We start from the raw sequence: 71,897 nt of genomic DNA, 5'->3' as shown, positions 1-71,897 counted from the left end.
TCCTGCATGCCCCTGTGAGCATACCCATTTCAGGTGTGAAACATGTTCACTGGAGCCAAGGAGGATAGAACATCTGGCCCCCCGCTCCACCACACACCAGCTAACTGCAGTGGCCTAGCGGTTAAGTGCTTGCGTTACAGCGCTGGGTGCCTGGGTTCGAGTCCTGCTTTCGGAATAGTTGGGTAATCAGTTGCGGGTACCCACACTCCTTCTAAAAGGTTCAGTGGTTATGTAATGGGTTCCCTGGTAAAGGGAGGGTGGAAGAAAGCAGAGAGGCAGGATTGTGGAGGTGGGGGAGAGGAAGTGCATGGTAAATAAAGGAGGAGGCGGGGTAGGAAAAAGGGGGAGTTAGGGCTCCCTGTGCAGTGTGCAGAAGAGGAGGGGGCTGGGTGAGTGGGGTAGGACGAGAGGAGCATGGGGAATGTAGGATAAAGTGGGCCCTGTGTGAGGGGGGGGGGAATAGGGCTCTGAATTGTGGAGGGTGGGGGGGTGTGTAAAGGAGGGTTGTAATGTGGGGAAAAGGGGCCATTGAGGATGGGGGGAAAAAGGGTGCCCAGTGCAGGGTGGATTTTATTCTCACCCGGCACTACCCTTTAACCCAACCTGCCTCCTCCTCCTTTATACCCTGCACTTCCTGGTCTCCTCTATGCTTTCTTACTCCCTACCTTTTACTAGGGAGCCTACCCCAGGCCCTTCTAGACCTACCCCGACTCAGCCAGCCCCACCTCCTCTCCACAGGGACCCATGCATCCGCCCCTACCTCTCCCTTTAGCCTGCCCTACCTCCTCCTTTAGCCTGCACTCCCAGAGTCCCTCTTCTCTGCTATGTTCCACAGCAACTATACAATTGGATTACCCCACTATTCCTTTTAAGTGCCGAAAGCAGGACTCGAACCCAGGCCCGCTGTAACACAACCACTTAACCTCTAGGCCACTGCAGTTAGCTGGTATTTGCTGGAGCTGGGGGGCCAGATGTTCTATCCTCATTTTCTTCAGTGAACATGTTTCACAATGCAAATGGGTATGCTCACAGGGGCATGCAGAAGAAAGATATGTACACCCAAAAGCAATTCTCAGCAGCACAACCACCAGTGGCTCAAGTGGTAAGTGCTTGGTCTTGGAAGGCTGGAGACCCGAGTTCTAGTCCAATGTCGGGAATCTGCTGGGCATGTTTTTTTTTTTAAAATGGGTATGCAGTGCCCTGTGCGATCAGCCAACAGCTAATGCCCCTTCAATACCTGCATTCCTACTTACAGTTGTGCCTTTGGTTTCTGTACTCTGGCCTTGGTAACACCCATACAAAAGCTTGTCTCTCTGGCCCCAACTGACCGGAACAAATGAGGGGGAAAAAGTGTAACCTATGGGTCATGATTGATAAGATATTTGCACGGGGACTCAAACAGGACACCTTCTCGAGGCGCTGCGAGGTGACCCCCGGTCCCTGCATAGCAAGCAAACCTGTATCAGCATCTCACCAGCAACTGAATGTGTCACCTGCAGGCTACACATAGGAGGCTGCAGTAGGTGCATTAACCCATTGGGCTGTCGACCCTCCTTCCTCTGAGAGCAGAAAACTGAATTTCCATGTTGCCTTCCTTTGGCACATTGGATCTATCTTTCACCCCAATTCAGAGGATGTTTTGCTTCACGGAGAGATGATACTCATTGTGAGTTGTGAGCCACCAATAGCTAAGCAGGTCAGTTAAATGTTTGCCTTTGTCATTGGGGTGTACTGATATGCGCAGGGCAGTCTTCTGTCCAGTGCTACTGTATTCTTTGGTATTGCTGCTTGTTCAAGATTTTTAAATGTAAACAATCTGCTCTCAAAAGTGAAAGATTTGAAAGACTCTTGCTGCAGCGAGCCTTTCCCACTCTTTGCCCTGAGGGAGAGAGCAGAGGCATAGGCAGGGTAGGGCCTGAGGGGCAAGGCCCACCGAAAATCTGTTAATGCCCACTCAGCAGTGCTGTGTGGGTATTTACAGATATTTTTGTCAGTGCAGTGGGCCCAACTACATTAGCATCAGGCCGCATTTGCTAGACAATCCTGGCTACGCCTTTGGTGCTTCCCGATTCAACAACCCAATCACCCCTTCAGCCCGTCTTACTCGTCTCACAGCACCTCCCATAAGCGAGGAATGCATCTTTTGTTGGTAGATTTCCTTCATGAGGCTTAGCTAGGCCTGCATTCTTTTTCAAAGGGCCATAGAAGAGAGCAAAAAAGGAGAAGGCATAATAGAGCGGGAAGTAGGTGGAAGACGAGGGGTCAGGGGGGTTGGCAGTAAAAGAAACAGGGCCTGGCCAGGCAGAGAGTTAGAAGTTAGGGAACACAATGAGCGAAGGAGAAGGAAAGATGCCTCAGGCATGTAGCTCTCTGACTCTTCCCCACCGTGCCTGCAGAAAGAGCCTTCCTATTCCTAGCTCTATCCCGAATGGATACATTTGCCTGGAGAGCCCAGATCTCATTTCAGTTAGCCAGAGGGTAAACAGAGGCCAGTGAGAGGTGCACGCCCCTTCATTTCACTAGGCTTCTGGGGCTTCTGGGAGGAAAAAAGGCATCAGTATTCCTGCAAGATCATCGTAACCAAGGCCACCATCACTAGGGGATTACAGAGCATGCTGTGACACTCTCCGGGGCCTGGTTGGCCAGGATTATGTTGAAGAGCACATATCCTAACCCTAAGCTACCTGGTGTTGGGGGTCTGTCCTTGGCCCCCCCATGCGTGCCCGTGAGCCCCCAACCTTACAGAGCTCAGACTCACACGTCCGTTAGGTTCGGGCTCCCCGGTCGCTCTGCGGTTCCGGGAACGCCCCGTTTATTTATGCCGCACGCGGCGACGTGCAACGTCACGCCGCCGCGTACGCAGCCCTTACGGGGCAACGCCACACTCCTCCTTTTTCAGGAGGACACACAATTACTTTATTAGTTAAACACAACATATCACACAGCAAACAACTTGCCCATCCTGGACCCATGCCTCTTTAATGTCAGCCTCCTCACCCCGGATGACTCTCCAACTGTCCCAACACATAATGACTGAGGTAAGCGGGTTTCCCTCGCCCAGTCCTCTGGGGGTACCTCCCGCTCACCTCCGGCACTGGCAGTCCAGGAGGCTCAGGCAGAGGAGGCTGAAGCAGAGGAGGAGGAAAACATCTTCGTATCAAGCATGGGGGTACTAAAAGGCAAAAGCAGGAGGCAGCCAAGAAGCATAGTGGAGGTGAACCGCTCGCCTGTCCCCGTGCTGGTCGACACAGGGGCAATGGGTCAAGAGCGTCATAATGTCCCCTGGCCATGACATTGACCGATGCCCCTGTGTCGACCAGCACGGGGACAGGCGAGCGGTTCACCTCCACTATGCATCTTGGCTGCCTCCTGCTTTTGCCTTTTAGTACCCCCATGCTTGATACGAAGAAGATGTTTTCCTCCTCCTCTGCTTCAGCCTCCTCTGCCTGAGCCTCCTCTTCCGCTTGATCCACCTGGGCCATGTTGGATGGCCGGTTTTGACGCGGATTCCAGACCCGGGCAGGACCTCTGGGTACCATGACAGGTAGCACCGACTTGCACACTCTCGCGAAGTGATCCGGCAGGCCACATCGGCCACATGTTCTTCCTGCAGCTGGGCACTCTGTGGAGTGGGGGAGGTCATAGCCACATTTCTGGCATGATTCCCCCGACCTTCCTGCCCTGTCTCGGGGGGCTCCGCCAGGCCTTCTCGTTCCTCTGCCGCCCCGCCACACAGCGCACACCCCTTCGGCTTTGATCGAGCGTGAACCTGCTTCCATCTTGCTCGCCCGTGCCTCAGCCACTTCGTGACATCGACCCAGCTCTAGTATACGGTGCAGAGTGATTCCCGGCTCCCTGAGGACCTGTCTCCTCAGTTTGCCGGAGGAGCATGCTTGGATCAGCATTGTCCGTATCATGTCCTCCGCGTCCCCCCACGCGCACCCTTGGGAGAGGCGGCGTAGGCGGCCGTAAAACGTGTCCAAAGTCTCATCATCCTTCTGCTTGGCCGACAGCATCACGAATCTCTCGAAATCCACGTTGGCAAGTGGAAGGAAGTGCGCAAGGAGAGCCGCTTTCGCCGCATCATAGGACTGGTCCACCGGAGTCAGTGACTCGAAGATCTCCTGAACCGCGGCTCCCGCCGAATACAGCATGGTGGCTACCATGCTGTCATTATCATCCACTCGAGCAGCCCTGAAATACATGTCCAGGCGGGCCACCCACCTCCTCCATCGGGGCCCCAAACTGGATGGAGGGCCCGTAGGATCGAATTCTGGTATCGGTTGCAGGGCCGCCTGGGCTCTAGCTTGAGCCATGATGGGGCCGACCGGCTGTGCCCCTCGTGGTGCCTGTGGTGCAGGCCCGTGATGTCCCGGTGGCAGCGGTTGCAGAGCTGCCGGCTGGGCCGCCTGACCTTCTTCTTGAGATTCCTCCCCAGGATCCGCGGAGCCACCGTCCTGGTCACTGTCGGACATGGGACTGAGCGCACAGGCACCCCACTACCAGACCTGAGGCCGCAACTCAGATTCCTACCACCACCATGCGAAAGGATGACGATGCTGACAGATGCAGAAGACCTCTGAAACTGCCACCACCTTGTGATGATGAAGAGGATCAAAAAGAGTGTCCTGATGATGAAGGGGGTGAAGAAATGCCTTGTCGCCACCTTGCAGCAAGGCACTGCTGTGTAGAGGTCCCATAAATTTAGCCACGTGGATGAACTAGGCTAAGCAGGCCCTGCCATCCTAACCCTTGTCCTGGCTAACACTCGACGTAACCATCCCAAAATGTAATGAAAATTCACAAAATGGGCATGGGCGTGTGGATCATGTCCTCAGCACCCACAAGATCCAAAAATTAGACCCGGATCACCTTCTCGGTCCGAACCGGAGATCCGAGAAGTTCCGCGGCCTCGTCTGCAAAATGGCCGCCAGCCGCGTGTGTGTTCCGCAGCCACGGCATGAAACGAAACGTCCGTGAACGTTCCGATCGTTTCAGAAAAATTTCGGACGCCTTTCACCGCCGGGCCCGGGCATCCGACATCACTCGTCGCCACTGTTGGGGGTCTGTCCTTGGCCCCCCCATGCGTGCCCGTGAGCCCCCAACCTTACAGAGCTCAGACTCACACGTCCGTTAGGTTCGGGCTCCCCGGTCGCTCTGCGGTTCCGGGAACGCCCCGTTTATTTATGCCGCACGCGGTGACGTGCAACGTCACGCCGCCACGTACGCAGCCCTTACGGGGCAACGCCACACCTGGGTGGCTGCACCATAGAGGCTGCACTGGACATAGGGCTGTGCCCGTAAGGGCTGTGGTCGCGTTTGGGAGCGTTAGGGACGCGTGGAGGACGCAGGGCGCAGACCTCTGCCCGTTTCCGACCAGGATTAGTCCCTCATTCAGAGTGGTGGAGCCAGCCACTCCAAAATTGAGGGTGTTAAAGACAGAAAGCCACCCTCTCACCCCCAGGGCAAAGAGTGGGATATGCTTGTTGCATCAAGAGTCTTTCAAATCTTTCACTTTTGAGATCAGAGTGTTTACATTTAGGAATCATGAACAAGCAGCAATAAGAAAGCAAACAGCAGCAGACGACAAAAGACTGCCCTGCGCATATCAGTACAACCCAATGGCAAAGTCAAAGATTTAACTGACCTGCTTAGCTATTGGTGTCTGACACCTCACAATGATTATCATCTCCCCGTGAAGCAAAACATCCTCTGAATTGGGTTGAAAGATAGATCTAATGTGCCAAAGGAAGGCAACATGGAAATTCAGTTTCCTGCTCTCAGAGGAAGGAGGGTTGACAGCCCAATGGGTTAATGCACCTACTGCAGCCTCCTATGTGTAGCCTGCAGGCGACACATTTAGTTGCTGGTGAGATGCTGATACAGGTTAGCTTGCTATGCAGGGGGTGGTGGTCACCTCACAGCACCTCAAGAAGGTGTCCTATTTGAGTCCCAGGGCAATTATTGTATCAACCATGACCCGTAGATTACACCTTTTCCCCTCGTTTTTTTCCAGTTATTTGGGGCCAGAGAGACACACTTTTGTATGGGCGTTGCCTAGGCCAGAGTGCAGAAAACAAAGGCTCTGAATTGTGGAGGGTGGGGGGGTGTGTAAAGGAGGGTCCTAATGCGGGGAAAGGGGCCATTGAGGATGGGGGAAAAAGGGTGCCCAGTGCAGAATGGAATGGACCCCATAATGGGCTGACATTTTATTCTCATCCTGCACTACCCTTTAACCGAACCTGCCTCCTCCTCCTTTATACCCTGCACTTCCTGGTCTCCTCTATGCTTTCTTACTCCCTACCTTTTACTAGGGAGCCTACCCCAGGCCCTTCTAGACCTACCCCGACTCAGCCAGCCCCACCTCCTCTCCACAGGGACCCATGCATCCGCCCCTACCTCTCCCTTTAGCCTGCCCTACCTCCTCCTTTAGCCTGCACTCCCAGAGTCCCTCTTCTCTGCTATGTTCCACAGCAACTATACAATTGGATTACCACACTATTCCTTTTAAGTGGCGAAAGCAGGACTCAAACCCAGGCCCGCTGTAACACAACCACTTAACCTCCAGGCCACTGCAGTTAGCTGGTATTTGCTGGAGCTGGGGGGCCAGATGTTCTATCCTCATTTTCTTCAGTGAACATGTTTCACAATGCAAATGGGTATGCTCACAGGGGCATGCAGAAGAAAGATATGTACACCCAAAAGCTATTCTCAGCAGCACATCCACCAGTGGCTCAAGTGATAAGTGCTTGGTCTTGGAAGGCTGGAGACCCGAGTCCAATGTCTGGAATCTGCTGGGCATGTTTTTAAAAAAAAAAATGTTTTTCTTTTGAAAATGGGTATGCAGTGCCCTGTGCGATCAGCCAACAGCTAATGCCCCTTCAATACCTGCATTCCTACTTACAGTTGTGCCTTTGGTTTCTGTACTCTGGCCTTGGTAACACCCATACAAAAGCTTGTCTCTCTGGCCCCAACTGACCGGAAAAAACGAGGGGGAAAAAGTGTAACCTATGGGTCATGATTGATAAGATATTTGCACGGGGACTCAAACAGGACACCTTCTCGAGGCGCTGCGAGGTGACCCCCGGTCCCTGCATAGCAAGCAAACCTGTATCAGCATCTCACCAGCAACTGAATGTGTCACCTGCAGGCTACAGATAGGAGGCTGCAGTAGGTGCATTAACCCATTGGGCTGTCGACCCTCCTTCCTCTGAGAGCAGAAAACTGAATTTCCATGTTGCCTTCCTTTGGCACATTAGATCTATCTTTCACCCCAATTCAGAGGATGTTTTGCTTCACGGAGAGATGATACTCATTGTGAGTTGTGAGCCACCAATAGCTAAGCAGGTCAGTTAAATGTTTGCCTTTGTCATTGGGGTGTACTGATATGCGCAGGGCAGTCTTCTGTCCAGTGCTACTGTATTCTTTGGTATTGCTGCTTGTTCAAGATTTTTAAATGTAAACAATCTGCTCTCAAAAGTGAAAGATTTGAAAGACTCTTGCTGCAGCGAGCCTTTCCCACTCTTTGCCCTGAGGGAGAGAGCAGAGGCATAGGCAGGGTAGGGCCTGAGGGGCAAGGCCCACCGAAAATCTGTTAATGCCCACTCAGCAGTGCTGTGTGGGTATTTACAGATATTTTTGTCAGTGCAGTGGGCCCAACTACATTAGCATCAGGCCCAGCATGGGGAATGTAGGATAAAGTGGGCCCTGTGTACAGTGTGAGGGGGGGGGAATAGGGCTCTGAATTGTGGAGGGTGGGGGGGTGTGTAAAGGAGGGTTGTAATGTGGGGAAAGGGGCCATTGAGGATGGGGGGAAAAAGGGTGCCCAGTGCAGGGTGGATTTTATTCTCACCCGGCACTACCCTTTAACCCAACCTGCCTCCTCCTCCTTTATACCCTGCACTTCCTGGTCTCCTCTATGCTTTCTTACTCCCTACCTTTTACTAGGGAGCCTACCCCAGGCCCTTCTAGACCTACCCCGACTCAGCCAGCCCCACCTCCTCTCCACAGGGACCCATGCATCCGCCCCTACCTCTCCCTTTAGCCTGCCCTACCTCCTCCTTTAGCCTGCACTCCCAGAGTCCCTCTTCTCTGCTATGTTCCACAGCAACTATACAATTGGATTACCCCACTATTCCTTTTAAGTGCCGAAAGCAGGACTCGAACCCAGGCCCGCTGTAACACAACCACTTAACCTCTAGGCCACTGCAGTTAGCTGGTATTTGCTGGAGCTGGGGGGCCAGATGTTCTATCCTCATTTTCCTCAGTGAACATGTTTCACAATGCAAATGGGTATGCTCACAGGGGCATGCAGAAGAAAGATATGTACACCCAAAAGCAATTCTCAGCAGCACAACCACCAGTGGCTCAAGTGGTAAGTGCTTGGTCTTGGAAGGCTGGAGACCCGAGTTCTAGTCCAATGTCGGGAATCTGCTGGGCATGTTTTTTTTTTTAAAATGGGTATGCAGTGCCCTGTGCGATCAGCCAACAGCTAATGCCCCTTCAATACCTGCATTCCTACTTACAGTTGTGCCTTTGGTTTCTGTACTCTGGCCTTGGTAACACCCATACAAAAGCTTGTCTCTCTGGCCCCAACTGACCGGAAAAAACGAGGGGGAAAAAGTGTAACCTATGGGTCATGATTGATAAGATATTTGCACGGGGACTCAAACAGGACACCTTCTCGAGGCGCTGCGAGGTGACCCCCGGTCCCTGCATAGCAAGCAAACCTGTATCAGCATCTCACCAGCAACTGAATGTGTCACCTGCAGGCTACACATAGGAGGCTGCAGTAGGTGCATTAACCCATTGGGCTGTCGACCCTCCTTCCTCTGAGAGCAGAAAACTGAATTTCCATGTTGCCTTCCTTTGGCACATTGGATCTATCTTTCACCCCAATTCAGAGGATGTTTTGCTTCACGGAGAGATGATACTCATTGTGAGTTGTGAGCCACCAATAGCTAAGCAGGTCAGTTAAATGTTTGCCTTTGTCATTGGGGTGTACTGATATGCGCAGGGCAGTCTTCTGTCCAGTGCTACTGTATTCTTTGGTATTGCTGCTTGTTCAAGATTTTTAAATGTAAACAATCTGCTCTCAAAAGTGAAAGATTTGAAAGACTCTTGCTGCAGCGAGCCTTTCCCACTCTTTGCCCTGAGGGAGAGAGCAGAGGCATAGGCAGGGTAGGGCCTGAGGGGCAAGGCCCACCGAAAATCTGTTAATGCCCACTCAGCAGTGCTGTGTGGGTATTTACAGATATTTTTGTCAGTGCAGTGGGCCCAACTACATTAGCATCAGGCCGCATTTGCTAGACAATCCTGGCTACGCCTTTGGTGCTTCCCGATTCAACAACCCAATCACCCCTTCAGCCCGTCTTACTCGTCTCACAGCACCTCCCATAAGCGAGGAATGCATCTTTTGTTGGTAGATTTCCTTCATGAGGCTTAGCTAGGCCTGCATTCTTTTTCAAAGGGCCATAGAAGAGAGCAAAAAAGGAGAAGGCATAATAGAGCGGGAAGTAGGTGGAAGACGAGGGGTCAGGGGGGTTGGCAGTAAAAGAAACAGGGCCTGGCCAGGCAGAGAGTTAGAAGTTAGGGAACACAATGAGCGAAGGAGAAGGAAAGATGCCTCAGGCATGTAGCTCTCTGACTCTTCCCCACCGTGCCTGCAGAAAGAGCCTTCCTATTCCTAGCTCTATCCCGAATGGATACATTTGCCTGGAGAGCCCAGATCTCATTTCAGTTAGCCAGAGGGTAAACAGAGGCCAGTGAGAGGTGCACGCCCCTTCATTTCACTAGGCTTCTGGGGCTTCTGGGAGGAAAAAAGGCATCAGTATTCCTGCAAGATCATCGTAACCAAGGCCACCATCACTAGGGGATTACAGAGCATGCTGTGACACTCTCCGGGGCCTGGTTGGCCAGGATTATGTTGAAGAGCACATATCCTAACCCTAAGCTACCTGGTGTTGGGGGTCTGTCCTTGGCCCCCCCATGCGTGCCCGTGAGCCCCCAACCTTACAGAGCTCTGACTCACACGTCCGTTAGGTTCGGGCTCCCCGGCCGCTCTGCGGTTCCGGGAACGCCCCGTTTATTTATGCCGCACGCGGCGACGTGCAACGTCACGCCGCCGCGTACGCAGCCCTTACGGGGCAACGCCACACTCCTCCTTTTTCAGGAGGACACACAATTACTTTATTAGTTAAACACAACATATCACACAGCAAACAACTTGCCCATCCTGGACCCATGCCTCTTTAATGTCAGCCTCCTCACCCCGGATGACTCTCCAACTGTCCCAACACATAATGACTGAGGTAAGCGGGTTTCCCTCGCCCAGTCCTCTGGGGGTACCTCCCGCTCACCTCCGGCACTGGCAGTCCAGGAGGCTCAGGCAGAGGAGGCTGAAGCAGAGGAGGAGGAAAACATCTTCGTATCAAGCATGGGGGTACTAAAAGGCAAAAGCAGGAGGCAGCCAAGATGCATAGTGGAGGTGAACCGCTCGCCTGTCCCCGTGCTGGTCGACACAGGGGCAATGGGTCAAGAGCGTCATAATGTCCCCTGGCCATGACATTGACCGATGCCCCTGTGTCGACCAGCACGGGGACAGGCGAGCGGTTCACCTCCACTATGCATCTTGGCTGCCTCCTGCTTTTGCCTTTTAGTACCCCCATGCTTGATACGAAGAAGATGTTTTCCTCCTCCTCTGCTTCAGCCTCCTCTGCCTGAGCCTCCTCTTCCGCTTGATCCACCTGGGCCATGTTGGATGGCCGGTTTTGACGCGGATTCCAGACCCGGGCAGGACCTCTGGGTACCATGACAGGTAGCACCGACTTGCACACTCTCGCGAAGTGATCCGGCAGGCCACATCGGCCACATGTTCTTCCTGCGGCTGGGCACTCTGTGGAGTGGGGGAGGTCATAGCCACATTTCTGGCATGATTCCCCCGACCTTCCTGCCCTGTCTCGGGGGGCTCCGCCAGGCCTTCTCGTTCCTCTGCCGCCCCGCCACACAGCGCACACCCCTTCGGCTTTGATCGAGCGTGATCCTGCTTCCATCTTGCTCGCCCGTGCCTCAGCCACTTCGTGACATCGACCCAGCTCTAGTATACGGTGCAGAGTGATTCCCGGCTCCCTGAGGACCTGTCTCCTCAGTTTGCCGGAGGAGCATGCTTGGATCAGCATTGTCCGTATCATGTCCTCCGCGTCCCCCCACGCGCACCCTTGGGAGAGGCGGCGTAGGCGGCCGTAAAACGTGTCCAAAGTCTCATCATCCTTCTGCTTGGCCGACAGCATCACGAATCTCTCGAAATCCACGTTGGCAAGTGGAAGGAAGTGCGCAAGGAGAGCCGCTTTCGCCGCATCATAGGACTGGTCCACCGGAGTCAGTGACTCGAAGATCTCCTGAACCGCGGCTCCCGCCGAATACAGCATGGTGGCTACCATGCTGTCATTATCATCCACTCGAGCAGCCCTGAAATACATGTCCAGGCGGGCCACCCACCTCCTCCATCGGGGCCCCAAACTGGATGGAGGGCCCGTAGGATCGAATTCTGGTATCGGTTGCAGGGCCGCCTGGGCTCTAGCTTGAGCCATGATGGGGCCGACCGGCTGTGCCCCTCGTGGTGCCTGTGGTGCAGGCCCGTGATGTCCCGGGGGCAGCGGTTGCAGAGCTGCCGGCTGGGCCGCCTGACCTTCTTCTTGAGATTCCTCCCCAGGATCCGCGGAGCCACCGTCCTGGTCACTGTCGGACATGGGACTGAGCGCACAGGCACCCCACTACCAGACCTGAGGCCGCAACTCAGATTCCTACCACCACCATGCGAAAGGATGACGATGCTGACAGATGCAGAAGACCTCTGAAACTGCCACCACCTTGTGATGATGAAGAGGATCAAAAAGAGTGTCCTGATGATGAAGGGGGTGAAGAAATGCCTTGTCGCCACCTTGCAGCAAGGCACTGCTGTGTAGAGGTCCCATAAATTTGGCCACGTGGATGAACTAGGCTAAGCAGGCCCTGCCATCCTAACCCTTGTCCTGGCTAACACTCGACGTAACCATCCCAAAATTTAATGAAAATTCACAAAATGGGCATGGGCGTGTGGATCATGTCCTCAGCACCCACAAGATCCAAAAATTAGACCCGGATCACCTTCTCGGTCCGAACCGGAGATCCGAGAAGTTCCGCGGCCTCGTCTGCAAAATGGCCGCCAGCCGCGTGTGTGTTCCGCAGCCACGGCATGAAACGAAACGTCCGTGAACGTTCCGATCGTTTCAGAAAAATTTCGGACGCCTTTCACCGCCGGGCCCGGGCATCCGACATCACTCGTCGCCACTGTTGGGGGTCTGTCCTTGGCCCCCCCATGCGTGCCCGTGAGCCCCCAACCTTACAGAGCTCAGACTCACACGTCCGTTAGGTTCGGGCTCCCCGGTCGCTCTGCGGTTCCGGGAACGCCCCGTTTATTTATGCCGCACGCGGTGACGTGCAACGTCACGCCGCCGCGTACGCAGCCCTTACGGGGCAACGCCACACCTGGGTGGCTGCACCATAGAGGCGGCACTGGACATAGGGCTGTGCCCGTAAGGGCTGTGGTCGCGTTTGGGAGCGTTAGGGACGCGTGGAGGACGCAGGGCGCAGACCTCTGCCCGTTTCCGACCAGGATTAGTCCCTCATTCAGAGTGGTGGAGCCAGCCACTCCAAAATTGAGGGTGTTAAAGACAGAAAGCCACCCTCTCACCCCCAGGGCAAAGAGTGGGATATGCTTGTTGCATCAAGAGTCTTTCAAATCTTTCACTTTTGAGATCAGAGTGTTTACATTTAGGAATCATGAACAAGCAGCAATAAGAAAGCAAACAGCAGCAGACGACAAAAGACTGCCCTGCGCATATCAGTACAACCCAATGGCAAAGTCAAAGATTTAACTGACCTGCTTAGCTATTGGTGTCTGACACCGCACAATGATTATCATCTCCCCGTGAAGCAAAACATCCTCTGAATTGGGTTGAAAGATAGATCTAATGTGCCAAAGGAAGGCAACATGGAAATTCAGTTTCCTGCTCTCAGAGGAAGGAGGGTTGACAGCCCAATGGGTTAATGCACCTACTGCAGCCTCCTATGTGTAGCCTGCAGGCGACACATTCAGTTGCTGGTGAGATGCTGATACAGGTTAGCTTGCTATGCAGGGGGTGGTGGTCACCTCACAGCACCTCAAGAAGGTGTCCTATTTGAGTCCCAGGGCAATTATTGTATCAACCATGACCCGTAGATTACACCTTTTCCCCTCGTTTTTTTCCAGTCAATTGGGGCCAGAGAGACACACTTTTGTATGGGCGTTACCTAGGCCAGAGTGCAGAAAACAAAGGCATAACTGTTAGTACGAATGCAGGTATTGAAGGGGCATTAGCTGTTGGCTGATCGCGCAGGACAATGCATACCCATTTTCAATGAAAAAAAATATTTTTTAATTAAATAAAAACATGCCCAGGAGATTGCGGACATTGGAGTAGAACTCAGGTCTCCAGCATTCCAAGACCAAGCACTTACCACTTGAGCCACCGGCGGCTGCGGTTTTGAGAGTAGCTTTTGGGCTTATATATCTTTCTCCTGCATGCCCCTGTGAGCATACCCATTTCAGGTGTGAAACATGTTCACTGGAGCCAAGGAGGATAGAACATCTGGCCCCCCGCTCCACCACACACCAGCTAACTGCAGTGGCCTAGCGGTTAAGTGCTTGCGTTACAGCGCTGGGTGCCTGGGTTCGAGTCCTGCTTTCGGAATAGTTGGGTAATCAGTTGCGGGTACCCACACTCCTTCTAAAAGGTTCAGTGGTTATGTAATGGGTTCCCTGGTAAAGGGAGGGTGGAAGAAAGCAGAGAGGCAGGATTGTGGAGGTGGGGGAGAGGAAGTGCATGGTAAATAAAGGAGGAGGCGGGGTAGGAAAAAGGGGGAGTTAGGGCTCCCTGTGCAGTGTGCAGAAGAGGAGGGGGCTGGGTGAGTGGGGTAGGACGAGAGGAGCATGGGGAATGTAGGATAAAGTGGGCCCTGTGTGAGGGGGGGGGAATAGGGCTCTGAATTGTGGAGGGTGGGGGGGTGTGTAAAGGAGGGTTGTAATGTGGGGAAAAGGGGCCATTGAGGATGGGGGGAAAAAGGGTGCCCAGTGCAGGGTGGATTTTATTCTCACCCGGCACTACCCTTTAACCCAACCTGCCTCCTCCTCCTTTATACCCTGCACTTCCTGGTCTCCTCTATGCTTTCTTACTCCCTACCTTTTACTAGGGAGCCTACCCCAGGCCCTTCTAGACCTACCCCGACTCAGCCAGCCCCACCTCCTCTCCACAGGGACCCATGCATCCGCCCCTACCTCTCCCTTTAGCCTGCCCTACCTCCTCCTTTAGCCTGCACTCCCAGAGTCCCTCTTCTCTGCTATGTTCCACAGCAACTATACAATTGGATTACCCCACTATTCCTTTTAAGTGCCGAAAGCAGGACTCGAACCCAGGCCCGCTGTAACACAACCACTTAACCTCTAGGCCACTGCAGTTAGCTGGTATTTGCTGGAGCTGGGGGGCCAGATGTTCTATCCTCATTTTCTTCAGTGAACATGTTTCACAATGCAAATGGGTATGCTCACAGGGGCATGCAGAAGAAAGATATGTACACCCAAAAGCAATTCTCAGCAGCACAACCACCAGTGGCTCAAGTGGTAAGTGCTTGGTCTTGGAAGACTGGAGACCCGAGTTCTAGTCCAATGTCGGGAATCTGCTGGGCATGTTTTTTTTTTTAAAATGGGTATGCAGTGCCCTGTGCGATCAGCCAACAGCTAATGCCCCTTCAATACCTGCATTCCTACTTACAGTTGTGCCTTTGGTTTCTGTACTCTGGCCTTGGTAACACCCATACAAAAGCTTGTCTCTCTGGCCCCAACTGACCGGAAAAAATGAGGGGGAAAAAGTGTAACCTATGGGTCATGATTGATAAGATATTTGCACGGGGACTCAAACAGGACACCTTCTCGAGGCGCTGCGAGGTGACCCCCGGTCCCTGCATAGCAAGCAAACCTGTATCAGCATCTCACCAGCAACTGAATGTGTCACCTGCAGGCTACACATAGGAGGCTGCAGTAGGTGCATTAACCCATTGGGCTGTCGACCCTCCTTCCTCTGAGAGCAGAAAACTGAATTTCCATGTTGCCTTCCTTTGGCACATTGGATCTATCTTTCACCCCAATTCAGAGGATGTTTTGCTTCACGGAGAGATGATACTCATTGTGAGTTGTGAGCCACCAATAGCTAAGCAGGTCAGTTAAATGTTTGCCTTTGTCATTGGGGTGTACTGATATGCGCAGGGCAGTCTTCTGTCCAGTGCTACTGTATTCTTTGGTATTGCTGCTTGTTCAAGATTTTTAAATGTAAACAATCTGCTCTCAAAAGTGAAAGATTTGAAAGACTCTTGCTGCAGCGAGCCTTTCCCACTCTTTGCCCTGAGGGAGAGAGCAGAGGCATAGGCAGGGTAGGGCCTGAGGGGCAAGGCCCACCGAAAATCTGTTAATGCCCACTCAGCAGTGCTGTGTGGGTATTTACAGATATTTTTGTCAGTGCAGTGGGCCCAACTACATTAGCATCAGGCCGCATTTGCTAGACAATCCTGGCTACGCCTTTGGTGCTTCCCGATTCAACAACCCAATCACCCCTTCAGCCCGTCTTACTCGTCTCACAGCACCTCCCATAAGCGAGGAATGCATCTTTTGTTGGTAGATTTCCTTCATGAGGCTTAGCTAGGCCTGCATTCTTTTTCAAAGGGCCATAGAAGAGAGCAAAAAAGGAGAAGGCATAATAGAGCGGGAAGTAGGTGGAAGACGAGGGGTCAGGGGGGTTGGCAGTAAAAGAAACAGGGCCTGGCCAGGCAGAGAGTTAGAAGTTAGGGAACACAATGAGCGAAGGAGAAGGAAAGATGCCTCAGGCATGTAGCTCTCTGACTCTTCCCCACCGTGCCTGCAGAAAGAGCCTTCCTATTCCTAGCTCTATCCCGAATGGATACATTTGCCTGGAGAGCCCAGATCTCATTTCAGTTAGCCAGAGGGTAAACAGAGGCCAGTGAGAGGTGCACGCCCCTTCATTTCACTAGGCTTCTGGGGCTTCTGGGAGGAAAAAAGGCATCAGTATTCCTGCAAGATCATCGTAACCAAGGCCACCATCACTAGGGGATTACAGAGCATGCTGTGACACTCTCCGGGGCCTGGTTGGCCAGGATTATGTTGAAGAGCACATATCCTAACCCTAAGCTACCTGGTGTTGGGGGTCTGTCCTTGGCCCCCCCATGCGTGCCCGTGAGCCCCCAACCTTACAGAGCTCAGACTCACACGTCCGTTAGGTTCGGGCTCCCCGGTCGCTCTGCGGTTCCGGGAACGCCCCGTTTATTTATGCCGCACGCGGCGACGTGCAACGTCACGCCGCCGCGTACGCAGCCCTTACGGGGCAACGCCACACTCCTCCTTTTTCAGGAGGACACACAATTACTTTATTAGTTAAACACAACATATCACACAGCAAACAACTTGCCCATCCTGGACCCATGCCTCTTTAATGTCAGCCTCCTCACCCCGGATGACTCTCCAACTGTCCCAACACATAATGACTGAGGTAAGCGGGTTTCCCTCGCCCAGTCCTCTGGGGGTACCTCCCGCTCACCTCCGGCACTGGCAGTCCAGGAGGCTCAGGCAGAGGAGGCTGAAGCAGAGGAGGAGGAAAACATCTTCGTATCAAGCATGGGGGTACTAAAAGGCAAAAGCAGGAGGCAGCCAAGATGCATAGTGGAGGTGAACCGCTCGCCTGTCCCCGTGCTGGTCGACACAGGGGCAATGGGTCAAGAGCGTCATAATGTCCCCTGGCCATGACATTGACCGATGCCCCTGTGTCGACCAGCACGGGGACAGGCGAGCGGTTCACCTCCACTATGCATCTTGGCTGCCTCCTGCTTTTGCCTTTTAGTACCCCCATGCTTGATACGAAGAAGATGTTTTCCTCCTCCTCTGCTTCAGCCTCCTCTGCCTGAGCCTCCTCTTCCGCTTGATCCACCTGGGCCACGTTGGATGGCCGGTTTTGACGCGGATTCCAGACCCGGGCAGGACCTCTGGGTACCATGACAGGTAGCACCGACTTGCACACTCTCGCGAAGTGATCCGGCAGGCCACATCGGCCACATGTTCTTCCTGCGGCTGGGCACTCTGTGGAGTGGGGGAGGTCATAGCCACATTTCTGGCATGATTCCCCTGACCTTCCTGCCCTGTCTCGGGGGGCTCCGCCAGGCCTTCTCGTTCCTCTGCCGCCCCGCCACACAGCGCACACCCCTTCGGCTTTGATCGAGCGTGATCCTGCTTCCATCTTGCTCGCCCGTGCCTCAGCCACTTCGTGACATCGACCCAGCTCTAGTATACGGTGCAGAGTGATTCCCGGCTCCCTGCGGACCTGTCTCCTCAGTTTGCCGGAGGAGCATGCTTGGATCAGCATTGTCCGTATCATGTCCTCCGCGTCCCCCCACGCGCACCCTTGGGAGAGGCGGCGTAGGCGGCCGTAAAACGTGTCCAAAGTCTCATCATCCTTCTGCTTGGCCGACAGCATCACGAATCTCTCGAAATCCACGTTGGCAAGTGGAAGGAAGTGCGCAAGGAGAGCCGCTTTCGCCGCATCATAGGACTGGTCCACCGGAGTCAGTGACTCGAAGATCTCCTGAACCGCGGCTCCCGCCGAATACAGCATGGTGGCTACCATGCTGTCATTATCATCCACTCGAGCAGCCCTGAAATACATGTCCAGGCGGGCCACCCACCTCCTCCATCGGGGCCCCAAACTGGATGGAGGGCCCGTAGGATCGAATTCTGGTATCGGTTGCAGGGCCGCCTGGGCTCTAGCTTGAGCCATGATGGGGCCGACCGGCTGTGCCCCTCGTGGTGCCTGTGGTGCAGGCCCGTGATGTCCCGGTGGCAGCGGTTGCAGAGCTGCCGGCTGGGCCGCCTGACCTTCTTCTTGAGATTCCTCCCCAGGATCCGCGGAGCCACCGTCCTGGTCACTGTCGGACATGGGACTGAGCGCACAGGCACCCCACTACCAGACCTGAGGCCGCAACTCAGATTCCTACCACCACCATGCAAAAGGATGACGATGCTGACAGATGCAGAAGACCTCTGAAACTGCCACCACCTTGTGATGATGAAGAGGATCAAAAAGAGTGTCCTGATGATGAAGGGGGTGAAGAAATGCCTTGTCGCCACCTTGCAGCAAGGCACTGCTGTGTAGAGGTCCCATAAATTTAGCCACGTGGATGAACTAGGCTAAGCAGGCCCTGCCATCCTAACCCTTGTCCTGGCTAACACTCGACGTAACCATCCCAAAATTTAATGAAAATTCACAAAATGGGCATGGGCGTGTGGATCATGTCCTCAGCACCCACAAGATCCAAAAATTAGACCCGGATCACCTTCTCGGTCCGAACCGGAGATCCGAGAAGTTCCGCGGCCTCGTCTGCAAAATGGCCGCCAGCCGCGTGTGTGTTCCGCAGCCACGGCATGAAACGAAACGTCCGTGAACGTTCCGATCGTTTCAGAAAAATTTCGGACGCCTTTCACCGCCGGGCCCGGGCATCCGACATCACTCGTCGCCACTGTTGGGGGTCTGTCCTTGGCCCCCCCATGCGTGCCCGTGAGCCCCCAACCTTACAGAGCTCAGACTCACACGTCCGTTAGGTTCGGGCTCCCCGGTCGCTCTGCGGTTCCGGGAACGCCCCGTTTATTTATGCCGCACGCGGTGACGTGCAACGTCACGCCGCCGCGTACGCAGCCCTTACGGGGCAACGCCACACCTGGGTGGCTGCACCATAGAGGCTGCACTGGACATAGGGCTGTGCCCGTAAGGGCTGTGGTCGCGTTTGGGAGCGTTAGGGACGCGTGGAGGACGCAGGGCGCAGACCTCTGCCCGTTTCCGACCAGGATTAGTCCCTCATTCAGAGTGGTGGAGCCAGCCACTCCAAAATTGAGGGTGTTAAAGACAGAAAGCCACCCTCTCACCCCCAGGGCAAAGAGTGGGATATGCTTGTTGCATCAAGAGTCTTTCAAATCTTTCACTTTTGAGATCAGAGTGTTTACATTTAGGAATCATGAACAAGCAGCAATAAGAAAGCAAACAGCAGCAGACGACAAAAGACTGCCCTGCGCATATCAGTACAACCCAATGGCAAAGTCAAAGATTTAACTGACCTGCTTAGCTATTGGTGTCTGACACCTCACAATGATTATCATCTCCCCGTGAAGCAAAACATCCTCTGAATTGGGTTGAAAGATAGATCTAATGTGCCAAAGGAAGGCAACATGGAAATTCAGTTTCCTGCTCTCAGAGGAAGGAGGGTTGACAGCCCAATGGGTTAATGCACCTACTGCAGCCTCCTATGTGTAGCCTGCAGGCGACACATTTAGTTGCTGGTGAGATGCTGATACAGGCTAGCTTGCTATGCAGGGGGTGGTGGTCACCTCACAGCACCTCAAGAAGGTGTCCTATTTGAGTCCCAGGGCAATTATTGTATCAACCATGACCCGTAGATTACACGTTTTCCCCTCTTTTTTTTCCAGTTATTTGGGGCCAGAGAGACACACTTTTGTATGGGCGTTGCCTAGGCCAGAGTGCAGAAAACAAAGGCTCTGAATTGTGGAGGGTGGGGGGGGGTGTAAAGGAGGGTCCTAATGCGGGGAAAGGGGCCATTGAGGATGGGGAAAAAGGGTGCCCAGTGCAGAATGGAATGGACCCCATAATGGGCTGACATTTTATTCTCATCCTGCACTACCCTTTAACCGAACCTGCCTCCTCCTCCTTTATACCCTGCACTTCCTGGTCTCCTCTATGCTTTCTTACTCCCTACCTTTTACTAGGGAGCCTACCCCAGGCCCTTCTAGACCTACCCCGACTCAGCCAGCCCCACCTCCTCTCCACAGGGACCCATGCATCCGCCCCTACCTCTCCCTTTAGCCTGCCCTACCTCCTCCTTTAGCCTGCACTCCCAGAGTCCCTCTTCTCTGCTATGTTCCACAGCAACTATACAATTGGATTACCCCACTATTCCTTTTAAGTGCCGAAAGCAGGACTCAAACCCAGGCCCGCTGTAACACAACCACTTAACCTCCAGGCCACTGCAGTTAGCTGGTATTTGCTGGAGCTGGGGGGCCAGATGTTCTATCCTCATTTTCTTCAGTGAACATGTTTCACAATGCAAATGGGTATGCTCACAGGGGCATGCAGAAGAAAGATATGTACACCCAAAAGCTATTCTCAGCAGCACATCCACCAGTGGCTCAAGTGATAAGTGCTTGGTCTTGGAAGGCTGGAGACCCGAGTCCAATGTCTGGAATCTGCTGGGCATGTTTTTTAAAAAAAAAATGTTTTTCTTTTGAAAATGGGTATGCAGTGCCCTGTGCGATCAGCCAACAGCTAATGCCCCTTCAATACCTGCATTCCTACTTACAGTTGTGCCTTTGGTTTCTGTACTCTGGCCTTGGTAACACCCATACAAAAGCTTGTCTCTCTGGCCCCAACTGACCGGAAAAAACGAGGGGGAAAAAGTGTAACCTATGGGTCATGATTGATAAGATATTTGCACGGGGACTCAAACAGGACACCTTCTCGAGGCGCTGCGAGGTGACCCCCGGTCCCTGCATAGCAAGAAAACCTGTATCAGCATCTCACCAGCAACTGAATGTGTCACCTGCAGGCTACACATAGGAGGCTGCAGTAGGTGCATTAACCCATTGGGCTGTCGACCCTCCTTCCTCTGAGAGCAGAAAACTGAATTTCCATGTTGCCTTCCTTTGGCACATTAGATCTATCTTTCACCCCAATTCAGAGGATGTTTTGCTTCACGGAGAGATGATACTCATTGTGAGTTGTGAGCCACCAATAGCTAAGCAGGTCAGTTAAATGTTTGCCTTTGTCATTGGGGTGTACTGATGTGCGCAGGGCAGTCTTCTGTCCAGTGCTACTGTATTCTTTGGTATTGCTGCTTGTTCAAGATTTTTAAATGTAAACAATCTGCTCTCAAAAGTGAAAGATTTGAAAGACTCTTGCTGCAGCGAGCCTTTCCCACTCTTTGCCCTGAGGGAGAGAGCAGAGGCATAGGCAGGGTAGGGCCTGAGGGGCAAGGCCCACCGAAAATCTGTTAATGCCCACTCAGCAGTGCTGTGTGGGTATTTACAGATATTTTTGTCAGTGCAGTGGGCCCAACTACATTAGCATCAGGCCCAGCATGGGGAATGTAGGATAAAGTGGGCCCTGTGTACAGTGTGAGGGGGGGGGAATAGGGCTCTGAATTGTGGAGGGTGGGGGGGTGTGTAAAGGAGGGTTGTAATGTGGGGAAAGGGGCCATTGAGGATGGGGGGAAAAAGGGTGCCCAGTGCAGGGTGGATTTTATTCTCACCCGGCACTACCCTTTAACCCAACCTGCCTCCTCCTCCTTTATACCCTGCACTTCCTGGTCTCCTCTATGCTTTCTTACTCCCTACCTTTTACTAGGGAGCCTACCCCAGGCCCTTCTAGACCTACCCCGACTCAGCCAGCCCCACCTCCTCTCCACAGGGACCCATGCATCCGCCCCTACCTCTCCCTTTAGCCTGCCCTACCTCCTCCTTTAGCCTGCACTCCCAGAGTCCCTCTTCTCTGCTATGTTCCACAGCAACTATACAATTGGATTACCCCACTATTCCTTTTAAGTGCCGAAAGCAGGACTCGAACCCAGGCCCGCTGTAACACAACCACTTAACCTCTAGGCCACTGCAGTTAGCTGGTATTTGCTGGGGCTGGGGGGCCAGATGTTCTATCCTCATTTTCTTCAGTGAACATGTTTCACAATGCAAATGGGTATGCTCACAGGGGCATGCAGAACAAAGATATGTACACCCAAAAGCAATTCTCAGCAGCACAACCACCAGTGGCTCAAGTGTTAAGTGCTTGGTCTTGGAAGGCTGGAGACCCGAGTTCTAGTCCAATGTCGGGAATCTGCTGGGCATGTTTTTTTTTTTAAAATGGGTATGCAGTGCCCTGTGCGATCAGCCAACAGCTAATGCCCCTTCAATACCTGCATTCCTACTTACAGTTGTGCCTTTGGTTTCTGTACTCTGGCCTTGGTAACACCCATACAAAAGCTTGTCTCTCTGGCCCCAACTGACCGGAAAAAATGAGGGGGAAAAAGTGTAACCTATGGGTCATGATTGATAAGATATTTGCACGGGGACTCAAACAGGACACCTTCTCGAGGCGCTGCGAGGTGACCCCCGGTCCCTGCATAGCAAGCAAACCTGTATCAGCATCTCACCAGCAACTGAATGTGTCACCTGCAGGCTACACATAGGAGGCTGCAGTAGGTGCATTAACCCATTGGGCTGTCGACCCTCCTTCCTCTGAGAGCAGAAAACTGAATTTCCATGTTGCCTTCCTTTGGCACATTGGATCTATCTTTCACCCCAATTCAGAGGATGTTTTGCTTCACGGAGAGATGATACTCATTGTGAGTTGTGAGCCACCAATAGCTAAGCAGGTCAGTTAAATGTTTGCCTTTGTCATTGGGGTGTACTGATATGCGCAGGGCAGTCTTCTGTCCAGTGCTACTGTATTCTTTGGTATTGCTGCTTGTTCAAGATTTTTAAATGTAAACAATCTGCTCTCAAAAGTGAAAGATTTGAAAGACTCTTGCTGCAGCGAGCCTTTCCCACTCTTTGCCCTGAGGGAGAGAGCAGAGGCATAGGCAGGGTAGGGCCTGAGGGGCAAGGCCCACCGAAAATCTGTTAATGCCCACTCAGCAGTGCTGTGTGGGTATTTACAGATATTTTTGTCAGTGCAGTGGGCCCAACTACATTAGCATCAGGCCGCATTTGCTAGACAATCCTGGCTACGCCTTTGGTGCTTCCCGATTCAACAACCCAATCACCCCTTCAGCCCGTCTTACTCGTCTCACAGCACCTCCCATAAGCGAGGAATGCATCTTTTGTTGGTAGATTTCCTTCATGAGGCTTAGCTAGGCCTGCATTCTTTTTCAAAGGGCCATAGAAGAGAGCAAAAAAGGAGAAGGCATAATAGAGCGGGAAGTAGGTGGAAGACGAGGGGTCAGGGGGGTTGGCAGTAAAAGAAACAGGGCCTGGCCAGGCAGAGAGTTAGAAGTTAGGGAACACAATGAGCGAAGGAGAAGGAAAGATGCCTCAGGCATGTAGCTCTCTGACTCTTCCCCACCGTGCCTGCAGAAAGAGCCTTCCTATTCCTAGCTCTATCCCGAATGGATACATTTGCCTGGAGAGCCCAGATCTCATTTCAGTTAGCCAGAGGGTAAACAGAGGCCAGTGAGAGGTGCACGCCCCTTCATTTCACTAGGCTTCTGGGGCTTCTGGGAGGAAAAAAGGCATCAGTATTCCTGCAAGATCATCGTAACCAAGGCCACCATCACTAGGGGATTACAGAGCATGCTGTGACACTCTCCGGGGCCTGGTTGGCCAGGATTATGTTGAAGAGCACATATCCTAACCCTAAGCTACCTGGTGTTGGGGGTCTGTCCTTGGCCCCCCCATGCGTGCCCGTGAGCCCCCAACCTTACAGAGCTCTGACTCACACGTCCGTTAGGTTCGGGCTCCCCGGCCGCTCTGCGGTTCCGGGAACGCCCCGTTTATTTATGCCGCACGCGGCGACGTGCAACGTCACGCCGCCGCGTACGCAGCCCTTACGGGGCAACGCCACACTCCTCCTTTTTCAGGAGGACACACAATTACTTTATTAGTTAAACACAACATATCACACAGCAAACAACTTGCCCATCCTGGACCCATGCCTCTTTAATGTCAGCCTCCTCACCCCGGATGACTCTCCAACTGTCCCAACACATAATGACTGAGGTAAGCGGGTTTCCCTCGCCCAGTCCTCTGGGGGTACCTCCCGCTCACCTCCGGCACTGGCAGTCCAGGAGGCTCAGGCAGAGGAGGCTGAAGCAGAGGAGGAGGAAAACATCTTCGTATCAAGCATGGGGGTACTAAAAGGCAAAAGCAGGAGGCAGCCAAGATGCATAGTGGAGGTGAACCGCTCGCCTGTCCCCGTGCTGGTCGACACAGGGGCAATGGGTCAAGAGCGTCATAATGTCCCCTGGCCATGACATTGACCGATGCCCCTGTGTCGACCAGCACGGGGACAGGCGAGCGGTTCACCTCCACTATGCATCTTGGCTGCCTCCTGCTTTTGCCTTTTAGTATCCCCATGCTTGATACGAAGAAGATGTTTTCCTCCTCCTCTGCTTCAGCCTCCTCTGCCTGAGCCTCCTCTTCCGCTTGATCCACCTGGGCCACGTTGGATGGCCGGTTTTGACGCGGATTCCAGACCCGGGCAGGACCTCTGGGTACCATGACAGGTAGCACCGACTTGCACACTCTCGCGAAGTGATCCGGCAGGCCACATCGGCCACATGTTCTTCCTGCGGCTGGGCACTCTGTGGAGTGGGGGAGGTCATAGCCACATTTCTGGCATGATTCCCCCGACCTTCCTGCCCTGTCTCGGGGGGCTCCGCCAGGCCTTCTCGTTCCTCTGCCGCCCCGCCACACAGCGCACACCCCTTCGGCTTTGATCGAGCGTGATCCTGCTTCCATCTTGCTCGCCCGTGCCTCAGCCACTTCGTGACATCGACCCAGCTCTAGTATACGGTGCAGAGTGATTCCCGGCTCCCTGAGGACCTGTCTCCTCAGTTTGCCGGAGGAGCATGCTTGGATCAGCATTGTCCGTATCATGTCCTCCGCGTCCCCCCACGCGCACCCTTGGGAGAGGCGGCGTAGGCGGCCGTAAAACGTGTCCAAAGTCTCATCATCCTTCTGCTTGGCCGACAGCATCACGAATCTCTCGAAATCCACGTTGGCAAGTGGAAGGAAGTGCGCAAGGAGAGCCGCTTTCGCCGCATCATAGGACTGGTCCACCGGAGTCAGTGACTCGAAGATCTCCTGAACCGCGGCTCCCGCCGAATACAGCATGGTGGCTACCATGCTGTCATTATCATCCACTCGAGCAGCCCTGAAATACATGTCCAGGCGGGCCACCCACCTCCTCCATCGGGGCCCCAAACTGGATGGAGGGCCCGTAGGATCGAATTCTGGTATCGGTTGCAGGGCCGCCTGGGCTCTAGCTTGAGCCATGATGGGGCCGACCGGCTGTGCCCCTCGTGGTGCCTGTGGTGCAGGCCCGTGATGTCCCGGTGGCAGCGGTTGCAGAGCTGCCGGCTGGGCCGCCTGACCTTCTTCTTGAGATTCCTCCCCAGGATCCGCGGAGCCACCGTCCTGGTCACTGTCGGACATGGGACTGAGCGCACAGGCACCCCACTACCAGACCTGAGGCCGCAACTCAGATTCCTACCACCACCATGCGAAAGGATGACGATGCTGACAGATGCAGAAGACCTCTGAAACTGCCACCACCTTGTGATGATGAAGAGGATCAAAAAGAGTGTCCTGATGATGAAGGGGGTGAAGAAATGCCTTGTCGCCACCTTGCAGCAAGGCACTGCTGTGTAGAGGTCCCATAAATTTAGCCACGTGGATGAACTAGGCTAAGCAGGCCCTGCCATCCTAACCCTTGTCCTGGCTAACACTCGACGTAACCATCCCAAAATTTAATGAAAATTCACAAAATGGGCATGGGCGTGTGGATCATGTCCTCAGCACCCACAAGATCCAAAAATTAGACCCGGATCACCTTCTCGGTCCGAACCGGAGATCCGAGAAGTTCCGCGGCCTCGTCTGCAAAATGGCCGCCAGCCGCGTGTGTGTTCCGCAGCCACGGCATGAAACGAAACGTCCGTGAACGTTCCGATCGTTTCAGAAAAATTTCGGACGCCTTTCACCGCCGGGCCCGGGCATCCGACATCACTCGTCGCCACTGTTGGGGGTCTGTCCTTGGCCCCCCCATGCGTGCCCGTGAGCCCCCAACCTTACAGAGCTCAGACTCACACGTCCGTTAGGTTCGGGCTCCCCGGTCGCTCTGCGGTTCCGGGAACGCCCCGTTTATTTATGCCGCACGCGGTGACGTGCAACGTCACGTCGCCGCGTACGCAGCCCTTACGGGGCAACGCCACACCTGGGTGGCTGCACCATAGAGGCTGCACTGGACATAGGGCTGTGCCCGTAAGGGCTGTGGTCGCGTTTGGGAGCGTTAGGGACGCGTGGAGGACGCAGGGCGCAGACCTCTGCCCGTTTCCGACCAGGATTAGTCCCTCATTCAAAGTGGTGGAGCCAGCCACTCCAAAATTGAGGGTGTTAAAGACAGAAAGCCACCCTCTCACCCCCAGGGCAAAGAGTGGGATATGCTTGTTGCATCAAGAGTCTTTCAAATCTTTCACTTTTGAGATCAGAGTGTTTACATTTAGGAATCATGAACAAGCAGCAATAAGAAAGCAAACAGCAGCAGACGACAAAAGACTGCCCTGCGCATATCAGTACAACCCAATGGCAAAGTCAAAGATTTAACTGACCTGCTTAGCTATTGGTGTCTGACACCTCACAATGATTATCATCTCCCCGTGAAGCAAAACATCCTCTGAATTGGGTTGAAAGATAGATCTAATGTGCCAAAGGAAGGCAACATGGAAATTCAGTTTCCTGCTCTCAGAGGAAGGAGGGTTGACAGCCCAATGGGTTAATGCACCTACTGCAGCCTCCTATGTGTAGCCTGCAGGCGACACATTTAGTTGCTGGTGAGATGCTGATACAGGTTAGCTTGCTATGCAGGGGGTGGTGGTCACCTCACAGCACCTCAAGAAGGTGTCCTATTTGAGTCCCAGGGCAATTATTGTATCAACCATGACCCGTAGATTACACCTTTTCCCCTCGTTTTTTTCCAGTTATTTGGGGCCAGAGAGACACACTTTTGTATGGGCGTTGCCTAGGCCAGAGTGCAGAAAACAAAGGCTCTGAATTGTGGAGGGTGGGGGGGTGTGTAAAGGAGGGTCCTAATGCGGGGAAAGGGGCCATTGAGGATGGGGGGAAAAAGGGTGCCCAGTGCAGAATGGAATGGACCCCATAATGGGCTGACATTTTATTCTCATCCTGCACTACCCTTTAACCGAACCTGCCTCCTCCTCCTTTATACCCTGCACTTCCTGGTCTCCTCTATGCTTTCTTACTCCCTACCTTTTACTAGGGAGCCTACCCCAGGCCCTTCTAGACCTACCCCGACTCAGCCAGCCCCACCTCCTCTCCACAGGGACCCATGCATCCGCCCCTACCTCTCCCTTTAGCCTGCCCTACCTCCTCCTTTAGCCTGCACTCCCAGAGTCCCTCTTCTCTGCTATGTTCCACAGCAACTATACAATTGGATTACCCCACTATTCCTTTTAAGTGCCGAAAGCAGGACTCGAACCCAGGCCCGCTGTAACACAACCACCTAACCTCTAGGCCACTGCAGTTAGCTGGTATTTGCTGGAGCTGGGGGGCCAGATGTTCTATCCTCATTTTCTTCAGTGAACATGTTTCACAATGCAAATGGGTATGCTCACAGGGGCATGCAGAAGAAAGATATGTACACCCAAAAGCAATTCTCAGCAGCACAACCACCAGTGGCTCAAGTGGTAAGTGCTTGGTCTTGTAAGGCTGGAGACCCGAGTTCTAGTCCAATGTCTGGAATCTGCTGGGCATGTTTTTTTTTGGAAAATGGGTATGCAGTGCCCTGTGCGATCAGCCAACAGCTAATGCCCCTTCAATACCTGCATTCCTACTTACAGTTGTGCCTTTGGTTTCTGTACTCTGGCCTTGGTAACACCCATACAAAAGCTTGTCTCTCTGGCCCCAACTGACCGGAAAAAACGAGGGGGAAAAAGTGTAACCTATGGGTCATGATTGATAAGATATTTGCACGGGGACTCAAACAGGACACCTTCTCGAGGCGCTGCGAGGTGACCCCCGGTCCCTGCATAGCAAGCAAACCTGTATCAGCATCTCACCAGCAACTGAATGTGTCACCTGCAGGCTACACATAGGAGGCTGCAGTAGGTGCATTAACCCATTGGGCTGTCGACCCTCCTTCCTCTGAGAGCAGAAAACTGAATTTCCATGTTGCCTTCCTTTGGCACATTAGATCTATCTTTCACCCCAATTCAGAGGATGTTTTGCTTCACGGAGAGATGATACTCATTGTGAGTTGTCAGCCACCAATAGCTAAGCAGGTCAGTTAAATGTTTGCCTTTGTCATTGGGGTGTACTGATATGCGCAGGGCAGTCTTCTGTCCAGTGCTACTGTATTCTTTGGTATTGCTGCTTGTTCAAGATTTTTAAATGTAAACAATCTGCTCTCAAAAGTGAAAGATTTGAAAGACTCTTGCTGTAGCGAGCCTTTCCCACTCTTTGCCCTGAGGGAGAGAGCAGAGGCATAGGCAGGGTAGGGCCTGAGGGGCAAGGCCCACCGAAAATCTGTTAATGCCCACTCAGCAGTGCTGTGTGGGTATTTACAGATATTTTTGTCAGTGCAGTGGGCCCAACTACATTAGCATCAGGCCCCATTTGCTAGACAATCCTGGCTACGCCTTTGGTGCTTCCCGACTCAACAACCCAATCACCCCTTCAGCCCGTCTTACTCGTCTCACAGCACCTCCCATAAGCGAGGAATGCATCTTTTGTTGGTAGATTTCCTTCATGAGGCTTAGCTAGGCCTGCATTCTTTTTCAAAGGGCCATAGAAGAGAGCAAAAAAGGAGAAGGCATAATAGAGCGGGAAGTAGGTGGAAGACGAGGGGTCAGGGGGGTTGGCAGTAAAAGAAACAGGGCCTGGCCAGGCAGAGAGTTAGAAGTTAGGGAACACAATGAGCGAAGGAGAAGGAAAGATGCCTCAGGCATGTAGCTCTCTGACTCTTCCCCACCGTGCCTGCAGAAAGAGCCTTCCTATTCCTAGCTCTATCCCGAATGGATACATTTGCCTGGAGAGCCCAGATCTCATTTCAGTTAGCCAGAGGGTAAACAGAGGCCAGTGAGAGGTGCACGCCCCTTCATTTCACTAGGCTTCTGGGGCTTCTGGAAGGAAAAAAGGCATCAGTATTCCTGCAAGATCATCGTCACCAAGGCCACCATCACTAGGGGATTACAGAGCATGCTGTGACACTCTCCGGGGCCTGGTTGGCCAGGATTATGTTGAAGAGCACATATCCTAACCCTAAGCTACCTGGTGTTGGGGGTCTGTCCTTGGCCCCCCCATGCGTGCCCGTGAGCCCCCAACCTTACAGAGCTCAGACTCACACGTCCGTTAGGTTCGGGCTCCCCGGTCGCTCTGCGGTTCCGGGAACGCCCCGTTTATTTATGCCGCACGCGGCGACGTGCAACGTCACGCCGCCGCGTACGCAGCCCTTACGGGGCAACGCCACACTCCTCCTTTTTCAGGAGGACACACAATTACTTTATTAGTTAAACACAACATATCACACAGCAAACAACTTGCCCATCCTGGACCCATGCCTCTTTAATGTCAGCCTCCTCACCCCGGATGACTCTCCAACTGTCCCAACACATAATGACTGAGGTAAGCGGGTTTCCCTCGCCCAGTCCTCTGGGGGTACCTCCCGCTCACCTCCGGCACTGGCAGTCCAGGAGGCTCAGGCAGAGGAGGCTGAAGCAGAGGAGGAGGAAAACATCTTCGTATCAAGCATGGGGGTACTAAAAGGCAAAAGCAGGAGGCAGCCAAGATGCATAGTGGAGGTGAACCGCTCGCCTGTCCCCGTGCTGGTCGACACAGGGGCAATGGGTCAAGAGCGTCATAATGTCCCCTGGCCATGACATTGACCGATGCCCCTGTGTCGACCAGCACAGGGACAGGCGAGCGGTTCACCTCCACTATGCATCTTGGCTGCCTCCTGCTTTTGCCTTTTAGTACCCCCATGCTTGATACGAAGAAGATGTTTTCCTCCTCCTCTGCTTCAGCCTCCTCTGCCTGAGCCTCCTCTTCCGCTTGATCCACCTGGGCCACGTTGGATGGCCGGTTTTGACGCGGATTCCAGACCCGGGCAGGACCTCTGGGTACCATGACAGGTAGCACCGACTTGCACACTCTCGCGAAGTGATCCGGCAGGCCACATCGGCCACATGTTCTTCCTGCGGCTGGGCACTCTGTGGAGTGGGGGAGGTCATAGCCACATTTCTGGCATGATTCCCCCGACCTTCCTGCCCTGTCTCGGGGGGCTCCGCCAGGCCTTCTCGTTCCTCTGCCGCCCCGCCACACAGCGCACACCCCTTCGGCTTTGATCGAGCGTGATCCTGCTTCCATCTTGCTCGCCCGTGCCTCAGCCACTTCGTGACATCGACCCAGCTCTAGTATACGGTGCAGAGTGATTCCCGGCTCCCTGAGGACCTGTCTCCTCAGTTTGCCGGAGGAGCATGCTTGGATCAGCATTGTCCGTATCATGTCCTCCGCGTCCCCCCACGCGCACCCTTGGGAGAGGCGGCGTAGGCGGCCGTAAAACGTGTCCAAAGTCTCATCATCCTTCTGCTTGGCCGACAGCATCACGAATCTCTCGAAATCCACGTTGGCAAGTGGAAGGAAGTGCGCAAGGAGAGCCGCTTTCGCCGCATCATAGGACTGGTCCACCGGAGTCAGTGACTCGAAGATCTCCTGAACCGCGGCTCCCGCCGAATACAGCATGGTGGCTACCATGCTGTCATTATCATCCACTCGAGCAGCCCTGAAATACATGTCCAGGCGGGCCACCCACCTCCTCCATCGGGGCCCCAAACTGGATGGAGGGCCCGTAGGATCGAATTCTGGTATCGGTTGCAGGGCCGCCTGGGCTCTAGCTTGAGCCATGATGGGGCCGACCGGCTGTGCCCCTCGTGGTGCCTGTGGTGCAGGCCCGTGATGTCCCGGTGGCAGCGGTTGCAGAGCTGCCGGCTGGGCCGCCTGACCTTCTTCTTGAGATTCCTCCCCAGGATCCGCGGAGCCACCGTCCTGGTCACTGTCGGACATGGGACTGAGCGCACAGGCACCCCACTACCAGACCTGAGGCCGCAACTCAGATTCCTACCACCACCATGCGAAAGGATGACGATGCTGACAGATGCAGAAGACCTCTGAAACTGCCACCACCTTGTGATGATGAAGAGGATCAAAAAGAGTGTCCTGATGATGAAGGGGGTGAAGAAATGCCTTGTCGCCACCTTGCAGCAAGGCACTGCTGTGTAGAGGTCCCATAAATTTAGCCACGTGGATGAACTAGGCTAAGCAGGCCCTGCCATCCTAACCCTTGTCCTGGCTAACACTCGACGTAACCATCCCAAAATTTAATGAAAATTCACAAAATGGGCATGGGCGTGTGGATCATGTCCTCAGCACCCACAAGATCCAAAAATTAGACCCGGATCACCTTCTCGGTCCGAACCGGAGATCCGAGAAGTTCCGCGGCCTCGTCTGCAAAATGGCCGCCAGCCGCGTGTGTGTTCCGCAGCCACGGCATGAAACGAAACGTCCGTGAACGTTCCGATCGTTTCAGAAAAATTTCGGACGCCTTTCACCGCCGGGCCCGGGCATCCGACATCACTCGTCGCCACTGTTGGGGGTCTGTCCTTGGCCCCCCCATGCGTGCCCGTGAGCCCCCAACCTTACAGAGCTCAGACTCACACGTCCGTTAGGTTCGGGCTCCCCGGTCGCTCTGCGGTTCCGGGAACGCCCCGTTTATTTATGCCGCACGCGGTGACGTGCAACGTCACGCCGCCGCGTACGCAGCCCTTACGGGGCAACGCCACACCTGGGTGGCTGCACCATAGAGGCTGCACTGGACATAGGGCTGTGCCCGTAAGGGCTGTGGTCGCGTTTGGGAGCGTTAGGGACGCGTGGAGGACGCAGGGCGCAGACCTCTGCCCGTTTCCGACCAGGATTAGTCCCTCATTCAGAGTGGTGGAGCCAGCCACTCCAAAATTGAGGGTGTTAAAGACAGAAAGCCACCCTCTCACCCCCAGGGCAAAGAGTGGGATATGCTTGTTGCATCAAGAGTCTTTCAAATCTTTCACTTTTGAGATCAGAGTGTTTACATTTAGGAATCATGAACAAGCAGCAATAAGAAAGCAAACAGCAGCAGACGACAAAAGACTGCCCTGCGCATATCAGTACAACCCAATGGCAAAGTCAAAGATTTAACTGACCTGCTTAGCTATTGGTGTCTGACACCTCACAATGATTATCATCTCCCCGTGAAGCAAAACATCCTCTGAATTGGGTTGAAAGATAGATCTAATGTGCCAAAGGAAGGCAACATGGAAATTCAGTTTCCTGCTCTCAGAGGAAGGAGGGTTGACAGCCCAATGGGTTAATGCACCTACTGCAGCCTCCTATGTGTAGCCTGCAGGCGACACATTTAGTTGCTGGTGAGATGCTGATACAGGTTAGCTTGCTATGCAGGGGGTGGTGGTCACCTCACAGCACCTCAAGAAGGTGTCCTATTTGAGTCCCAGGGCAATTATTGTATCAACCATGACCCGTAGATTACACCTTTTCCCCTCGTTTTTTTCCAGTTATTTGGGGCCAGAGAGACACACTTTTGTATGGGCGTTGCCTAGGCCAGAGTGCAGAAAACAAAGGCTCTGAATTGTGGAGGGTGGGGGGGTGTGTAAAGGAGGGTCCTAATGCGGGGAAAGGGGCCATTGAGGATGGGGGAAAAAGGGTGCCCAGTGCAGAATGGAATGGACCCCATAATGGGCTGACATTTTATTCTCATCCTGCACTACCCTTTAACCGAACCTGCCTCCTCCTCCTTTATACCCTGCACTTCCTGGTCTCCTCTATGCTTTCTTACTCCCTACCTTTTACTAGGGAGCCTACCCCAGGCCCTTCTAGACCTACCCCGACTCAGCCAGCCCCACCTCCTCTCCACAGGGACCCATGCATCCGCCCCTACCTCTCCCTTTAGCCTGCCCTACCTCCTCCTTTAGCCTGCACTCCCAGAGTCCCTCTTCTCTGCTATGTTCCACAGCAACTATACAATTGGTTTACCCCACTTTTCCTTTTAAGTGCCGAAAGCAGGACTCAAACCCAGGCCCGCTGTAACACAACCACTTAACCTCCAGGCCACTGCAGTTAGCTGGTATTTGCTGGAGCTGGGGGGCCAGATGTTCTATCCTCATTTTCTTCAGTGAACATGTTTCACAATGCAAATGGGTATGCTCACAGGGGCATGCAGAAGAAAGATATGTACACCCAAAAGCTATTCTCAGCAGCACATCCACCAGTGGCTCAAGTGATAAGTGCTTGGTCTTGGAAGGCTGGAGACCCGAGTCCAATGTCTGGAATCTGCTGGGCATGTTTTTAAAAAAAAAAATGTTTTTCTTTTGAAAATGGGTATGCAGTGCCCTGTGCGATCAGCCAACAGCTAATGCCCCTTCAATACCTGCATTCCTACTTACAGTTGTGCCTTTGGTTTCTGTACTCTGGCCTTGGTAACACCCATACAAAAGCTTGTCTCTCTGGCCCCAACTGACCGGAAAAAACGAGGGGGAAAAAGTGTAACCTATGGGTCATGATTGATAAGATATTTGCACGGGGACTCAAACAGGACACCTTCTCGAGGCGCTGCGAGGTGACCCCCGGTCCCTGCATAGCAAGCAAACCTGTATCAGCATCTCACCAGCAACTGAATGTGTCACCTGCAGGCTACACATAGGAGGCTGCAGTAGGTGCATTAACCCATTGGGCTGTCGACCCTCCTTCCTCTGAGAGCAGAAAACTGAATTTCCATGTTGCCTTCCTTTGGCACATTAGATCTATCTTTCACCCCAATTCAGAGGATGTTTTGCTTCACGGAGAGATGATACTCATTGTGAGTTGTGAGCCACCAATAGCTAAGCAGGTCAGTTAAATGTTTGCCTTTGTCATTGGGGTGTACTGATATGCGCAGGGCAGTCTTCTGTCCAGTGCTACTGTATTCTTTGGTCTTGCTGCTTGTTCAAGATTTTTAAATGTAAACAATCTGCTCTCAAAAGTGAAAGATTTGAAAGACTCTTGCTGCAGCAAGCCTTTCCCACTCTTTGCCCTGAGGGAGAGAGCAGAGGCATAGGCAGGGTAGGGCCTGAGGGGCAAGGCCCACCGAAAATCTGTTAATGCCCACTCAGCAGTGCTGTGTGGGTATTTACAGATATTTTTGTCAGTGCAGTGGGCCCAACTACATTAGCATCAGGCCCAGCATGGGGAATGTAGGATAAAGTGGGCCCTGTGTACAGTGTGAGGGGGGGGGGAATAGGGCTCTGAATTGTGGAGGGTGGGGGGGTGTGTAAAGGAGGGTTGTAATGTGGGGAAAGGGGCCATTGAGGATGGGGGGAAAAAGGGTGCCCAGTGCAGGGTGGATTTTATTCTCACCCGGCACTACCCTTTAACCCAACCTGCCTCCTCCTCCTTTATACCCTGCACTTCCTGGTCTCCTCTATGCTTTCTTACTCCCTACCTTTTACTAGGGAGCCTACCCCAGGCCCTTCTAGACCTACCCCGACTCAGTCAGCCCCACCTCCTCTCCACAGGGACCCATGCATCCGCCCCTACCTCTCCCTTTAGCCTGCCCTACCTCCTCCTTTAGCCTGCACTCCCAGAGTCCCTCTTCTCTGCTATGTTCCACAGCAACTATACAATTGGATTACCCCAGTATTCCTTTTAAGTGCCGAAAGCAGGACTCGAACCCAGGCCCGCTGTAACACAACCACTTAACCTCTAGGCCACTGCAGTTAGCTGGTATTTGCTGGAGCTGGGGGGCCAGATGTTCTATCCTCATTTTCTTCAGTGAACATGTTTCACAATGCAAATGGGTATGCTCACAGGGGCATGCAGAAGAAAGATATGTACACCCAAAAGCTATTCTCAGCAGCACACTCACCAGTGGCTCAAGTGATAAGTGCTTGGTCTTGGAAGGCTGGAGACCCGAGTCCAATGTCTGGAATCTGCTGGGCATGTTTTTAAAAAAAAAAAAGTTTTTCTTTTGAAAATGGGTATGCAGTGCCCTGTGCGATCAGCCAACAGCTAATGCCCCTTCAATACCTGCATTCCTACTTACAGTTGTGCCTTTGGTTTCTGTACTCTGGCCTTGGTAACACCCATACAAAAGCTTGTCTCTCTGGCCCCAACTGACCTGAAAAAACGAGGGGGAAAAAGTGTAACCTATGGGTCATGATTGATAAGATATTTGCACGGGGACTCAAACAGGACACCTTCTCGAGGCGCTGCGAGGTGACCCCCGGTCCCTGCATAGCAAGCAAACCTGTATCAGCATCTCACCAGCAACTGAATGTGTCACCTGCAGGCTACACATAGGAGGCTGCAGTAGGTGCATTAACCCATTGGGCTGTCGACCCTCCTTCCTCTGAGAGCAGAAAACTGAATTTCCATGTTGCCTTCCTTTGGCACATTAGATCTATCTTTCACCCCAATTCAGAGGATGTTTTGCTTCACGGAGAGATGATACTCATTGTGAGTTGTGAGCCACCAATAGCTAAGCAGGTCAGTTAAATGTTTGCCTTTGTCATTGGGGTGTACTGATATGCGCAGGGCAGTCTTCTGTCCAGTGCTACTGTATTCTTTGGTATTGCTGCTTGTTCAAGATTTTTAAATGTAAACAATCTGCTCTCAAAAGTGAAAGATTTGAAAGACTCTTGCTGTAGCGAGCCTTTCCCACTCTTTGCCCTGAGGGAGAGAGCAGAGGCATAGGCAGGGTAGGGCCTGAGGGGCAAGGCCCACCGAAAATCTGTTAATGCCCACTCAGCAGTGCTGTGTGGGTATTTACAGATATTTTTGTCAGTGCAGTGGGCCCAACTACATTAGCATCAGGCCCCATTTGCTAGACAATCCTGGCTACGCCTTTGGTGCTTCCCGACTCAACAACCCAATCACCCCTTCAGCCCGTCTTACTCGTCTCACAGCACCTCCCATAAGCGAGGAATGCATCTTTTGTTGGTAGATTTCCTTCATGAGGCTTAGCTAGGCCTGCATTCTTTTTCAAAGGGCCATAGAAGAGAGCAAAAAAGGAGAAGGCATAATAGAGCGGGAAGTAGGTAGAAGACGAGGGATCAGGGGGGTTGGCAGTAAAAGAAACAGGGCCTGGCCAGGCAGAGAGTTAGAAGTTAGGGAACACAATGAGCGAAGGAGAAGGAAAGATGCCTCAGGCATGTAGCTCTCTGACTCTTCCCCACCGTGCCTGCAGAAAGAGCCTTCCTATTCCTAGCTCTATCCCGAATGGATACATTTGCCTGGAGAGCCCAGATCTCATTTCAGTTAGCCAGAGGGTAAACAGAGGCCAGTGAGAGGTGCACGCCCCTTCATTTCACTAGGCTTCTGGGGCTTCTGGGAGGAAAAAAGGCATCAGTATTCCTGCAAGATCATCGTCACCAAGGCCACCATCACTAGGGGATTACAGAGCATGCTGTGACACTCTCCGGGGCCTGGTTGGCCAGGCTTATGTTGAAGAGCACATATCCTAACCCTAAGCTACCTGGGTGGCTGCACCATAGAGGCTGCACTGGACATAGGGCTGTGCCCGTAAGGGCTGTGGTCGCGTTTGGGAGCGTTAGGGACGCGTGGAGGACGCAGGGCGCATACCTCTGCCCGTTTCCGACCAGGATTAGTCCCTCATTCAGAGTGGTAGAGCCAGCCACTCCAAAATTGAGGGTGTTAAAGACAGAAAGCCACCCTCTCACCCCCAGGGCAAAGAGTGGGATATGCTTGTTGCATCAAGAGTCTTTCAAATCTTTCACTTTTGAGATCAGAGTGTTTACATTTAGGAATCATGAACAAGCAGCAATAAGAAAACAAACAGCAGCAGACGACAAAAGACTGCCCTGCGCATATCAGTACAACCCAATGGCAAAGTCAAAGATTTAACTGACCTGCTTAGCTATTGGTGTCTGACACCTCACAATGATTATCATCTCCCCGTGAAGCAAAACATCCTCTGAATTGGGTTGAAAGATAGATCTAATGTGCCAAAGGAAGGCAACATGGAAATTCAGTTTCCTGCTCTCAGAGGAAGGAGGGTTGACAGCCCAATGGGTTAATGCACCTACTGCAGCCTCCTATGTGTAGCCTGCAGGCGACACATTTAGTTGCTGGTGAGATGCTGATACAGGTTAGCTTGCTATGCAGGGGGTGGTGGTCACCTCACAGCACCTCAAGAAGGTGTCCTATTTGAGTCCCAGGGCAATTATTGTATCAACCATGACCCGTAGATTACACCTTTTCCCCTCGTTTTTTTCCAGTTATTTGGGGCCAGAGAGACACACTTTTGTATGGGCGTTGCCTAGGCCAGAGTGCAGAAAACAAAGGCTCTGAATTGTGGAGGGTGGGGGGGTGTGTAAAGGAGGGTCCTAATGCGGGGAAAGGGGCCATTGAGGATGGGGGGAAAAAGGGTGCCCAGTGCAGAATGGAATGGACCCCATAATGGGCTGACATTTTATTCTCATCCTGCACTACCCTTTAACCGAACCTGCCTCCTCCTCCTTTATACCCTGCACTTCCTGGTCTCCTCTATGCTTTCTTACTCCCTACCTTTTACTAGGGAGCCTACCCCAGGCCCTTCTAGACCTACCCCGACTCAGCCAGCCCCACCTCCTCTCCACAGGGACCCATGCATCCGCCCCTACCTCTCCCTTTAGCCTGCCCTACCTCCTCCTTTAGCCTGCACTCCCAGAGTCCCTCTTCTCTGCTATGTTCCACAGCAACTATACAATTGGATTACCCCACTATTCCTTTTAAGTGCCGAAAGCAGGACTCGAACCCAGGCCCGCTGTAACACAACCACTTAACCTCTAGGCCACTGCAGTTAGCTGGTATTTGCTGGAGCTGGGGGGCCAGATGTTCTATCCTCATTTTCTTCAGTGAACATGTTTCACAATGCAAATGGGTATGCTCACAGGGGCATGCAGAAGAAAGATATGTACACCCAAAAGCTATTCTCAGCAGCACACTCACCAGTGGCTCAAGTGATAAGTGCTTGGTCTTGGAAGGCTGGAGACCCGAGTCCAATGTCTGGAATCTGCTGGGCATGTTTTTAAAAAAAAAAATGTTTTTCTTTTGAAAATGGGTATGCAGTGCCCTGTGCGATCAGCCAACAGCTAATGCCCCTTCAATACCTGCATTCCTACTTACAGTTGTGCCTTTGGTTTCTGTACTCTGGCCTTGGTAACACCCATACAAAAGCTTGTCTCTCTGGCCCCAACTGACCGGAAAAAACGAGGGGGAAAAAGTGTAACCTATGGGTCATGATTGATAAGATATTTGCACGGGGACTCAAACAGGACACCTTCTCGAGGCGCTGCGAGGTGACCCCCGGTCCCTGCATAGCAAGCAAACCTGTATCAGCATCTCACCAGCAACTGAATGTGTCACCTGCAGGCTACACATAGGAGGCTGCAGTAGGTGCATTAACCCATTGGGCTGTCGACCCTCCTTCCTCTGAGAGCAGAAAACTGAATTTCCATGTTGCCTTCCTTTGGCACATTAGATCTATCTTTCACCCCAATTCAGAGGATGTTTTGCTTCACGGAGAGATGATACTCATTGTGAGTTGTGAGCCACCAATAGCTAAGCAGGTCAGTTAAATGTTTGCCTTTGTCATTGGGGTGTACTGATATGCGCAGGGCAGTCTTCTGTCCAGTGCTATTGTATTCTTTGGTATTGCTGCTTGTTCAAGATTTTTAAATGTAAACAAACTGCTCTCAAAAGTGAAAGATTTGAAAGACTCTTGCTGTAGCGAGCCTTTCCCACTCTTTGCCCTGAGGGAGAGAGCAGAGGCATAGGCAGGGTAGGGCCTGAGGGGCAAGGCCCACCGAAAATCTGTTAATACCCACTCAGCAGTGCTGTGTGGGTATTTACAGATATTTTTGTCAGTGCAGTGGGCCCAACTACATTAGCATCAGGCCCCATTTGCTAGACAATCCTGGCTACGCCTTTGGTGCTTCCCGACTCAACAACCCAATCACCCCTTCAGCCCGTCTTACTCGTCTCACAGCACCTCCCATAAGCGAGGAATGCATCTTTTGTTGGTAGATTTCCTTCATGAGGCTTAGCTAGGCCTGCATTCTTTTTCAAAGGGCCATAGAAGAGAGCAAAAAAGGAGAAGGCATAATAGAGCGGGAAGTAGGTGGAAGACGAGGGGTCAGGGGGGTTGGCAGTAAAAGAAACAGGGCCTGGCCAGGCAGAGAGTTAGAAGTTAGGGAACACAATGAGCGAAGGAGAAGGAAAGATGCCTCAGGCATGTAGCTCTCTGACTCTTCCCCACCGTGCCTGCAGAAAGAGCCTTCCTATTCCTAGCTCTATCCCGAATGGATACATTTGCCTGGAGAGCCCAGATCTCATTTCAGTTAGCCAGAGGGTAAACAGAGGCCAGTGAGAGGTGCACGCCCCTTCATTTCACTAGGCTTCTGGGGCTTCTGGGAGGAAAAAAGGCATCAGTATTCCTGCAAGATCATCGTCACCAAGGCCACCATCACTAGGGGATTACAGAGCATGCTGTGACACTCTCCGGGGCCTGGTTGGCCAGGCTTATGTTGAAGAGCACATATCCTAACCCTAAGCTACCTGGGTGGCTGCACCATAGAGGCTGCACTGGACATAGGGCTGTGGTCGCGTTTGGGAGCGTTGTGGAGGACGCAGGGCGCATACCTCTGCCCGTTTCCGACCAGGATTAGTCCCTCATTCAGAGTGGTGGAGCCAGCCACTCCAAAATTGAGGGTGTTAAAGACAGAAAGCCACCCTCTCACCCCCAGGGCAAAGAGTGGGATATGCTTGTTGCATCAAGAGTCGTTCAAATCTTTCACTTTTGAGATCAGAGTGTTTACATTTAGGAATCATGAACAAGCAGCAATAAGAAAACAAACAGCAGCAGACGACAAAAGACTGCCCTGCGCATATCAGTACAACCCAATGGCAAAGTCAAAGATTTAACTGACCTGCTTAGCTATTGGTGTCTGACACCTCACAATGATTATCATCTCCCCGTGAAGCAAAACATCCTCTGAATTGGGTTGAAAGATAGATCTAATGTGCCAAAGGAAGGCAACATGGAAATTCAGTTTCCTGCTCTCAGAGTAAGGAGGGTTGACAGCCCAATGGGTTAATGCACCTACTGCAGCCTCCTATGTGTAGCCTGCAGGCGACACATTTAGTTGCTGGTGAGATGCTGATACAGGTTAGCTTGCTATGCAGGGGGTGGTGGTCACCTCACAGCACCTCAAGAAGGTGTCCTATTTGAGTCCCAGGGCAATTATTGTATCAACCATGACCCGTAGATTACACCTTTTCCCCTCGTTTTTTTCCAGTTATTTGGGGCCAGAGAGACACACTTTTGTATGGGCGTTGCCTAGGCCAGAGTGCAGAAAACAAAGGCTCTGAATTGTGGAGGGTGGGGGGGTGTGTAAAGGAGGGTCCTAATGCGGGGAAAGGGGCCATTGAGGATGGGGGGAAAAAGGGTGCCCAGTGCAGAATGGAATGGACCCCATAATGGGCTGACATTTTATTCTCATCCTGCACTACCCTTTAACCGAACCTGCCTCCTCCTCCTTTATACCCTGCACTTCCTGGTCTCCTCTATGCTTTCTTACTCCCTACCTTTTACTAGGGAGCCTACCCCAGGCCCTTCTAGACCTACCCCGACTCAGCCAGCCCCACCTCCTCTCCACAGGGACCCATGCATCCGCCCCTACCTCTCCCTTTAGCCTGCCCTACCTCCTCCTTTAGCCTGCACTCCCAGAGTCCCTCTTCTCTGCTATGTTCCACAGCAACTATACAATTGGATTACCCCACTATTCCTTTTAAGTGCCGAAAGCAGGACTCGAACCCAGGCCCGCTGTAACACAACCACTTAACCTCTAGGCCACTGCAGTTAGCTGGTATTTGCTGGAGCTGGGGGGCCAGATGTTCTATCCTCATTTTCTTCAGTGAACATGTTTCACAATGCAAATGGGTATGCTCACAGGGGCATGCAGAAGAAAGATATGTACACCCAAAAGCTATTCTCAGCAGCACACTCACCAGTGGCTCAAGTGATAAGTGCTTGGTCTTGGAAGGCTGGAGACCCGAGTCCAATGTCTGGAATCTGCTGGGCATGTTTTTAAAAAAAAAAATGTTTTTCTTTTGAAAATGGGTATGCAGTGCCCTGTGCGATCAGCCAACAGCTAATGCCCCTTCAATACCTGCATTCCTACTTACAGTTGTGCCTTTGGTTTCTGTACTCTGGCCTTGGTAACACCCATACAAAAGCTTGTCTCTCTGGCCCCAACTGACCGGAAAAAACGAGGGGGAAAAAGTGTAACCTATGGGTCATGATTGATAAGATATTTGCACGGGGACTCAAACAGGACACCTTCTCGAGGCGCTGCGAGGTGACCCCCGGTCCCTGCATAGCAAGCAAACCTGTATCAGCATCTCACCAGCAACTGAATGTGTCACCTGCAGGCTACACATAGGAGGCTGCAGTAGGTGCATTAACCCATTGGGCTGTCGACCCTCCTTCCTCTGAGAGCAGAAAACTGAATTTCCATGTTGCCTTCCTTTGGCACATTAGATCTATCTTTCACCCCAATTCAGAGGATGTTTTGCTTCACGGAGAGATGATACTCATTGTGAGTTGTGAGCCACCAATAGCTAAGCAGGTCAGTTAAATGTTTGCCTTTGTCATTGGGGTGTACTGATATGCGCAGGGCAGTCTTCTGTCCAGTGCTATTGTATTCTTTGGTATTGCTGCTTGTTCAAGATTTTTAAATGTAAACAAACTGCTCTCAAAAGTGAAAGATTTGAAAGACTCTTGCTGTAGCGAGCCTTTCCCACTCTTTGCCCTGAGGGAGAGAGCAGAGGCATAGGCAGGGTAGGGCCTGAGGGGCAAGGCCCACCGAAAATCTGTTAATACCCACTCAGCAGTGCTGTGTGGGTATTTACAGATATTTTTGTCAGTGCAGTGGGCCCAACTACATTAGCATCAGGCCCCATTTGCTAGACAATCCTGGCTACGCCTTTGGTGCTTCCCGACTCAACAACCCAATCACCCCTTCAGCCCGTCTTACTCGTCTCACAGCACCTCCCATAAGCGAGGAATGCATCTTTTGTTGGTAGATTTCCTTCATGAGGCTTAGCTAGGCCTGCATTCTTTTTCAAAGGGCCATAGAAGAGAGCAAAAAAGGAGAAGGCATAATAGAGCGGGAAGTAGGTAGAAGACGAGGGGTCAGGGGGGTTGGCAGTAAAAGAAACAGGGCCTGGCCAGGCAGAGAGTTAGAAGTTAGGGAACACAATGAGCGAAGGAGAAGGAAAGATGCCTCAGGCATGTAGCTCTCTGACTCTTCCCCACCGTGCCTGCAGAAAGAGCCTTCCTATTCCTAGCTCTATCCCGAATGGATACATTTGCCTGGAGAGCCCAGATCTCATTTCAGTTAGCCAGAGGGTAAACAGAGGCCAGTGAGAGGTGCACGCCCCTTCATTTCACTAGGCTTCTGGGGCTTCTGGGAGGAAAAAAGGCATCAGTATTCCTGCAAGATCATCGTCACCAAGGCCACCATCACTAGGGGATTACAGAGCATGCTGTGACACTCTCCGGGGCCTGGTTGGCCAGGCTTATGTTGAAGAGCACATATCCTAACCCTAAGCTACCTGGGTGGCTGCACCATAGAGGCTGCACTGGACATAGGGCTGTGGTCGCGTTTGGGAGCGTTGTGGAGGACGCAGGGCGCATACCTCTGCCCGTTTCCGACCAGGATTAGTCCCTCATTCAGAGTGGTGGAGCCAGCCACTCCAAAATTGAGGGTGTTAAAGACAGAAAGCCACCCTCTCACCCCCAGGGCAAAGAGTGGGATATGCTTGTTGCATCAAGAGTCGTTCAAATCTTTCACTTTTGAGATCAGAGTGTTTACATTTAGGAATCATGAACAAGCAGCAATAAGAAAACAAACAGCAGCAGACGACAAAAGACTGCCCTGCGCATATCAGTACAACCCAATGGCAAAGTCAAAGATTTAACTGACCTGCTTAGCTATTGGTGTCTGACACCTCACAATGATTATCATCTCCCCGTGAAGCAAAACATCCTCTGAATTGGGTTGAAAGATAGATCTAATGTGCCAAAGGAAGGCAACATGGAAATTCAGTTTCCTGCTCTCAGAGTAAGGAGGGTTGACAGCCCAATGGGTTAATGCACCTACTGCAGCCTCCTATGTGTAGCCTGCAGGCGACACATTTAGTTGCTGGTGAGATGCTGATACAGGTTAGCTTGCTATGCAGGGGGTGGTGGTCACCTCACAGCACCTCAAGAAGGTGTCCTATTTGAGTCCCAGGGCAATTATTGTATCAACCATGACCCGTAGATTACACCTTTTCCCCTCGTTTTTTTCCAGTTATTTGGGGCCAGAGAGACACACTTTTGTATGGGCGTTGCCTAGGCCAGAGTGCAGAAAACAAAGGCTCTGAATTGTGGAGGGTTGGGGGGTGTGTAAAGGAGGGTCCTAATGCGGGGAAAGGGGCCATTGAGGATGGGGGGAAAAAGGGTGCCCAGTGCAGAATGGAATGGACCCCATAATGGGCTGACATTTTATTCTCATCCTGCACTACCCTTTAACCGAACCTGCCTCCTCCTCCTTTATACCCTGCACTTCCTGGTCTCCTCTATGCTTTCTTACTCCCTACCTTTTACTAGGGAGCCTACCCCAGGCCCTTCTAGACCTACCCCGACTCAGCCAGCCCCACCTCCTCTCCACAGGGACCCATGCATCCGCCCCTACCTCTCCCTTTAGCCTGCCCTACCTCCTCCTTTAGCCTGCACTCCCAGAGTCCCTCTTCTCTGCTATGTTCCACAGCAACTATACAATTGGATTACCCCACTATTCCTTTTAAGTGCCGAAAGCAGGACTCGAACCCAGGCCCGCTGTAACACAACCACTTAACCTCTAGGCCACTGCAGTTAGCTGGTATTTGCTGGAGCTGGGGGGCCAGATGTTCTATCCTCATTTTCTTCAGTGAACATGTTTCACAATGCAAATGGGTATGCTCACAGGGGCATGCAGAAGAAAGATATGTACACCCAAAAGCTATTCTCAGCAGCACACTCACCAGTGGCTCAAGTGATAAGTGCTTGGTCTTGGAAGGCTGGAGACCCGAGTCCAATGTCTGGAATCTGCTGGGCATGTTTTTAAAAAAAAAAATGTTTTTCTTTTGAAAATGGGTATGCAGTGCCCTGTGCGATCAGCCAACAGCTAATGCCCCTTCAATACCTGCATTCCTACTTACAGTTGTGCCTTTGGTTTCTGTACTCTGGCCTTGGTAACACCCATACAAAAGCTTGTCTCTCTGGCCGCAACTGACCGGAAAAAACGAGGGGGAAAAAGTGTAACCTATGGGTCATGATTGATAAGATATTTGCACGGGGACTCAAACAGGACACCTTCTCGAGGCGCTGCGAGGTGACCCCCGGTCCCTGCATAGCAAGCAAACCTGTATCAGCATCTCACCAGCAACTGAATGTGTCACCTGCAGGCTACACATAGGAGGCTGCAGTAGGTGCATTAACCCATTGGGCTGTCGACCCTCCTTCCTCTGAGAGCAGAAAACTGAATTTCCATGTTGCCTTCCTTTGGCACATTAGATCTATCTTTCACCCCAATTCAGAGGATGTTTTGCTTCACGGAGAGATGATACTCATTGTGAGTTGTGAGCCACCAATAGCTAAGCAGGTCAGTTAAATGTTTGCCTTTGTCATTGGGGTGTACTGATATGCGCAGGGCAGTCTTCTGTCCAGTGCTATTGTATTCTTTGGTATTGCTGCTTGTTCAAGATTTTTAAATGTAAACAAACTGCTCTCAAAAGTGAAAGATTTGAAAGACTCTTGCTGTAGCGAGCCTTTCCCACTCTTTGCCCTGAGGGAGAGAGCAGAGGCATAGGCAGGGTAGGGCCTGAGGGGCAAGGCCCACCGAAAATCTGTTAATACCCACTCAGCAGTGCTGTGTGGGTATTTACAGATATTTTTGTCAGTGCAGTGGGCCCAACTACATTAGCATCAGGCCCCATTTGCTAGACAATCCTGGCTACGCCTTTGGTGCTTCCCGACTCAACAACCCAATCACCCCTTCAGCCCGTCTTACTCGTCTCACAGCACCTCCCATAAGCGAGGAATGCATCTTTTGTTGGTAGATTTCCTTCATGAGGCTTAGCTAGGCCTGCATTCTTTTTCAAAGGGCCATAGAAGAGAGCAAAAAAGGAGAAGGCATAATAGAGCGGGAAGTAGGTAGAAGACGAGGGGTCAGGGGGGTTGGCAGTAAAAGAAACAGGGCCTGGCCAGGCAGAGAGTTAGAAGTTAGGGAACACAATGAGCGAAGGAGAAGGAAAGATGCCTCAGGCATGTAGCTCTCTGACTCTTCCCCACCGTGCCTGCAGAAAGAGCCTTCCTATTCCTAGCTCTATCCCGAATGGATACATTTGCCTGGAGAGCCCAGATCTCATTTCAGTTAGCCAGAGGGTAAACAGAGGCCAGTGAGAGGTGCACGCCCCTTCATTTCACTAGGCTTCTGGGGCTTCTGGGAGGAAAAAAGGCATCAGTATTCCTGCAAGATCATCGTCACCAAGGCCACCATCACTAGGGGATTACAGAGCATGCTGTGACACTCTCCGGGGCCTGGTTGGCCAGGCTTATGTTGAAGAGCACATATCCTAACCCTAAGCTACCTGGGTGGCTGCACCATAGAGGCTGCACTGGACATAGGGCTGTGGTCGCGTTTGGGAGCGTTGTGGAGGACGCAGGGCGCATACCTCTGCCCGTTTCCGACCAGGATTAGTCCCTCATTCAGAGTGGTGGAGCCAGCCACTCCAAAATTGAGGGTGTTAAAGACAGAAAGCCACCCTCTCACCCCCAGGGCAAAGAGTGGGATATGCTTGTTGCATCAAGAGTCGTTCAAATCTTTCACTTTTGAGATCAGAGTGTTTACATTTAGGAATCATGAACAAGCAGCAATAAGAAAACAAACAGCAGTAGACGACAAAAGACTGCCCTGCGCATATCAGTACAACCCAATGGCAAAGTCAAAGATTTAACTGACCTGCTTAGCTATTGGTGTCTGACACCTCACAATGATTATCATCTCCCCGTGAAGCAAAACATCCTCTGAATTGGGTTGAAAGATAGATCTAATGTGCCAAAGGAAGGCAACATGGAAATTCAGTTTCCTGCTCTCAGAGTAAGGAGGGTTGACAGCCCAATGGGTTAATGCACCTACTGCAGCCTCCTATGTGTAGCCTGCAGGCGACACATTTAGTTGCTGGTGAGATGCTGATACAGGTTAGCTTGCTATGCAGGGGGTGGTGGTCACCTCACAGCACCTCAAGAAGGTGTCCTATTTGAGTCCCAGGGCAATTATTGTATCAACCATGACCCGTAGATTACACCTTTTCCCCTCGTTTTTTTCCAGTTATTTGGGGCCAGAGAGACACACTTTTGTATGGGCGTTGCCTAGGCCAGAGTGCAGAAAACAAAGGCTCTGAATTGTGGAGGGTGGGGGGGTGTGTAAAGGAGGGTCCTAATGCGGGGAAAGGGGCCATTGAGGATGGGGGGGAAAAGGGTGCCCAGTGCAGAATGGAATGGACCCCATAATGGGCTGACATTTTATTCTCATCCTGCACTACCCTTTAACCGAACCTGCCTCCTCCTCCTTTATACCCTGCACTTCCTGGTCTCCTCTATGCTTTCTTACTCCCTACCTTTTACTAGGGAGCCTACCCCAGGCCCTTCTAGACCTACCCCGACTCAGCCAGCCCCACCTCCTCTCCACAGGAACCCATGCATCCGCCCCTACCTCTCCCTTTAGCCTGCCCTACCTCCTCCTTTAGCCTGCACTCCCAGAGTCCCTCTTCTCTGCTATGTTCCACAGCAACTATACAATTGGATTACCCCACTATTCCTTTTAAGTGCTGAAAGCAGGACTCGAACCCAGGCCCGCTGTAACACAACCACTTAACCTCTAGGCCACTGCAGTTAGCTGGTATTTGCTGGAGCTGGGGGGCCAGATGTTCTATCCTCATTTTCTTCAGTGAACATGTTTCACAATGCAAATGGGTATGCTCACAGGGGCATGCAGAAGAAAGATATGTACACCCAAAAGCTATTCTCAGCAGCACACTCACCAGTGGCTCAAGTGATAAGTGCTTGGTCTTGGAAGGCTGGAGACCCGAGTCCAATGTCTGGAATCTGCTGGGCATGTTTTTAAAAAAAAAAATGTTTTTCTTTTGAAAATGGGTATGCAGTGCCCTGTGCGATCAGCCAACAGCTAATGCCCCTTCAATACCTGCATTCCTACTTACAGTTGTGCCTTTGGTTTCTGTACTCTGGCCTTGGTAACACCCATACAAAAGCTTGTCTCTCTGGCCCCAACTGACCGGAAAAAACGAGGGGGAAAAAGTGTAACCTATGGGTCATGATTGATAAGATATTTGCACGGGGACTCAAACAGGACACCTTCTCGAGGCGCTGCGAGGTGACCCCCGGTCCCTGCATAGCAAGCAAACCTGTATCAGCATCTCACCAGCAACTGAATGTGTCACCTGCAGGCTACACATAGGAGGCTGCAGTAGGTGCATTAACCCATTGGGCTGTCGACCCTCCTTCCTCTGAGAGCAGAAAACTGAATTTCCATGTTGCCTTCCTTTGGCACATTAGATCTATCTTTCACCCCAATTCAGAGGATGTTTTGCTTCACGGAGAGATGATACTCATTGTGAGTTGTGAGCCACCAATAGCTAAGCAGGTCAGTTAAATGTTTGCCTTTGTCATTGGGGTGTACTGATATGCGCAGGGCAGTCTTCTGTCCAGTGCTATTGTATTCTTTGGTATTGCTGCTTGTTCAAGATTTTTAAATGTAAACAAACTGCTCTCAAAAGTGAAAGATTTGAAAGACTCTTGCTGTAGCGAGCCTTTCCCACTCTTTGCCCTGAGGGAGAGAGCAGAGGCATAGGCAGGGTAGGGCCTGAGGGGCAAGGCCCACCGAAAATCTGTTAATACCCACTCAGCAGTGCTGTGTGGGTATTTACAGATATTTTTGTCAGTGCAGTGGGCCCAACTACATTAGCATCAGGCCCCATTTGCTAGACAATCCTGGCTACGCCTTTGGTGCTTCCCGACTCAACAACCCAATCACCCCTTCAGCCCGTCTTACTCGTCTCACAGCACCTCCCATAAGCGAGGAATGCATCTTTTGTTGGTAGATTTCCTTCATGAGGCTTAGCTAGGCCTGCATTCTTTTTCAAAGGGCCATAGAAGAGAGCAAAAAAGGAGAAGGCATAATAGAGCGGGAAGTAGGTGGAAGACGAGGGGTCAGGGGGGTTGGCAGTAAAAGAAACAGGGCCTGGCCAGGCAGAGAGTTAGAAGTTAGGGAACACAATGAGCGAAGGAGAAGGAAAGATGCCTCAGGCATGTAGCTCTCTGACTCTTCCCCACCGTGCCTGCAGAAAGAGCCTTCCTATTCCTAGCTCTATCCCGAATGGATACATTTGCCTGGAGAGCCCAGATCTCATTTCAGTTAGCCAGAGGGTAAACAGAGGCCAGTGAGAGGTGCACGCCCCTTCATTTCACTAGGCTTCTGGGGCTTCTGGGAGGAAAAAAGGCATCAGTATTCCTGCAAGATCATCGTCACCAAGGCCACCATCACTAGGGGATTACAGAGCATGCTGTGACACTCTCCGGGGCCTGGTTGGCCAGGCTTATGTTGAAGAGCACATATCCTAACCCTAAGCTACCTGGGTGGCTGCACCATAGAGGCTGCACTGGACATAGGGCTGTGGTCGCGTTTGGGAGCGTTGTGGAGGACGCAGGGCGCATACCTCTGTCCGTTTCCGACCAGGATTAGTCCCTCATTCAGAGTGGTGGAGCCAGCCACTCCAAAATTGAGGGTGTTAAAGACAGAAAGCCACCCTCTCACCCCCAGGGCAAAGAGTGGGATATGCTTGTTGCATCAAGAGTCGTTCAAATCTTTCACTTTTGAGATCAGAGTGTTTACATTTAGGAATCATGAACAAGCAGCAATAAGAAAACAAACAGCAGTAGACGACAAAAGACTGCCCTGCGCATATCAGTACAACCCAATGGCAAAGTCAAAGATTTAACTGACCTGCTTAGCTATTGGTGTCTGACACCTCACAATGATTATCATCTCCCCGTGAAGCAAAACATCCTCTGAATTGGGTTGAAAGATAGATCTAATGTGCCAAAGGAAGGCAACATGGAAATTCAGTTTCCTGCTCTCAGAGTAAGGAGGGTTGACAGCCCAATGGGTTAATGCACCTACTGCAGCCTCCTATGTGTAGCCTGCAGGCGACACATTTAGTTGCTGGTGAGATGCTGATACAGGTTAGCTTGCTATGCAGGGGGTGGTGGTCACCTCACAGCACCTCAAGAAGGTGTCCTATTTGAGTCCCAGGGCAATTATTGTATCAACCATGACCCGTAGATTACACCTTTTCCCCTCGTTTTTTTCCAGTTATTTGGGGCCAGAGAGACACACTTTTGTATGGGCGTTGCCTAGGCCAGAGTGCAGAAAACAAAGGCTCTGAATTGTGGAGGGTGGGGGGGTGTGTAAAGGAGGGTCCTAATGCGGGGAAAGGGGCCATTGAGGATGGGGGGAAAAAGGGTGCCCAGTGCAGAATGGAATGGACCCCATAATGGGCTGACATTTTATTCTCATCCTGCACTACCCTTTAACCGAACCTGCCTCCTCCTCCTTTATACCCTGCACTTCCTGGTCTCCTCTATGCTTTCTTACTCCCTACCTTTTACTAGGGAGCCTACCCCAGGCCCTTCTAGACCTACCCCGACTCAGCCAGCCCCACCTCCTCTCCACAGGGACCCATGCATCCGCCCCTACCTCTCCCTTTAGCCTGCCCTACCTCCTCCTTTAGCCTGCACTCCCAGAGTCCCTCTTCTCTGCTATGTTCCACAGCAACTATACAATTGGATTACCCCACTATTCCTTTTAAGTGCCGAAAGCAGGACTCGAACCCAGGCCCGCTGTAACACAACCACTTAACCTCTAGGCAACTGCAGTTAGCTGGTATTTGCTGGAGCTGGGGGGCCAGATGTTCTATCCTCATTTTCTTCAGTGAACATGTTTCACAATGCAAATGGGTATGCTCACAGGGGCATGCAGAAGAAAGATATGTACACCCAAAAGCAATTCTCAGCAGCACAACCACCAGTGGCTCAAGTGGTAAGTGCTTGGTCTTGGAAGGCTGGAGACCCGAGTTCTAGTCCAATGTCTGGAATCTGCTGGGCATGTTTTTTTTTTGAAAATGGGTATGCAGTGCCCTGTGCGATCAGCCAACAGCTAATGCCCCTTCAATACCTGCATTCCTACTTACAGTTGTGCCTTTGGTTTCTGTACTCTGGCCTTGGTAACACCCATACAAAAGCTTGTCTCTCTGGCCCCAACTGACCGGAAAAAACGAGGGGGAAAAAGTGTAACCTATGGGTCATGATTGATAAGATATTTGCACGGGGACTCAAACAGGACACCTTCTCGAGGCGCTGCGAGGTGACCCCCGGTCCCTGCATAGCAAGCAAACCTGTATCAGCATCTCACCAGCAACTGAATGTGTCACCTGCAGGCTACACATAGGAGGCTGCAGTAGGTGCATTAACCCATTGGGCTGTCGACCCTCCTTCCTCTGAGAGCAGAAAACTGAATTTCCATGTTGCCTTCCTTTGGCACATTAGATCTATCTTTCACCCCAATTCAGAGGATGTTTTGCTTCACGGAGAGATGATACTCATTGTGAGTTGTGAGCCACCAATAGCTAAGCAGGTCAGTTAAATGTTTGCCTTTGTCATTGGGGTGTACTGATATGCGCAGGGCAGTCTTCTGTCCAGTGCTACTGTATTCTTTGGTATTGCTGCTTGTTCAAGATTTTTAAATGTAAACAATCTGCTCTCAAAAGTGAAAGATTTGAAAGACTCTTGCTGTAGCGAGCCTTTCCCACTCTTTGCCCTGAGGGAGAGAGCAGAGGCATAGGCAGGGTAGGGCCTGAGGGGCAAGGCCCACCGAAAATCTGTTAATGCCCACTCAGCAGTGCTGTGTGGGTATTTACAGATATTTTTGTCAGTGCAGTGGGCCCAACTACATTAGCATCAGGCCCCATTTGCTAGACAATCCTGGCTACGCCTTTGGTGCTTCCCGACTCAACAACCCAATCACCCCTTCAGCCCGTCTTACTCGTCTCACAGCACCTCCCATAAGCGAGGAATGCATCTTTTGTTGGTAGATTTCCTTCATGAGGCTTAGCTAGGCCTGCATTCTTTTTCAAAGGGCCATAGAAGAGAGCAAAAAAGGAGAAGGCATAATAGAGCGGGAAGTAGGTGGAAGACGAGGGGTCAGGGGGGTTGGCAGTAAAAGAAACAGGGCCTGGCCAGGCAGAGAGTTAGAAGTTAGGGAACACAATGAGCGAAGGAGAAGGAAAGATGCCTCAGGCATGTAGCTCTCTGACTCTTCCCCACCGTGCCTGCAGAAAGAGCCTTCCTATTCCTAGCTCTATCCCGAATGGATACATTTGCCTGGAGAGCCCAGATCTCATTTCAGTTAGCCAGAGGGTAAACAGAGGCCAGTGAGAGGTGCACGCCCCTTCATTTCACTAGGATTCTGGGGCTTCTGGGAGGAAAAAAGGCATCAGTATTCCTGCAAGATCATCGCCACCAAGGCCACCATCACTAGGGGATTACAGAGCATGCTGTGACACTCTCCGGGGCCTGGTTGGCCAGGCTTATGTTGAAGAGCACATATCCTAACCCTAAGCTACCTGGGTGGCTGCACCATAGAGGCTGCACTGGACATAGGGCTGTGCCCGTAAGGGCTGTGGTCGCGTTTGGGAGCGTTAGGGACGCAGGGCGCAGACCTCTGCCCGTTTCCGACCAGGATTAGTCCCTCATTCAGAGTGGTGGAGCCAGCCACTCCCAAATTGAGGGTGTTAAAGACAGAAAGCCACCCTCTCACCCCCAGGGCAAAGAGTGGGATATGCTTGTTGCATCAAGAGTCTTTCAAATCTTTCACTTTTGAGATCAGAGTGTTTACATTTAGGAATCATGAACAAGCAGCAATAAGAAAGCAAACAGCAGCAGACGACAAAAGACTGCCCTGCGCATATCAGTACAACCCAATGGCAAAGTCAAAGATTTAACTGACCTGCTTAGCTATTGGTGTCTGACACCTCACAATGATTATCATCTCCCCGTGAAGCAAAACATCCTCTGAATTGGGTTGAAAGATAGATCTAATGTGCCAAAGGAAGGCAACATGGAAATTCAGTTTCCTGCTCTCAGAGGAAGGAGGGTTGACAGCCCAATGGGTTAATGCACCTACTGCAGCCTCCTATGTGTAGCCTGCAGGCGACACATTCAGTTGCTGGTGAGATGCTGATACAGGTTAGCTTGCTATGCAGGGGGTGGTGGTCACCTCACAGCACCTCAAGAAGGTGTCCTATTTGAGTCCCAGGGCAATTATTGTATCAACCATGACCCGTAGATTACACCTTTTCCCCTCGTTTTTTTCCAGTTATTTGGGGCCAGAGAGACACACTTTTGTATGGGCGTTGCCTAGGCCAGAGTGCAGAAAACAAAGGCTCTGAATTGTGGAGGGTGGGGGTGTGTGTAAAGGAGGGTCCTAATGTGGGGAAAGGGGCCATTGAGGATGGGGGGAAAAAGGGTGCCCAGTGCAGAATGGAATGGACCCCATAATGGGCTGACATTTTATTCTCATCCTGCACTACCCTTTAACCGAACCTGCCTCCTCCTCCTTTATACCCTGCACTTCCTGGTCTCCTCTATGCTTTCTTACTCCCTACCTTTTACTAGGGAGCCTACCCCAGGCCCTTCTAGACCTACCCCGACTCAGCCAGCCCCACCTCCTCTCCACAGGGACCCATGCATCCGCCCCTACCTCTCCCTTTAGCCTGCCCTACCTCCTCCTTTAGCCTGCACTCCCAGAGTCCCTCTTCTCTGCTATGTTCCACAGCAACTATACAATTGGATTACCCCACTATTCCTTTTAAGTGCCGAAAGCAGGACTCGAACCCAGGCCCGCTGTAACACAACCACTTAACCTCCAGGCCACTGCCGTTAGCTGGTATTTGCTGGAGCTGGGGGGCCAGATGTTCTATCCTCATTTTCTTCAGTGAACATGTTTCACAATGCAAATGGGTATGCTCACAGGGGCATGCAGAAGAAAGATATGTACACCCAAAAGCTATTCTCAGCAGCACATCCACCAGTGGCTCAAGTGGTAAGTGCTTGGTCTTGGAAGGCTGGAGACCCGAGTCCAATGTCTGGAATCTGCTGGGCATGTTTTTAAAAAAAAAATGTTTTTCTTTTGAAAATGGGTACGCAGTGCCCTGTGCGATCAGCCAACAGCTAATGCCCCTTCAATACCTGCATTCCTACTTACAGTTGTGCCTTTGGTTTCTGTACTCTGGCCTTGGTAACACCCATAGAAAAGCTTGTCTCTCTGGCCCCAACTGACCGGAAAAAACGAGGGGGAAAAAGTGTAACCTATGGGTCATGATTGATAAGATATTTGCACGGGGACTCAAACGGGACACCTTCTCGAGGTGCTGCGAGGTGACCCCCGGTCCCTGCATAGCAAGCAAACCTGTATCAGCATCTCACCAGCAACTGAATGTGTCACCTGCAGGCTACACATAGGAGGCCGCAGTAGGTGCATTAACCCATTGGGCTGTCGACCCTCCTTCCTCTGAGAGCAGAAAACTGAATTTCCATGTTGCCTTCCTTTGGCACATTAGATCTATCTTTCACCCCAATTCAGAGGATGTTTTGCTTCACGGAGAGATGATACTCATTGTGAGTTGTGAGCCACCAATAGCTAAGCAGGTCAGTTAAATGTTTGCCTTTGTCATTGGGGTGTACTGATATGCGCAGGGCAGTCTTCTGTCCAGTGCTACTGTATTCTTTGGTATTGCTGCTTGTTCAAGATTTTTAAATGTAAACAATCTGCTCTCAAAAGTGAAAGATTTGAAAGACTCTTGCTGTAGTGAGCCTTTCCCACTCTTTGCCCTGAGGGAGAGAGCAGAGGCATAGGCAGGGTAGGGCCTGAGGGGCAAGGCCCACCGAAAATCTGTTAATGCCCACTCAGCAGTGCTGTGTGGGTATTTACAGATATTTTTGTCAGTGCAGTGGGCCCAACTACATTAGCATCAGGCCCCATTTGCTAGACAATCCTGGCTACGCCTTTGGTGCTTCCCGACTCAACAACCCAATCACCCCTTCAGCCCTTCTTACTCGTCTCACAGCACCTCCCATAAGCGAGGAATGCATCTTTTGTTGGTAGATTTCCTTCATGAGGCTTAGCTAGGCCTGCATTCTTTTTCAAAGGGCCATAGAAGAGAGCAAAAAAGGAGAAGGCATAATAGAGCGGGAAGTAGGTGGAAGACGAGGGGTCAGGGGGGTTGGCAGTAAAAGAAACAGGGCCTGGCCAGGCAGAGAGTTAGAAGTTAGGGAACACAATGAGCGAAGGAGAAGGAAAGATGCCTCAGGCATGTAGCTCTCTGACTCTTCCACACCGTGCCTGCAGAAAGAGCCTTCCTATTCCTAGCTCTATCCTGAATGGATACATTTGCCTGGAGAGCCCAGATCTCATTTCAGTTAGCCAGAGGGTAAACAGAGGCCAGTGAGAGGTGCACGCCCCTTCTTTTCACTAGGATTCTGGGGCTTCTGGGAGGAAAAAAGGCATCAGTATTCCTGCAAGATCATCGCCACCAAGGCCACCATCACTAGGGGATTACAGAGCATGCTGTGACACTCTCCGGGGTCTGGTTGGCCAGGATTATGTTGAAGAGCACATATCCTAACCCTAAGCTACCTGGGTGGCTGCACCATAGAGGCTGCACTGGACATAGGGCTGTGCCCGTAAGGGCTGTGGTCGCGTTTGGGAGCGTTAGGGACGCAGGGCGCATACCTCTGCCCGTTTCCGACCAGGATTAGTCCCTCATTCAGAGTGGTGGAGCCAGCCACTCCAAAATTGAGGGTGTTAAAGACAGAAAGCCACCCTCTCACCCCCAGGGCAAAGAGTGGGATATGCTTGTTGCATCAAGAGTCTTTCAAATCTTTCACTTTTGAGATCAGAGTGTTTACATTTAGGAATCATGAACAAGCAGCAATAAGAAAGCAAACAGCAGCAGACGACAAAAGACTGCCCTGCGCATATCAGTACAACCCAATGGCAAAGTCAAAGATTTAACTGACCTGCTTAGCTATTGGTGTCTGACACCTCACAATGATTATCATCTCCCCGTGAAGCAAAACATCCTCTGAATTGGGTTGAAAGATAGATCTAATGTGCCAAAGGAAGGCAACATGGAAATTCAGTTTCCTGCTCTCAGAGGAAGGAGGGTTGACAGCCCAATGGGTTAATGCACCTACTGCAGCCTCCTATGTGTAGCCTGCAGGCGACACATTCAGTTGCTGGTGAGATGCTGATACAGGTTAGCTTGCTATGCAGGGGGTGGTGGTCACCTCACAGCACCTCAAGAAGGTGTCCTATTTGAGTCCCAGGGCAATTATTGTATCAACCATGACCCGTAGATTACACCTTTTCCCCTCGTTTTTTTCCAGTTATTTGGGGCCAGAGAGACACACTTTTGTATGGGCGTTGCCTAGGCCAGAGTGCAGAAAACAAAGGCTCTGAATTGTGGAGGGTGGGGGGGTGTGTAAAGGAGGGTCCTAATGTGGGGAAAGGGGCCATTGAGGATGGGGGGAAAAAGGGTGCCCAGTGCAGAATGGAATGGACCCCATAATGGGCTGACATTTTATTCTCATCCTGCACTACCCTTTAACCGAACCTGCCTCCTCCTCCTTTATACCCTGCACTTCCTGGTCTCCTCTATGCTTTCTTACTCCCTACCTTTTACTAGGGAGCCTACCCCAGGCCCTTCTAGACCTACCCCGACTCAGCCAGCCCCACCTCCTCTCCACAGGGACCCATGCATCCGCCCCTACCTCTCCCTTTAGCCTGCCCTACCTCCTCCTTTAGCCTGCACTCCCAGAGTCCCTCTTCTCTGCTATGTTCCACAGCAACTATACAATTGGATTACCCCACTATTCCTTTTAAGTGCCGAAAGCAGGACTCGAACCCAGGCCCGCTGTAACACAACCACTTAACCTCCAGGCCACTGCCGTTAGCTGGTATTTGCTGGAGCTGGGGGGCCAGATGTTCTATCCTCATTTTCTTCAGTGAACATGTTTCACAATGCAAATGGGTATGCTCACAGGGGCATGCAGAAGAAAGATATGTACACCCAAAAGCTATTCTCAGCAGCACATCCACCAGTGGCTCAAGTGGTAAGTGCTTGGTCTTGGAAGGCTGGAGACCCGAGTCCAATGTCTGGAATCTGCTGGGCATGTTTTTAAAAAAAAAAATGTTTTTCTTTTGAAAATGGGTATGCAGTGCCCTGTGCGATCAGCCAACAGCTAATGCCCCTTCAATACCTGCATTCCTACTTACAGTTGTGCCTTTGGTTTCTGTACTCTGGCCTTGGTAACACCCATAGAAAAGCTTGTCTCTCTGGCCCCAACTGACCGGAAAAAACGAGGGGGAAAAAGTGTAACCTATGGGTCATGATTGATAAGATATTTGCACGGGGACTCAAACAGGACACCTTCTCGAGGCGCTGCGAGGTGACCCCCGGTCCCTGCATAGCAAGCAAACCTGTATCAGCATCTCACCAGCAACTGAATGTGTCACCTGCAGGCTACACATAGGAGGCCGCAGTAGGTGCATTAACCCATTGGGCTGTCGACCCTCCTTCCTCTGAGAGCAGAAAACTGAATTTCCATGTTGCCTTCCTTTGGCACATTAGATCTATCTTTCACCCCAATTCAGAGGATGTTTTGCTTCACGGAGAGATGATACTCATTGTGAGTTGTGAGCCACCAATAGCTAAGCAGGTCAGTTAAATGTTTGCCTTTGTCATTGGGGTGTACTGATATGCGCAGGGCAGTCTTCTGTCCAGTGCTACTGTATTCTTTGGTATTGCTGCTTGTTCAAGATTTTTAAATGTAAACAATCTGCTCTCAAAAGTGAAAGATTTGAAAGACTCTTGCTGTAGTGAGCCTTTCCCACTCTTTGCCCTGAGGGAGAGAGCAGAGGCATAGGCAGGGTAGGGCCTGAGGGGCAAGGCCCACCGAAAATCTGTTAATGCCCACTCAGCAGTGCTGTGTGGGTATTTACAGATATTTTTGTCAGTGCAGTGGGCCCAACTACATTAGCATCAGGTCCCATTTGCTAGACAATCCTGGCTACGCCTTTGGTGCTTCCCGACTCAACAACCCAATCACCCCTTCAGCCCTTCTTACTCGTCTCACAGCACCTCCCATAAGCGAGGAATGCATCTTTTGTTGGTAGATTTCCTTCATGAGGCTTAGCTAGGCCTGCATTCTTTTTCAAAGGGCCATAGAAGAGAGCAAAAAAGGAGAAGGCATAATAGAGCGGGAAGTAGGTGGAAGACGAGGGGTCAGGGGGGTTGGCAGTAAAAGAAACAGGGCCTGGCCAGGCAGAGAGTTAGAAGTTAGGGAACACAATGAGCGAAGGAGAAGGAAAGATGCCTCAGGCATGTAGCTCTCTGACTCTTCCCCACCGTGCCTGCAGAAAGAGCCTTCCTATTCCTAGCTCTATCCCGAATGGATACATTTGCCTGGAGAGCCCAGATCTCATTTCAGTTAGCCAGAGGGTAAACAGAGGCCAGTGAGAGGTGCACGCCCCTTCTTTTCACTAGGATTCTGGGGCTTCTGGGAGGAAAAAAGGCATCAGTATTCCTGCAAGATCATCGCCACCAAGGCCACCATCACTAGGGGATTACAGAGCATGCTGTGACACTCTCCGGGGCCTGGTTGGCCAGGATTATGTTGAAGAGCACATATCCTAACCCTAAGCTACCTGGGTGGCTGCACCATAGAGGCTGCACTGGACATAGGGCTGTGCCCGTAAGGGCTGTGGTCGCGTTTGGGAGCGTTAGGGACGCGTGGAGGACGCAGGGCGCAGACCTCTGCCCGTTTCCGACCAGGATTAGTCCCTCATTCAGAGTGGTGGAGCCAGCCACTCCACAATTGAGGGTGTTAAAGACAGAAAGCCACCCTCTCACCCCCAGGGCAAAGAGTGGGAAATGCTTGTTGCATCAAGAGTCTTTCAAATCTTTCACTTTTGAGATCAGAGTGTTTACATTTAGGAATCATGAACAAGCAGCAATAATAAAGCAAACAGCAGCAGACGACAAAAGACTGCCCTGGGCATATCAGTACAACCCAATGGCAAAGTCAAAGATTTAACTGACCTGCTTAGCTATTGGTGTCTGACACCTCACAATGATTATCATCTCCCCGTGAAGCAAAACATCCTCTGAATTGGGTTGAAAGACAGATCTAATGTGCCAAAGGAAGGCAACATGGAAATTCAGTTTCCTGCTCTCAGAGGAAGGAGGGTCGACAGCCCAATGGGTTAATGCACCTACTGCAGCCTCCTATGTGTCGCCTGCAGGCGACACATTCAGTTGCTGGTGAGATGCTGATACAGGTTAGCTTGCTATGCAGGGGGTGGTGGTCACCTCACAGCACCTCAAGAAGGTGTCCTATTTGAGTCCCAGGGCAATTATTGTATCAACCATGACCCGTAGATTACACCTTTTCCCCTCGTTTTTTTCCAGTCAATTGGGGCCAGAGAGACACACTTTTGTATGGGCGTTACCTAGGCCAGAGCGCAGAAAACAAAGGCATAACTGTTAGTACGAATGCAGGTATTGAAGGGGCATTAGCTGTTGGCTGATCGCGCAGGACAATGCATACCCATTTTCAATGAAAAAAAATATTTTTTAATTAAATAAAAACATGCCCAGGAGATTGCGGACATTGGAGTAGAACTCAGGTCTCCAGCATTCCAAGACCAAGCACTTACCACTTGAGCCACCGGCGGCTGCGGTTTTGAGAGTAGCTTTTGGGCTTATATATCTTTCTCCTGCATGCCCCTGTGAGCATACCCATTTCAGGTGTGAAACATGTTCACTGGAGCCAAGGAGGATAGAACATCTGGCCCCCCGCTCCCCCCCGCTCCACCACACACCAGCTAACTGCAGTGGCCTAGCAGTTAAGTGCTTGCGTTACAGCGCTGGGTGCCTGGGTTCGACTTCGAGTCCTGCTTTCGGCACAGAAACGGAATAGTTGGGTAATCAGTTGCGGGTACCCACACTCCTTCTAAAAGGTTCAGTGGTTATGTAATGGGTTCCCTGGTAAAGGGAGGGTGGAAGAAAGCAGAGAGGCAGGATTGTGGAGGTGGGGGAGAGGAAGTGCATGGTAAATAAAGGAGGAGGCGGGGTAGGAAAAAGGGGGAGTTAGGGCTCCCTGTGCAGAAGAGGAGGGGGCTGGGTGAGTGGGGTAGGACGAGAGGGGCATGGGGAATGTAGGATAAAGTGGGCCCTGTGTACAGTGTGAGGGGGGGGAATAGGGCTCTGAATTGTGGAGGGTGGGGGGGTGTGTAAAGGAGGGTCGTAATGTGGGGAAAGGGGCCATTGAGGATGGGGGGAAAAAGGGTGCCCAGTGCAGGATGGATTTTATTCTCATCCGGCACTACCCTTTAACCCAACCTGCCTCCTCCTCCTTTATACCCTGCACTTCCTGGTCTCCTCTATGCTTTCTTACTCCCTACCTTTTACTAGGGAGCCTACCCCAGGCCCTTCTAGACCTACCCCGACTCAGCCAGCCCCACCTCCTCTCCACAGGGACCCATGCATCCGCCCCTACCTCTCCCTTTAGCCTGCCCTACCTCCTCCTTTAGCCTGCACTCCCAGAGTCCCTCTTCTCTGCTATGTTCCACAGCAACTATACAATTGGATTACCCCACTATTCCTTTTAAGTGCCGAAAGCAGGACTCGAACCCAGGCCCGCTGTAACACAACCACTTAACCTCTAGGCCACTGCAGTTAGCTGGTATTTGCTGGAGCTGGGGGGCCAGATGTTCTATCCTCATTTTCTTCAGTGAACATGTTTCACAATGCAAATGGGTATGCTCACAGGGGCATGCAGAAGAAAGATATGTACACCCAAAAGCAATTCTCAGCAGCACAACCACCAGTGGCTCAAGTGGTAAGTGCTTGGTCTTGGAAGGCTGGAGACCCGAGTTCTAGTCCAATGTCTGGAATCTGCTGGGCATGTTTTTTTTTTGAAAATGGGTATGCAGTGCCCTGTGCGATCAGCCAACAGCTAATGCCCCTTCAATACCTGCATTCCTACTTACAGTTGTGCCTTTGGTTTCTGTACTCTGGCCTTGGTAACACCCATACAAAAGCTTGTCTCTCTGGCCCCAAATGACCGGAAAAAACGAGGGGGAAAAAGTGTAACCTATGGGTCATGATTGATAAGATATTTGCACCGGGACTCAAACAGGACACCTTCTCGAGGCGCTGCGAGGTGACCCCCGGTCCCTGCATAGCAAGCAAACCTGTATCAGCATCTCACCAGCAACTGAATGTGTCACCTGCAGGCTACACATAGGAGGCTGCAGTAGGTGCATTAACCCATTGGGCTGTCGACCCTCCTTCCTCTGAGAGCAGAAAACTGAATTTCCATGTTGCCTTCCTTTGGCACATTAGATCTATCTTTCACCCCAATTCAGAGGATGTTTTGCTTCACGGAGAGATGATACTCATTGTGAGTTGTGAGCCACCAATAGCTAAGCAGGTCAGTTAAATGTTTGCCTTTGTCATTGGGGTGTACTGATATGCGCAGGGCAGTCTTCTGTCCAGTGCTAGTGTATTCTTTGGTATTGCTGCTTGTTCAAGATTTTTAAATGTAAACAATCTGCTCTCAAAAGTGAAAGATTTGAAAGACTCTTGCTGTAGCGAGCCTTTCCCACTCTTTGCCCTGAGGGAGAGAGCAGAGGCATAGGCAGGGTAGGGCCTGAGGGGCAAGGCCCACCGAAAATCTGTTAATGCCCACTCAGCAGTGCTGTGTGGGTATTTACAGATATTTTTGTCAGTGCAGTGGGCCCAACTACATTAGCATCAGGCCCCATTTGCTAGACAATCCTGGCTACGCCTTTGGTGCTTCCCGACTCAACAACCCAATCACCCCTTCAGCCCGTCTTACTCGTCTCACAGCACCTCCCATAAGCGAGGAATGCATCTTTTGTTGGTAGATTTCCTTCATGAGGCTTAGCTAGGCCTGCATTCTTTTTCAAAGGGCCATAGAAGAGAGCAAAAAAGGAGAAGGCATAATAGAGCGGGAAGTAGGTGGAAGACGAGGGGTCAGGGGGGTTGGCAGTAAAAGAAACAGGGCCTGGCCAGGCAGAGAGTTAGAAGTTAGGGAACACAATGAGCGAAGGAGAAGGAAAGATGCCTCAGGCATGTAGCTCTCTGACTCTTCCCCACCGTGCCTGCAGAAAGAGCCTTCCTATTCCTAGCTCTATCCCGAATGGATACATTTGCCTGGAGAGCCCAGATCTCATTTCAGTTAGCCAGAGGGTAAACAGAGGCCAGTGAGAGGTGCACGCCCCTTCATTTCACTAGGCTTCCGGGGCTTCTGGGAGGAAAAAAGGCATCAGTATTCCTGCAAGATCATCGTCACCAAGGCCACCATCACTAGGGGATTACAGAGCATGCTGTGACACTCTCCGGGGCCTGGTTGGCCAGGATTATGTTGAAGAGCACATATCCTAACCCTAAGCTACCTGGGTGGCTGCACCATAGAGGCTGCACTGGACATAGGGCTGTGGTAGCGTTTGGGAGCGTTGAGGACGCAGGGCGCAGACCTCTGCCCGTTTCCGACCAGGATTAGTCCCTCATTCAGAGTGGTGGAGCCAGCCACTCCAAAATTGAGGGTGTTAAAGACAGAAAGCCACCCTCTCACCCCCAGGGCAAAGAGTGGGATATGCTTGTTGCATCAAGAGTCTTTCAAATCTTTCACTTTTGAGATCAGAGTGTTTACATTTAGGAATCATGAACAAGCAGCAATAAGAAAGCAAACAGCAGCAGAGGACAAAAGACTGCCCTGCGCATATCAGTACAACCCAATGGCAAAGTCAAAGATTTAACTGACCTGCTTAGCTATTGGTGTCTGACACCTCACAATGATTATCATCTCCCCGTGAAGCAAAACATCCTCTGAATTGGGTTGAAAGACAGATCTAATGTGCCAAAGGAAGGCAACATGGAAATTCAGTTTCCTGCTCTCAGAGGAAGGAGGGTCGACAGCCCAATGGGTTAATGCACCTACTGCAGCCTCCTATGTGTCGCCTGCAGGCGACACATTCAGTTGCTGGTGAGATGCTGATACAGGTTAGCTTGCTATGCAGGGGGTGGTGGTCACCTCACAGCACCTCAAGAAGGTGTCCTATTTGAGTCCCAGGGCAATTATTGTATCAACCATGACCCGTAGATTACACCTTTTCCCCTCGTTTTTTTCCAGTCAATTGGGGCCAGAGAGACACACTTTTGTATGGGCGTTACCTAGGCCAGAGTGCAGAAAACAAAGGCATAACTGTTAGTACGAATGCAGGTATTGAAGGGGCATTAGCTGTTGGCTGATCGCGCAGGACAATGCATACCCATTTTCAATGAAAAAAAATATTTTTTAATTAAATAAAAACATGCCCAGGAGATTGCGGACATTGGAATAGAACTCAGGTCTCCAGCATTCCAAGACCAAGCACTTACCACTTGAGCCACCGGCGGCTGCGGTTTTGAGAGTAGCTTCTGGGCTTATATATCTTTCTCCTGCATGCCCCTGTGAGCATACCCATTTCAGGTGTGAAACATGTTCACTGGAGCCAAGGAGGATAGAACATCTGGCCCCCCGCTCCCCCCCGCTCCACCACACACCAGCTAACTGCAGTGGCCTAGCGGTTAAGTGCTTGCGTTACAGCGCTGGGTGCCTGGGTTCGACTTCGAGTCCTGCTTTCGGCACAGAAACGGAATAGTTGGGTAATCAGTTGCGGGTACCCACACTCCTTCTAAAAGGTTCAGTGGTTATGTAATGGGTTCCCTGGTAAAGGGAGGGTGGAAGAAAGCAGAGAGGCAGGATTGTGGAGGTGGGGGAGAGGAAGTGCATGGTAAATAAAGGAGGAGGCGGGGTAGGAAAAAGGGGGAGTTAGGGCTCCCTGTGCAGAAGAGGAGGGGGCTGGGTGAGTGGGGTAGGACGAGAGGGGCATGGGGAATGTAGGATAAAGTGGGCCCTGTGTACAGTGTGAGGGGGGGGAATAGGGCTCTGAATTGTGGAGGGTGGGGGGGTGTGTAAAGGAGGGTCGTAATGTGGGGAAAGGGGCCATTGAGGATGGGGGGAAAAAGGGTGCCCAGTGCAGGATGGATTTTATTCTCATCCGGCACTACCCTTTAACCCAACCTGCCTCCTCCTCCTTTATACCCTGCACTTCCTGGTCTCCTCTATGCTTTCTTACTCCCTACCTTTTACTAGGGAGCCTACCCCAGGCCCTTCTAGACCTACCCCGACTCAGCCAGCCCCACCTCCTCTCCACAGGGACCCATGCATCCGCCCCTACCTCTCCCTTTAGCCTGCCCTACCTCCTCCTTTAGCCTGCACTCCCAGAGTCCCTCTTCTCTGCTATGTTCCACAGCAACTATACAATTGGATTACCCCACTATTCCTTTTAAGTGCCGAAAGCAGGACTCGAACCCAGGCCCGCTGTAACACAACCACTTAACCTCTAGGCCACTGCAGTTAGCTGGTATTTGCTGGAGCTGGGGGGCCAGATGTTCTATCCTCATTTTCTTCAGTGAACATGTTTCACAATGCAAATGGGTATGCTCACAGGGGCATGCAGAAGAAAGATATGTACACCCAAAAGCAATTCTCAGCAGCACAACCACCAGTGGCTCAAGTGGTAAGTGCTTGGTCTTGGAAGGCTGGAGACCCGAGTTCTAGTCCAATGTCTGGAATCTGCTGGGCATGTTTTTTTTTTGAAAATGGGTATGCAGTGCCCTGTGCGATCAGCCAACAGCTAATGCCCCTTCAATACCTGCATTCCTACTTACAGTTGTGCCTTTGGTTTCTGTACTCTGGCCTTGGTAACACCCATACAAAAGCTTGTCTCTCTGGCCCCAACTGACCGGAAAAAACGAGGGGGAAAAAGTGTAACCTATGGGTCATGATTGATAAGATATTTGCACGGGGACTCAAACAGGACACCTTCTCGAGGCGCTGCGAGGTGACCCCCGGTCCCTGCATAGCAAGCAAACCTGTATCAGCATCTCACCAGCAACTGAATGTGTCACCTGCAGGCTACACATAGGAGGCTGCAGTAGGTGCATTAACCCATTGGGCTGTCGACCCTCCTTCCTCTGAGAGCAGAAAACTGAATTTCCATGTTGCCTTCCTTTGGCACATTAGATCTATCTTTCACCCCAATTCAGAGGATGTTTTGCTTCACGGAGAGATGATACTCATTGTGAGTTGTGAGCCACCAATAGCTAAGCAGGTCAGTTAAATGTTTGCCTTTGTCATTGGGGTGTACTGATATGCGCAGGGCAGTCTTCTGTCCAGTGCTACTGTATTCTTTGGTATTGCTGCTTGTTCAAGATTTTTAAATGTAAACAATCTGCTCTCAAAAGTGAAAGATTTGAAAGACTCTTGCTGTAGCGAGCCTTTCCCACTCTTTGCCCTGAGGGAGAGAGCAGAGGCATAGGCAGGGTAGGGCCTGAGGGGCAAGGCCCACCGAAAATCTGTTAATGCCCACTCAGCAGTGCTGTGTGGGTATTTACAGATATTTTTGTCAGTGCAGTGGGCCCAACTACATTAGCATCAGGCCCCATTTGCTAGACAATCCTGGCTACGCCTTTGGTGCTTCCCGACTCAACAACCCAATCACCCCTTCAGCCCGTCTTACTCGTCTCACAGCACCTCCCATAAGCGAGGAATGCATCTTTTGTTGGTAGATTTCCTTCATGAGGCTTAGCTAGGCCTGCATTCTTTTTCAAAGGGCCATAGAAGAGAGCAAAAAAGGAGAAGGCATAATAGAGCGGGAAGTAGGTGGAAGACGAGGGGTCAGGGGGGTTGGCAGTAAAAGAAACAGGGCCTGGCCAGGCAGAGAGTTAGAAGTTAGGGAACACAATGAGCGAAGGAGAAGGAAAGATGCCTCAGGCATGTAGCTCTCTGACTCTTCCCCACCGTGCCTGCAGAAAGAGCCTTCCTATTCCTAGCTCTATCCCGAATGGATACATTTGCCTGGAGAGCCCAGATCTCATTTCAGTTAGCCAGAGGGTAAACAGAGGCCAGTGAGAGGTGCACGCCCCTTCATTTCACTAGGCTTCCGGGGCTTCTGGGAGGAAAAAAGGCATCAGTATTCCTGCAAGATCATCGTCACCAAGGCCACCATCACTAGGGGATTACAGAGCATGCTGTGACACTCTCCGGGGCCTGGTTGGCCAGGATTATGTTGAAGAGCACATATCCTAACCCTAAGCTACCTGGGTGGCTGCACCATAGAGGCTGCACTGGACATAGGGCTGTGGTAGCGTTTGGGAGCGTTGAGGACGCAGGGCGCAGACCTCTGCCCGTTTCCGACCAGGATTAGTCCCTCATTCAGAGTGGTGGAGCCAGCCACTCCAAAATTGAGGGTGTTAAAGACAGAAAGCCACCCTCTCAACCCCAGGGCAAAGAGTGGGATATGCTTGTTGCATCAAGAGTCTTTCAAATCTTTCACTTTTGAGATCAGAGTGTTTACATTTAGGAATCATGAACAAGCAGCAATAAGAAAGCAAACAGCAGCAGACGACAAAAGACTGCCCTGCGCATATCAGTACAACCCAATGGCAAAGTCAAAGATTTAACTGACCTGCTTAGCTATTGGTGTCTGACACCTCACAATGATTATCATCTCCCCGTGAAGCAAAACATCCTCTGAATTGGGTTGAAAGATAGATCTAATGTGCCAAAGGAAGGCAACATGGAAATTCAGTTTCCTGCTCTCAGAGGAAGGAGGGTTGACAGCCCAATGGGTTAATGCACCTACGGCAGCCTCCTATGTGTAGCCTGCAGGCGACACATTCAGTTGCTGGTGAGATGCTGATACAGGTTAGCTTGCTATGCAGGAGGTGGTGGTCACCTCACAGCACCTCAAGAAGGTGTCCTATTTGAGTCCCAGGGCAATTATTGTATCAACCATGACCCGTAGATTACACCTTTTCCCCTCGTTTTTTTCCAGTTATTTGGGGCCAGAGAGACACACTTTTGTATGGGCGTTGCCTAGGCCAGAGTGCAGAAAACAAAGGCTCTGAATTGTGGAGGGTGGGGGTGTGTGTAAAGGAGGGTCCTAATGTGGGGAAAGGGGCCATTGAGGATGGGGGGAAAAAGGGTGCCCAGTGCAGAATGGAATGGACCCCATAATGGGCTGACATTTTATTCTCATCCTGCACTACCCTTTAACCGAACCTGCCTCCTCCTCCTTTATACCCTGCACTTCCTGGTCTCCTCTATGCTTTCTTACTCCCTACCTTTTACTAGGGAGCCTACCCCAGGCCCTTCTAGACCTACCCCGACTCGGCCAGCCCCACCTCCTCTCCACAGGGACCCATGCATCCGCCCCTACCTCTCCCTTTAGCCTGCCCTACCTCCTCCTTTAGCCTGCACTCCCAGAGTCCCTCTTCTCTGCTATGTTCCACAGCAACTATACAATTGGATTACCCCACTATTCCTTTTAAGTGCCGAAAGCAGGACTCGAACCCAGGCCCGCTGTAACACAACCACTTAACCTCCAGGCCACTGCAGTTAGCTGGTATTTGCTGGAGCTGGGGGGCCAGATGTTCTATCCTCATTTTCTTCAGTGAACATGTTTCACAATGCAAATGGGTATGCTCACAGGGGCATGCAGAAGAAAGATATGTACACACAAAAGCTATTCTCAGCAGCACATCCACCAGTGGCTCAAGTGGTAAGTGCTTGGTTTTGGAAGGCTGGAGACCCGAGTCCAATGTCTGGAATCTGCTGGGCATGTTTTTAAAAAAAAAAATGTTTTTCTTTTGAAAATGGGTATGCAGTGCCCTGTGCGATCAGCCAACAGCTAAAGCCCCTTCAATACCTGCATTCCTACTTACAGTTGTGCCTTTTGTTTCTGTACTCTGGCCTTGGTAACACCCATAGAAAAGCTTGTCTCTCTGGCCCCAACTGACCGGAAAAAACGAGGGGGAAAAAGTGTAACCTATGGGTCATGATTGATAAGATATTTGCACGGGGACTCAAACAGGACACCTTCTCGAGGCGCTGCGAGGTGACCCCCGGTCCCTGCATAGCAAGCAAACCTGTATCAGCATCTCACCAGCAACTGAATGTGTCACCTGCAGGCTACACATAGGAGGCCGCAGTAGGTGCATTAACCCATTGGGCTGTCGACCCTCCTTCCTCTGAGAGCAGAAAACTGAATTTCCATGTTGCCTTCCTTTGGCACATTAGATCTATCTTTCACCCCAATTCAGAGGATGTTTTTCTTCACGGAGAGATAATACTCATTGTGAGTTGTGAGCCACCAATAGCTAAGCAGGTCAGTTAAATGTTTGCCTTTGTCATTGGGGTGTACTGATGTGCGCAGGGCAGTCTTCTGTCCAGTGCTACTGTATTCTTTGGTATTGCTGCTTGTTCAAGATTTTTAAATGTAAACAATCTGCTCTCAAAAGTGAAAGATTTGAAAGACTCTTGCTGTAGCGAGCCTTTCCCACTCTTTGCCCTGAGGGAGAGAGCAGAGGCATAGGCAGGGTAGGGCCTGAGGGGCAAGGCCCACCGAAAATCTGTTAATGCCCACTCAGCAGTGCTGTGTGGGTATTTACAGATATTTTTGTCAGTGCAGTGGGCCCAACTACATTAGCATCAGGCCCCATTTGCTAGACAATCCTGGCTACGCTTTGGTGCTTCCCGACTCAACAACCCAATCACCCCTTCAGCCCTTCTTACTCGTCTCACAGCACCGCCCATAAGCGAGGAATGCATCTTTTGTTGGTAGATTTCCTTCATGAGGCTTAGCTAGGCCTGCATTCTTTTTCAAAGGGCCATAGAAGAGAGCAAAAAAGGAGAAGGCATAATAGAGCGGGAAGTAGGTGGAAGACGAGGGGTCAGGGGGGTTGGCAGTAAAAGAAACAGGGCCTGGCCAGGCAGAGAGTTAGAAGTTAGGGAACACAATGAGCGAAGGAGAAGGAAAGATGCCTCAGGCATGTAGCTCTCTGACTCTTCCCCACCGTGCCTGCAGAAAGAGCCTTCCTATTCCTAGCTCTATCCCGAATGCATACATTTGCCTGGAGAGCCCAGATCTCATTTCAGTTAGCCAGAGGGTAAACAGAGGCCAGTGAGAGGTGCACGCCCCTTCATTTCACTAGGATTCTGGGGCTTCTGGGAGGAAAAAAGGCATCAGTATTCCTGCAAGATCATCGCCACCAAGGCCACCATCACTAGGGGATTACAGAGCATGCTGTGACACTCTCCGGGCCTGGTTGGCCAGGCTTATGTTGAAGAGCACATATCCTAACCCTAAGCTACCTGGGTGGCTGCACCATAGAGGATGCACTGGACATAGGGCTGTGGTCGCGTTTGGGAGCGTTAGGGACGCGTGGAGGACGCAGGGCGCAGACCTCTGCCCGTTTCCGACCAGGATTAGTCCCTCATTCAGAGTGGTGGAGCCAGCCACTCCAAAATTGAGGGTGTTAAAGACAGAAAGCCACCCTCTCACCCCCAGGGCAAAGAGTGGGATATGCTTGTTGCATCAAGAGTCTTTCAAATCTTTCACTTTTGAGATCAGAGTGTTTACATTTAGGAATCATGAACAAGCAGCAATAAGAAAGCAAACAGCAGCAGACGACAAAAGACTGCCCTGCGCATATCAGTACAACCCAATGGCAAAGTCAAAGATTTACCTGACCTGCTTAGCTATTGGTGTCTGACACCTCACAATGATTATCATCTCCCCGTGAAGCAAAACATCCTCTGAAAGATAGATCTAATGTGCCAAAGGAAGGCAACATGGAAATTCAGTTTCCTGCTCTCAGAGGAAGGAGGGTCGACAGCCCAATGGGTTAATGCACCTACTGCAGCCTCCTATGTGTAGCCTGCAGGCGACACATTCAGTTGCTGGTGAGATGCTGATACAGGTTAGCTTGCTATGCAGGGGGTGGTGGTCACCTCACAGCACCTCAAGAAGGTGTCCTATTTGAGTCCCAGGGCAATTATTGTATCAACCATGACCCGTAGATTACACCTTTTCCCCTCGTTTTTTTCCAGTCAATTGGGGCCAGAGAGACACACTTTTGTATGGGCGTTACCTAGGCCAGAGTGAGGAAAACAAAGGCTCTGAATTGTGGAGGGTGGGGGGGTGTGTAAAGGAGGGTCCTAATGTGGGGAAAGGGGCCATTGAGGATGGGGGGAAAAAGGGTGCCCAGTGCAGGATGAAATGGACCCCATAATGGGCTGACATTTTATTCTCATCCGGCACTACCCTTTAACCGAACCTGCCTCCTCCTCCTTTATACCCTGCACTTCCTGGTCTCCTCTATGCTTTCTTACTCCCTACCTTTTACTAGGGAGCCTACCCCAGGCCCTTCTAGACCTACCCCGACTCAGCCAGCCCCACCTCCTCTCCACAGGGACCCATGCATCCACCCCTACCTCTCCCTTTAGCCTGCCCTACCTCCTCCTTTAGCCTGCACTCCCAGAGTCCCTCTTCTCTGCTATGTTCCACAGCAACTATACAATTGGATTACCCCACTATTCCTTTTAAGTGCCGAAAGCAGGACTCGAACCCAGGCCCGCTGTAACACAACCACTTAACCTCTAGGCCACTGCAGTTAGCTGGTATTTGCTGGAGCTGGGGGGCCAGATGTTCTAGCCTCATTTTCTTCAGTGAACATGTTTCACAATGCAAATGGGTATGCTCACAGGGGCATGCAGAAGAAAGATATGTACACCCAAAAGCTATTCTCAGCAGCACAACCACCAGTGGCTCAAGTGGTAAGTGCTTGGTCTTGGAAGGCTGGAGACCCGAGTCCAATGTCTGGAATCTGCTGGGCATGTTTTTAAAAAAAAAAATGTTTTTCTTTTGAAAATGGGTATGCAGTGCCCTGTGCGATCAGCCAACAGCTAATGCCCCTTCAATACCTGCATTTCTACTTACAGTTGTGCCTTTGGTTTCTGTACTCTGGCCTTGGTAACACCCATAGAAAAGCTTGTCTCTCTGGCCCCAACTGACCGGAAAAAACGAGGGGGAAAAAGTGTAACCTATGGGTCATGATTGATAAGATATTTGCACGGGGACTCAAACAGGACACCTTCTCCAGGCGCTGCGAGGTGACCCCCGGTCCCTGCATAGCAAGCAAACCTGTATCAGCATTTTACCAGCAACTGAATGTGTCACCTGCAGGCTACACATAGGAGGCCGCAGTAGGTGCATTAACCCATTGGGCTGTCGACCCTCCTTCCTCTGAGAGCAGAAAACTGAATTTCCATGTTGCCTTCCTTTGGCACATTAGATCTATCTTTCACCCCAATTCAGAGGATGTTTTGCTTCACGGAGAGATGATCCTCATTGTGAGTTGTGAGCCACCAATAGCTAAGCAGGTCAGTTAAATGTTTGCCTTTGTCATTGGGGTGTACTGATATGCGCAGGGCAGTCTTCTGTCCAGTGCTACTGTATTCTTTGGTATTGCTGCTTGTTCAAGATTTTTAAATGTAAACAATCTGCTCTCAAAAGTGAAAGATTTGAAAGACTCTTGCTGTAGCGAGCCTTTCCCACTCTTTGCCCTGATGGAGAGAGCAGAGGCATAGGCAGGGAAGGGCCTGAGGGGCAAGGCCCACCGAAAATCTGTTAATGCCCACTCAGCAGTGCTGTGTGGGTATTTACAGATATTTTTGTCAGTGCAGTGGGCCCAACTACATTAGCATCAGGCCCCATTTGCTAGACAATCCTGGCTACGCCTTTGGTGCTTCCCGACTCAACAACCCAATCTCCCCTTCAGCCCTTCTTACTCGTCTCACAGCACCTCCCATAAGCGAGGAATGCATCTTTTGTTGGTAGATTTCCTTCATGAGGCTTAGCTAGGCCTGCATTCTTTTTCAAAGGGCCATAGAAGAGAGCAAAAAAGGAGAAGGCATAATAGAGCGGGAAGTAGGTGGAAGACGAGGGGTCAGGGGGGTTGGCAGTAAAAGAAACAGGGCCTGGCCAGGCAGAGAGTTAGAAGTTAGGGAACACAATGAGCGAAGGAGAAGGAAAGATGCCTCAGGCATGTAGCTCTCTGACTCTTCCCCACCGTGCCTGCAGAAAGAGCCTTCCTATTCCTAGCTCTATCCCGAATGGATACATTTGCCTGGAGAGCCCAGATCTCATTTCAGTTAGCCAGAGGGTAAACAGAGGCCAGTGAGAGGTGCACGCCCCTTCATTTCACTAGGATTCTTGGGCTTCTGGGAGGAAAAAAGGCATCAGTATTCCTGCAAGATCATCGCCACCAAGGCCACCATCACTAGGGGATTACAGAGCATGCTGTGACACTCTCCGGGCCTGGTTGGCCAGGCTTATGTTGAAGAGCACATATCCTAACCTTAAGCTACCTGGGTGGCTGCACCATAGAGGCTGCACTGGACATAGGGCTGTGGTCGCGTTTGGGAGCGTTAGGGACGCGTGGAGGACGCAGGGCGCAGACCTCTGCCCGTTTCTGACCAGGATTAGTCCCTCATTCAGAGTAGTGGAGCCAGCCACTCCAAAATTGAGGGTGTTGAAGACAGAAAGCCACCCTCTCACCCCCAAGGCAAAGAGTGGGAAATGCTTGTTGCATCAAGAGTCTTTCACATCTTTCACTTTTGAGATCAGAGTGCTTACATTTAGGAATCATGAACAAGCAGCAATAAGAAAGCAAACAGCAGCAGACGACAAAAGACTGC

This window comes from Ambystoma mexicanum, chromosome 3p (assembly GCF_040938575.1).
Source record: "Ambystoma mexicanum isolate Mex_15411 chromosome 3p, UKY_AmexF1_1, whole genome shotgun sequence".
NCBI classification, from domain to species: domain Eukaryota; kingdom Metazoa; phylum Chordata; class Amphibia; order Caudata; family Ambystomatidae; genus Ambystoma; species Ambystoma mexicanum.
The sequence above is the reverse complement of the archived record's forward strand: the minus strand, read 5'-3'. Positions refer to the sequence as shown.